Raw genomic sequence first — 72089 nt, 5'->3', positions numbered from 1 at the left:
AGTCACTCTGTGTGTGTGTGTACACACACACAAATATATAGCATTTGAAAAGGCAATGAGGGATGGAATCATGGAATGGTTTGGCTTGGAAGGGACCTTAAAGATCATCCAGCTCCAAGCCCCCTGCCCTGGGCAGGGACACCTTCCACCAGACCAGGTTGCTCCAAGCCCCATCCAACCTGACCGTGAACACTGCCAGGGACGGGGCATCCACGACTTCTCTGGGCAACCCGTGCCAGTGCCTCACCACTGTCATAGTGAAGAATTTCTTCCTTCTATCTAACCTAAATCTACCCTCTTTCGGTTTAAAGCCATTACCCCTTGTCCTATCACTATATGCCCTTGCAAAAAGTCCCTCTCCAGCTTTCTTGTGGGTCCCCTTTACGTACCGGAAAACTGCTATAAGGTCTAACGTAAGGTATAATTCCATGGAATAATGTGGAAGATGCTCTTACGGTCGCAGGGATATCCAGGGTCTTCCTCTCCTCTCCCACCCAAATACCTGTACCTCACGAGGGCCCCAACCTCCAGCACCGGTGTCGAAGCAAGAACCCAGCGCTCAGTGCCTGCGTGCTTGAAATGTTCCTCTGTGACAGCCGTTTGTATTTTTCCTGCTGTGCTCCATTAATAATCCTCTTTGATCTAAGGCCAAAGTGGCAAGTCATTGCAAACAAGCGGCCGGAGCTCCGCGCTGTGGTCGTAAATAACAACACAAGTGATCCTCGTCTCACCCCTCGCTCCTTATGGGGCTGGGACCGCGAGGCACGGTTCATCCCACGTTTCAGAGAAGTTGTAGCTCCTGGGCAGCACGTTTACCACCCCGATGCCGATTTCACGTTTATCAGCTGCTCTTCGGTCCCTGCACCACCAGGGATTTACCTCCATCAGCGGGGATCCTTATTCCAGGGCAGAAGAACCTCTGTCCCGTCCCTGAGCCCAGGTCCTCTCCTACACCAGCAAACCATTTCTGCCAGTTGTACCATCAAGACCTCACGAGCTGGGGATTTTACCGGGGCTGGCGTCCCCCCCCCAGAGCAGCTGACAGACAAAAGCCTCCTATACGTTCCTTACGCAGTACCAAAGCTGAATAGCGAGGAACAGCAGAAAAAAAGTCCTCTGGAAAGCAGCTGTAATAGAACCAGCCATTTCTCGACTCTAACACCCCAAGAGATTCCTTATTTCAGAGGTATTAGCCGGTTTTAGAAATAAAGGTAAAAGATGAAAGTATTAATAACTGTGAAGAGATATAGGAATTAGTAACCCCTTCGCCACTTATAATAATGCAACTAAAATATAGCTCTTGGTGATTAAGCAGCTTTTAAACATTGCCATAAGCTAAACAGTAAGTCTGAGGCGTTTAGTAATATTATATTTTCTGACCCAGGCTTCCTTTAAAAGCACTCACCCACGAGCGGTGGAAAACCGCACAAAGTAATGCCTCTTGGATAACAGTAGACAACTTCCATCAACATTCACATACTGGGCCAAAACTAGTTGACACCATTTAAATGGCTAACGAGCTTTTCCCCTTATAACAAAGCAGCAGAGCCCCTCGACTCTAAAGCAATACCCTCGAGGTGGGAAGGCAGCCGCTGCGCGGCTGCAGGGAGGTTTAGTTGCAGTCCGTCTTCTCCATCGTCAAAACATTTTTAGAGCAGCTTCTCTCTAACCTCACCGGTGCAGTGATTTTAATCCAGCCACCACCAGTTCGACACTGGAAAATCATCAGGAGTTAACCAGTGAAAACTAATTACCGGAGTAAAACTTCCACGAGTTTCAGTATTTAACTATAACGGATACTTATTAGACAGTGTAATGGACAACAGACCTTAAAGAAAGGGTGCAGTTGTCTAGTAGTCACTATGCATATGTATAATGAGAATTCAAAAGACATAATGAATTAGGATTCCCCTGTTGGGCACTGAGTATTTCTTCATTAAATTCTAATGAACTAGAAAGAGTATCAGGTTTGCTCATGCACTGTATTTTTCCCCTTTTTTTATAGTTATGTTTAGATACATTTAGTTAATCCTCATCATCTTTATGACAAAGAAGTGCTGAAAAAACATGTTTGTTATGAATGGAAGGAATATAATTATGTAAAGACAGAAAAGTCAGCTGCACAAATTACGTGAAATAATAGCCGAAAGATTTTTTCTGTACCATGCAGAACCCATATTGCCCAAAACAGCCATTTGTTTTTTTCTTCAGAAATCATAGGATGAGATAAAATCTTATTTATCAATAAGATTATGGCAAACGATGATGTGATCTCACTTGATTACCACCTTTAGAAAAGAAAGGATTAATTCCTGAAAACAGACCCAGCACATAACAGCAGCCTCTCCCCACATCCCTAAACGAGAGGGGCTCACACAGAAGTCCAGATTGCTCATCAGAACCAGCAGCAAGTGTGTAACACTGCCAAAAAACAGCACCGGAAAAACACCCGTCTCGTTGAATAACTATTTCAAGTGTGACCACGATGCCACCCGAATAGTGCCACAGGACAGGAGAGGTGGCTGGGCTGTGCACACCCGCACCAGGCAGCCCCAGCTGAATAAACCCCAGGAGTTACGGGGTATCTCTGGGTTTGGGGGCTCTTCGAAAGGGCATCAGGCAGTAGAAAGGAACGGGAGCTCCTGTGGCTTTGGGAACTGGTATCTCTACAGCCTGAGTTACTCTAAGTCATTTCCTATAAGTATGTGGTTATTAGAAAGAGTAAGCAAGCATTAAAAAAAAAAAAATCTGCGCTGGCATTAAGTAAAAATATATTTTCAAAAGAACAGTAAGAGGGTGAGAGGGTTTGAAAGAGAGCATGAAAGCAACTGCAATAAACCCACGACTCCTCCATACTTCTTCCAGAATTACGGCAAAGCAGAAACCAATTCGCAAACCCTTTGCTGTCGCTACGCCCGCACTTTGGGCAAAGCCACCCTGCCACCGGTTTCCCCTCGCAAACGCCACGAAGCTGCCCCCGGCCACGCTCCTCCGCCGTGGCAGCCGTTCGGACGACAGCGGGTCACCTCGCCGGGGAAGGGGCCAGCTCCTGGCGCGGTGACGCTGCCCGCGCGGACCCCAGCACGTCCCCTTAATCGCCGCCTCCCACGTCGAAATCCGGGGGATTATAACACTTCATCTTCTCGCTGGCTGTTGGCAAGACAAGCAAAGCAATTAGGCTGTTATGGCAATTTTATGGTGCTTATAAAATTCATTAGCGGCCTATTAATTAAATTTGGTCATTAATAATATTATTATTATTATTCTCTTTTCTTCTAATTCCTTCACTCCTCAGGCTCTATTTGCTGGTTTTTTCTGTTGGAGTTGTTTGGGTTTTTTTTTTTTCCTCTTCTTGCTTTGCCTTTCTTGTTTGCTTCCCGAGACAGACACAGCCCAACTTTCCACTCCAGCCATATGGAGGCCCCGGAGGGGGAGAGCTGGCTTTCCCGGCTCAGCTTTGCTATTCGGGATGAGCCCGAAGCAACAAAGCTGTGCTCCGACAGAGCCCCGCGACGGCCGAAAAAGCAGAGCTGGTCTGGAGAGGGGACACGGCCCCGGCCAGGCACACACAGGCTTTGCCAGGGGAAGCCTTCGCATAAATTGGTGGTTTAAGTCAAGTTCTCTTTTTTCAGAGTCCTGGGATGTCTCTTTGTTGTTGTGTTGTGATTTTTTATTTTTATTTTTTTTTTAAACAGAAGATGCAGATAAAGCCTGATGATGTGGAACCTTCCCGAAGAGATGATTTTTGCAAGATATCGTCCTTCAGAGGTTAGGAAACGGAGCACTTGTTCTTTGTGGACACCAGCCAGGGTTTGGGTGTTTTTTTGTTGTTGTTGTTTGCTTGTTTGTTTTTTAACTCCACGTTGGGAATAATCTCCGAGAGACAGTTTCACAATATTTTACATTATTTTAAGACTGAAGTGTATTTTATTTGTACATTTGCCAGGATTTTGAAGTCTCCCTCCCAGGCTCCTGTCCTCTTTTAAAATGTCTCCGGAGACTCCTTTGATGCTCCTAGCATGAGAGATCCCACCACCCCACAACGCAAACGATTGTCTGAATTGGAAACTTTCCCAGAACAAGTTTGCTGGTTAAAGGGCTCGATTTGTGATGAAATACAGCTCAGTCCACAGGGTCTTACCTTCAGTGCTCTCAAACCGTTGTCTCAGACAACGTTAACCAGTACTGCGCTTGACGCGCTCCTCTCTCCTTAAGAGATGCCAAAAGACTTTGTTGTTGTCAATAAAGTTCCTACTGGGACTCGGTGCAGCTTTGTCTGGTTTGCCCTAGGTTTTCACTGAGTTTTACAGCCCCATATTTAAGACCAGACAGCACCACGGATGGTGCCACGGACGTATCCTGCACAAACCACGCACCCGGGGACGCGCTGCGTGGCTCGGGGTCCTGCCCCGCGCCGGACGGGAGAGGACGCAAACCAGAAGGTAAGCATCACGGTTACACCGTCAGTAAAAATACACGGGCACGGAGTTACACCAACTCTTCTCCTCTGTCGCGCCGTACCACCGGTGAAAGCGATACCCCTTCTCCCTGGAGCTCGGGGTCACCGCTGTGCCCAGACCAGTGCTCCCAGTGCTCCCAGTACCCCCCAACCAGCAACAGCGGCCGCCCCGCAGCGTGGGGGGCAGCAACCAGCCGCATCTCTCCTGCTGTGGCATATGGGGTGCTGGGTGTAATGGGGTGAACTGGTGGTTCTGGGGTGCGGGGCTCGGCAGCATCGCGCAGCGCCGGTGGAGCATTGCCATCTACAGCACTGCGAGCAGCACTGCACAGCGGCGGGCAGGACCCGATCCCTCCATGCGATGCCATTACTCCATCCCTGGGCACGGGGAAAGAAAAAAAAAAAAAAAAGAAAAAATGTAAAATCTGTTTCGTGCAGGCGTGGGGATGGCGCACACAAACTCCGAGTCGGCTCCTCAGCTGCACCTAACGTTGTTTCGGTTGGGTTTTGAGCTTTATAATTCACTCCTTCCTCAGGGAAAACTTCCCACAACCTTGGAAGTTTGACTTAGTTTTTATTTATATGAAGCTGAAGAATCAGATGGGTTTGAATACTTCAGGCAGACCTGTTGCCACCGCACAGTGGCACTTGCTATAAATTCAGACCATATCCCTCAGCACTGATTTCTATTGAATGAGATAATCCATTTGGTTTGCTGCTTGCTGAAGCGCTGCGCAGAGCAGTGTAGAAACCTGCTGGGATTTTCCCCAGGCTGCGGGAACCTCCAGACTAACTTTCCTGCAAGCTCTTACCATCAAAGAAGCCAATTTTAAGTTTGTTTTGGAAGCATGTTCCCAGGATCTGAGGTGCTACATGTCACCTGTGCTGCAGCCATCATGTCGCTGAAGCCGATGAACTCAAAGTGACCTGATATCATAGCAGGGAAAAAGCAAAAATTCAAACATTAAAACATAGTAGTTGGCACAATCATGTTAAAAAACAACATTTGGACCCTATTATATTATAATTCAGTATTGTTATTGATAACATTTGATAAATTGCTGTTATATGTCATTTTCCAGGGGAATTGAGGGACCGCAAGGCTGTCCCAGCATTAAAGCACCTAACTGTTGCTGCTTATCAACGAAGTCATCCTTTCGACTGAAGTCATTCTAATATAGCGCATTGTTCACTCGAAAAATCATTTCTCTTTGCAAGTGATGACCTTTCTTTTCTATTAAGGTCTTTATTGTTTCTAACTTACTTTCTTCAAGATTAAAGCTCTGTTGAACTTAAATAAGAGACAAAACCTGCCCAAAGGTTATTGCCTTCGCATTTGGCTCAGCTAGGCGACCGATAACAGTTCTACCTATTGCTCACACACATTAGGGCTTTACTATTCTACGTTACTTGAAAAAATAAAATTTCAGGAGCACAAACCGAGACGTGGGTTATGCTAGCTTTCCCCTGTGCTGGCGCAGTCGATCGGCAGCCAACTGTGCCGTGAAGTTCGTCAAAGGGAAGACCTGGCCGGCCACTGGCAACGTGTCCCGGGGACAGCCCGGTGCCACCACCCGGACACCCTGTGCTGGGGACTGCCCCAGCCGCAGTCGCCTTCATCCGTCATTTTGCAATAGCGAATTGCACCAAAGGTAGTAATACAATAAGCCTTCACTGTTATAGCAGAAAAATTAAATTTGCCGTTATTATGCCTTCACACAAATCCTCGTGGAAGAGTTAGCTTCTATTTGCATTAAGCAACTGTATTGCGTATTGCACTGGTTAATACCAATGTCTTTAGAGGTCATCAAACTCAACAGTTAAAAAAATTAATCTGAGAATTCACAGCAGTTAAATACAGCTAAATAATTAATGATGAGGAAATTGAACTTCCCATTGAGATTGGATTAGGAACCAATGTGGGACACCACTGCTGTAGAGCATGTTTCCCTGGGGAACCTCCCAGCAAAAATCAGCCTCTTTATTGCTTTCCATATCACTAATAAAATATGAAAGCAGAGAATACAATAATATTTTCATATCATATTAATGACCTTCAGAATGCAATCAGACTAGCAGCTCTCACTGAGCAATTTGCTAACATAATATAAAATTGTTAATACGATGTGAAGGTCACTAAGACAGTATAAAAATTAGTGTAATGACAGCAACTAACCTAGGCCTTTCAGCAACAAGAACAATTAACTTGCAACTTCATTTTTGCAACCCGTACCTCGGATGCACGTGCCAGGCACAATATCAGCCAGCAGCCACGCGGTGTCGTTAGGCTCAAAGGGCTTCACCTCCGATTTGTGCTCCCGTTAACTTTGCTGGCTCAAACGTGGTGTAGGAAGAGGCACCTCACCCTGGACGTCTGCTAACTCAGTGTCAGGGGGGTAAGACAAAAATGAAGGAGCAAATGCCAAAGTTGAGACGACAATTTAGAAGACAAAACAGAATAAAAGCAAAAGGAAAGAAGGAATCCAAAGAAGGGCAGAAAAGCACCTTCAGAGCTAGTTTGAAATCCCACCAAGCTGGGAAGCAAGGCATGGGCTGACATGCAAGTGTAGAAATCACGGAGCTTTGGGAACCGTGCTGTTCGGTCTAGCATGGCGAGGTGCTGCTAGATCCCAGGCAAGTTCTTCAGAGGCTTTTAGCTCACGTTGCTCCTTCTGCAAAACTGGAAAAATACTCCTAAGAGGTCCCGCTGGGCTGCAAAAGTGCCTTGAGCTGCTCGGAGGGACATCGCTGTAGTAATGTAAAGTAGCTTTCTAAAGGAGGAGGTAGACGTCTCTAAAATACTCATTGTTGAGAAAAGCTTTGATTCAAGGGGATTTATGCTAAATAAAAGAACAATAGTATTTTTAATGGAGCCATGTATTTACAAATGAAAATATTTCAAAGTTATATTAATAATTTTCCTCCTGAGTGAAACCAACTTGTTTAGAATCTAGTTTTGGTAGCTTAAACATAAGAATGTAAAAAAAAGTTCTGAACAACTTTAAAATAAAGGAATTAAAAAAAAAAACAAAAACCAAAAAACCAAAAAAACCCCCCAAACCCAAAACCCAAACCCCTTCACTTTTAAAGCCCTACTCTGGAATAGGATAACTTTGCTTTTTACCATGTAAGTGACGTTGTTGAAGTACTACAGAGCGTGGAGAGCAGTAAGCATCTTAAAATCATTCTTCTAAGGTCTTCTTAAGAAATGGTTCTAGTTAGAAGAGAAACTCTGCCCTTGATCCACTGTGTAACCTTTAAGACTAAGGCCTCTTTTTTCAAGTCTGCCTGTTTGGCCTCCCACAAAAGGCCACCAGTGCAGGAGCACAAACTCCAGGTGACTTTCTGATATTTCAACATTAACATCTAGGCTTTCACTGCCGCCACCGGTGAAACAGAGATAGCCGTACCCAGGAGGAATGGCTGGAGAGGGTCAGACTGACATCCCACTAAATATTCCTTCATGGGCCTGGGGAGGAACACAGGAGAGAGGTGATCACACGAGGCTTCTCCCACATTGGACTTCTCTTCCAGACCCTCCAAAACTCCTCTCCTCCCTGGAACTCACCTGAATTTCAGCATACACAATATCCTACAATAAGGCCATCTCCAGTTTAACAACTTGTTTATTGACAAGTCATCTCATTTGATTAACTTTGGACTTTCTGGTTTCATTTGATGCCTCTCATGGCATTGACTCTATGAGGGACCTTGTAAAAAATATTTGGAAAAAAAATCACAGCACTTCAGAGTTATTCTTTCCTCAATTAGAGTTTTGCCTAATGATACCAACATCACCATAACAAAGTGAGGATCTGATTGAAATCGATGGAGAAGGCTCTGTGAAATCTCTTCTGAACAGCAGGAACAGGTCAGACCATATTTCCATAAAAAGAGCGCTTATACAGGTACTTTAGTACTCTAAATGGCAAATGTAGTGGGGAAAAGCATGTGGGAAGTCGTTCTTCAGCTGCACAGTGTGCAAGAGGGGTATATCCTCCTGGAGACTCATTTTACTGTCTGAGTCAAAGCCCCTTTATATGTATTTTATACAGGAATTGATTGGTATTTAATTAACCTACACTTTATGCCATAGTCAATCTTTAATTAAATGCATCCTTAAGCATAGAATTTAGAGCATTACCAGAATGACTTTAAGTGCAGAAAGCGTTTTTATGTTTTCCTCATAAACGAGAAACAAGGAACGAAATAAATAGCTGCTCGAAAGAAGGAGTCTCCTCAGTCGAACGCAAAACTGTTTGCAAGGAACCATCCACCTACAGAAGGAGACATCCGAAAATTTCCTGTTCAGTATGGGGATTTATGGAGGGTGAACCTAAAGCAGTAGCAACGCTTTGAAGGAAGGAAAGACTCTTCAGCTCCCATGAGCTCTTTGAAGCCTCAAAACCTCGTGCAGACTTTGAAAAAAAGAACCTCCAGAAAAAAAGGGGGGAAAAGGTATTACAAAAAACTTTCCAATGTAAACTGCAGTGCTTAGTTTTAATATCTTAAGTAGCTAAATATTGTTTAAATAAGCATACCTAGCAATGAAAAGACCATCTTAATTATTTTATGATTTGCAACAAAAGCCTCTTCCCATGCAAGCCTGCATCTGCTTTCTCTGCAAAATTCTAAGCCGCCTTATACAAAAATGCTGAACACAACAAAGTTCAGAGTCAACCTATTTTCCATCACCTTGCAATACTCATCCTCCTCTGTTTACCTTAACTTTACTCCTAAAGGGGACCTTTAGGTGGTATCTGCTCTGCATCTCCTTGGCAAGCTTGGGAGAAGACTTCTGCATACGATACAGTCTCCTCTTGTGACTGACTCCAATTTCCTTTTAATTTTCTAGCAGGATGACAGCCCGGATGCTTTGACTCTCTCTAAGATGCTCTCAGGGGTAGCCACAGGCTGGCAGCTCTCCGGATTGTATCACAAACCTCCTGCGATGGCTTGGTTCTCCAAAAGCTCCTATTCTCGCTGCGCTAGGAGGAATACCCTTCCCATTGAAGACCAGAAGACCCAGGTAGCCTGGGCTGGGACGTCACCCTGCTCCCAACGGGGAAAGCCACCTCATGCTGGAGCAGAGCCCGAGCCCCTTGGAGGAAGAGCTCCCACCTCCGTCCCCACGCACGGAGGAGGAAAGCGGAGCTGCCGGAGCTTCTTTGTCCCCTCGTTCTCCTTCCCTGCCCAAAATCCGATCTTTCCCTGCAAGAGCCCGTTGATTCCTATAGACAGATGTTCAGATGCTGATGGGCTCAGGTGTGTTTGCGCATAGAGTTCCTACCTCCAATTTTTTTTTAAACATAACCAATTTGTCTATTCTAATTAAAAAGATCCAAGTTTGTATCGCCAAATCCCTGTGACTGAGGTTTTTTTCACAGTTACCATCTGTGGGCTATCTGTGAATAAGGAAGCGCGGCAGGCTGCTGCGAGGCTATGGAGGTGGGCAAATGTGGGGGGCAGGAGGCTGCAGAAGGAGCCCCTGCATTGGGGTTGGGGTCCCAACCCCTGCAGCCCCCGTAGCTGCTTCCTCGACCTGCAGGGACCACGAATGCGGTCCCTTATGCTCAACCCTTCGTAGCGGAGACACGCGCATCCCAGAGCATCCCACCACCCGAGCACCACAGGGCAGGAGCTGTCTGGGGGTTAAAGCGATGAAGATGATCTGGGAAACTCATTCTGCGTGTGAAAACAATGGTAATCAATTTTAATAAATTTCGAACAAGTGATCAAATGAGTGATTTACAGACTTGGGCAAGCAGACAGGGATGCAAACAGGACAAAAAAAAATACAGGAAAAGCCATTATTTAAATCTATGTTGTTAATAAAATTTACAGTTATTCAGATGCAGTCATTTTCCAAATCTCGTTTACTTTTCAGCATGAATGTTGCTCATTGCACTGTACAATGAAAATAAATGAGCTAATCTGCTCTGTGATGCAGCGACGGGGTCCAAGGTTTCAAGGATTACAATTTAAATATTTCTTCCCCTACAGCTTTAGTTTTGTGAATATAATCACATCTTACGATAAATTACATCTAAAGACAAATGTTTGCAACTATGTCTGGGCTACATATGACTACCTGATTTAGGGAGTTTGACATGAGAAGAACGGTTGCCACTAGTACGTGTGGACATAAGTGGGTTTTTTGTGTGTCTGACCCGCATCAGTTGGGCCAAGCCCATCCAAAGTTGATGCTGTGAACACTTTGATGGTGCAGCTGGGAGGGGAGAGAAGGGGGTTATGTACAGCAGGAGGCAGCTGGGAGGTTTGGTTACATCCAGCTGGTCCCCAGCCCTTTGGGGAACCCAGCCAGGCCACTCATTCCCCGAGAGACTCGTCAGTTCAGTGCATCACAGTGCTGCCACCAAAAAGAAGTGTTAGTTTTTTAGAGACCCTAAAAACCCAACCAAACAAAACCACAATGCCCCCCATGAAAATGCAAAACAAAACAAAAAAAACTGCCACCCAACAACCAGTCGTGAAGAATCATGGTACAAAAAATATATGATGGAAGAGACCTGTTACTCTGTCATAACCATCACTGGATCAGTCTTGATAACCAGATGTATCTAGGCTCAAAACGTCACTTCAAGATGAAGTATTCGTTTAATTTTTTTTTAAAGAAAGTGTCGAAGAAAGCATGTATTTTTTTTTTCCAATTTTTTTGCCCCATCTGGAGCATAAAATAACTTACCACTTTTAACACAAATAACTCATTCAGGCCCAAAGTTTTCCATCTCTGAGGCGAAGATGCAATAAAACCTGCCTGCAGAACGACGCAGCTGCTGGCGCAGGGCTCCCTGGTCAGCTGGTGCTCACGGGGTCGGACACGAACCACAGGCTCATATGGGTATTAAAGCCCTTTTGCACTTAGAGAATATCTAGGAATTGGCTTGAGTAGATCTCCAAAAAAACAGAAAAGTGAAGTATGATGTCATAAAAGCAATGCTTTCTCATTAAATGATGCGATGTTGCTTGTGCCAATTACACTGCTCTCGGTTTCAAGCCTGCTCACAGGATTGAAGTCTGTTGGCCAAGGAGCAACATCTATTATGTGATGGAGATTCTAGAATAGTAAGTAAGAGCAAGAAATAGCTTTGCTTAATCTATTAAGAGTGCTTAGAGTTCGAAGTTTTTACTTAGGAAATTAAAATTCACTTTTTATACCAGGTAAAGTAAGAAAACAGGGACGTTCACATGCTGTGCTTATGCTTTCAAGAAATAATCTACAATAGAAAGTAAACAATTTATAGTTACACACAGCAATGTTACTATAACTTCCCTTACCAAAGGAGGGGAATGGAGACTTCCTTCCCTATTTCTTATTAAAGGCCAAGACAATGCTAATGGACTTTGGCTAGGTTCAAAGAAGATTTCCAATATGTTCTTAACTTATAGAAGGAAATGTGGAAAAGTTCTAGGAGAAATCAGATTTGCTTTCTTCCATCTGAGGCTGTGTGTGTATCTGTTGGGACCTTGCTACTGTTTCATCAAACAAACTGAAGTATAAGAAAGTTTTCAGAATAAACCTATTTAAAAAAACCCAAAACCAACCAACCATAAGGCTTTTGAGCCCAAGAGCTAAGTTAAAATCTATTCCCCCCCCCCCCCCCCCCCAATATGTTGAAGACATTTATTAAACTTTCCAAGAAGATGAAATCCTGGATGAAGAAGCAATGGAAGATAAAAGCACAAAGAAGGAACCAGACTTCTCAGATGCAGGCAGCAATTGCCCTCCCACAGCCAAGAGTGATTCTTCTGAAGAGCTAACCGCATAACAGAGAACAACAGAAAAAAACCCCCAAAACCATGTAATACATTAAAACTAACTTATGACAGTCTGATAAAACACGTAAGAAAAAGAAAGAATCATAACTTTCTTGGAAACCAGACCACTACTGTTGCAAAGCTCCCTGCGAAATCAGTAACAGTTTGGACCATGCAAGAGAGAATACGTTCTGCATACACGTTTTATAAAATCATCTGAATATAGTACCACCTCCCTTCTCCATTTCATTAAACCCTCTGATTTTTACAATTGCCAGATACACAACAAATCCCAGCAACCTCTCCCGCTGGGCTGCAATACCTGGGGTAAGTCACTCAAAATCAACACAGTTAAAGCAGAAGCCATTGAGTTTACTTTGGCAGCAACGTTGATGGTTTGTATAAGCTGGGGCTTTTTCCACAGCAATGACTTGAGCTTTTCATTTTGGATTTCTCTGGAGCTTTTAAATCTGTTCTCTGCAATGCTGCATTAAAATTTCTCTAATAAATAACATTTATAATATGACTCTTAACTTGAGAGATATTTGATAAAATGGAAGTCAACACATGATGGTGGGAGAAACACAGAAGTTTCCTCTTTTGGAACTGTTGCTCTTTTCTAGACCTAGATTCAATTTGGGGCGAGTCACCACCAAAGTCCCTGGTCAAGACCAACCTCCTCTTTCCAAAACCAATTGGAAAAAAAAGGCATTGGCAAGACATTGTCCCTTTTCCACTAACAAACAGGTAAGCAGCTGACACAGACCTTGTGTACTTGCGTAGAGGAAAGGTATTTTTGTTGGTTTGTTTTGTTTTCTTCTAAAGCTGATCATAACCTGCATTGCATTAGAGAGCAGCCAATGAAAAGACTTTAAGTAAAACATAAGCAAAGTTTGAAAATTACAGATCAAGCTTCTCCTCCACAATGGAGAAGGCAATCTCTTCAGAAAAAGTCCTCTCCGTTCACATCTCTCAAATAACCACTGAAAACTCAGCTTGGAAAATCACAAAAGGAAGTGCAGGTCTTCTGCTCTAGTCTAAAAAAAACCAAAGATGCATTTTCAGGTCTATAACACAACAGTATGTGCAAGAAAACATTTTTCAATATAAATATATAGAAATAACTCATTTCTTTTCCTGTAATGTACTTGACATTGAACATGTACATCATTCTAAACACAAATGTCTCAACCAATCAAAAATTCTATTTATCTGTTAAAAGAAAAGAGAAAGGGGCAGACGAAATTGTACTGGAAATTCTGAAGATGTTTGTAAAAGGTCACCAAATGTGGTAAAGGAGTCGGGGGAGGAGGGATGGCATAGCCGACTGCCTGTAGACCCATTTCCCACCTCGCTGGCCCTGAGCTGTAGGAGGGTGGCCATTCCCACCGCATCCAACGTAGACACTGAGGGTGCTGCTGAAATTCTCTCCCTACCAACAGGCAACTGAGTTTTTGATCCATGAGTCTCATTAGGCGCATCATCATCTCAGACATATTTAGAGTCTGTGCTTTTGTCATTGTAGTAAACATTTTGCAACTGTCAAATACCTGATCACTAACGGTGAAAAGAGACCCATTAAATTGTCTTGAGGCGCATATCTCAGCAGTCACCATCCTCTTTAAATGAAAATAGTGTACTAAGTACCTCCTGGATACTATTGTGGTCCCATAACACGCACTCATTTCTGGATATGCTTTGCAGTTTTCTTTGTATGACAGAAGGAAAATAATCGCTTGAATTTTAAACTCACAATGGCTCAAGTTTCAATATCTTATTATACCCCATAATAGACTTCCTCCCCTCCCCTCCCCCCCCCCCCCAAAAAAACAAAAAAAATAAAAAGAATAATCAAAGATCTTTCTGGGTGACAAAATGTAAGACCAGGAAGCGAAAGTGGGAGTCCTGAAAAACGCCAATAAGAGCAATACTGCACAAAAACATTTGGCGCACGACGGTGGGATGTTCTTTGCTATTGAAGAAATACAACCTGCCGAGTGCAATAGGGTCACAGGCTGAGCAGCAACAGCAAGAACATCAACTTCGCCCTGCTCTGTTTCACTGCTGCTCTCTCCCAGAAAAACCACCCACTGCAAAATTCTGCTCAGACACCATTTAATTCAAAGAGTCTGAATAAATGGAATGATCTGCCTTTGTGAAGGATTTTGTCATGCTATGGGCATCAAACGCTAACCATACATGATTTTGTACAAGGTACGTAAGATTTGCATATAACCCTTGACAAACAGTGCAGGTAACCAGCAGGTAATCTCATCCAGCTTGATAGTTGTTGGGAAGACGCGGTTCCTACGTGCGTGGATTACAGCTACTTGACTAACAGAAGCTCTAATTTCTGCTCAGCATGTGGACAAAAGCCTAGTAAGGCAAAATATCAAAAGGAGTAAGATAAAGATTTTGAAAGAAGATAGGGTTGAGAGGAACTTGCCAAGACAAGCCTCGCTGGTGTTGAAATCTTCCCTCCCAGGTGGCTGCTCTCAGGGAAGAGTCACCCGTGACCCTCAGTGGGTTTCCATACACAATACCCACTTCAGGGTGTTCAGTATTCTAGTCCACAAATAACACTAGTCTTACTAAAAGTTTCAGAAAATATTATTTTCCTTTACTCCTACGATTTGCATGCAAGGAAGCAGAAGCTGCTCAATTTTTTCCACCTACTATTAATTTCAACCCGTTAGCGTATGCTAAGGGGAAAATTGCTTTTTCCTCATAACTTTCCTCAACACTTCTTGTTCACCTAAGCAACGAGACAGTGTCTTCCGTAGCTGCTTCTTCCAGCGACAAGCAAATCCAACCAGGCACAAGTCCTTGAATAAAAACCCTACTCTCTTCACGTCTGTGCTGGTTTTGGCTGGGATAGAGTTAATTTTCTTCATAGCTCTTAAGTTTCCTCTGAATGCTGCCTTACGTAGAGGTCGAGAGTCACTGCGCAGGTTTTGAGTCATTGTTTGTCAACTTACTAATATCGATGTGATGATTTAGGAGAAATTAACATTATGGATCATTTACACAAGTAAAGATGTTCTTGCCTACAGACCCAAGCAAGGCAATATCTAACTAGGCCAAGTCATTTCTGGGGAAAAAAAAAAAAAAAAAAAATTAAAATAAAAATCACATAATCTCACACAGAAGCGAACCCTCCTCTATATGGCAGTGTATTTTCTCCATTTTCATACAGATTTTCTTAAAAAGACATTTCTCAGACATCCCATGGGAAACTGTTCAACGCTTTCCCTAGCTGCAGCCTCGCATACAAATCAAATCAGTCCCAGCGCACAGTACGCCTGAGCAGACCCGCTTGGTATGCCTGACAGCAGCGGGATTTTAGCAGCATGCCGGGACTAGTATGAACCCAACTAATGCCCACCTCTCCTTCATTTCTATCGATAAACCACAAATTAATTGGTAGAAACTTAAAGACTGGCATGAGGTCATGATCAAGCAAGATACCCATCTTCTCACATCATCCGTTGTCCGTATTGATGTAATATGGATAAATGAACTTTGTAGGTTAATCTTGTCATATTAATGAAATACTATATTATGGAAGAACTTATTTTAATGCGGTTTTGACTTTCAATTGCTCCACTGCTTGTGAAAGGATTCACATCCCCTAATTCGCAGTGTTTAAATAGCTGCGACGCCACGTGCGGCATTCGCACGGCAAACGGCAGACGCAGAAACCGGAGAGGATCCCTGGCAGGATTCCCACTCTCCTTATGATGTCATCTGCCGCGGCAACTGCGTGATGTAAACAAAGTGGATGTCGGTCACGGGAGAAGTGCTCGCAGACACTGAGTGAGTGGGGGAAACGTGCCTGACCGGGAAGAATGTAGTAATGTAGTAGTGTTGAAAACAACTTACGATGTGTGGTTTTGAGATATATTGTCTTGCTTTACAAAAAAAAAAAAGGGGGGGGGGCGGAAATTATTTTGGACAAAACAGTAATTATTGAGTACTGCAAGTGACAAGCAGGAATCTTGTTTACTGGAAATATACGCTACACACTAAAGTTAGCCCACAGTTCAATCTATGGTAACACCATTTTTTTTATACATGTCAAGAATGGGGGAAAGAAAGGGAGATAAGAAAAAAGGGGTAATTCCCAGCTCGAGTAACTATCTCTGCAGGAGGAAGAATCACCAGGTTTTGACCAGTCTAGGATCACAAGTTATCAGAAGTAAACTAAGAGATACTTATATTTTGCACCAACCCCAGAGTTTCATCTGACCAAGAATAAGCGACGACGCACATTGGCCAAGATCCCATCTCCATTAGCGGAGAAATGCCTTTGGAACCGGTGGCCACATGTTTTGGTTGCGTTGGGACCTGGGGATTTTTCTCTGCAGACTAGTGCATAGCACTTCCCAAATGGAAGGCCAAACCAACTTATCGTATAGAGAATTTTTCACACTCTTTTTGTCCCAGTATTAAAAGTATATTTGTGTTGCTTCTAGAAAACTAATTATACGCAGAGCTCGCCTGACCTGAATTTAAAAAAAGGTGCATTGAATATTTTCCTTATAATATCCCAAAAGCTCAGACACCCCAGCTGACTTCCATATTTTATTTCAAAGGGAAAAAGAAACCTATGTGTCCTGGCAGATCTGCACTAAAATCTAGCCTCATTGTAGCTCCATATTGAGGATTTTTTCCTAGGAAAGCATCTCAAGTACAACCGTTTCTTTTCAAAGCGTTGACAAACATTTCTATGGCTCCTGACTTACAGTGGTGGAAGGTCACCAGCTCAGTTCACACTATTCGGGTCTCTTTTCCATAGACGAAAGGTCTCACTGAGCAACTCAGTTTGGAGACAATGATCCATGAAGAGACTCATGGCTTTCCTAGAAAATAAAGTCTGTCTAAATCATTTAAGCAGGATAACGCCTTCTTCCTTCGTGGAAAAAAGTGTCTTTCACAGCCTGTCTTATCTTTGTTATGAAAAAAAAAATGCCTTTCATTCAAGTTGCAGCACAATGATCTCGTCCTACCAGTACTAGACATTCCCTCTCTCCGAGCCCATGTCTCCTAGCATTGGGTCTCCAGCATGAATAATTGCTCCGCACAGGCCTGGCAATGGGCAGAGCGCAGGTTTTCTTGACATCTCTACAACAAAGTCAGACTCTACCCCGGCTGGCTCCGTTCCCTCGTGGCGGGCGGGCGAGCTCGACTCGGGGAACGGTGCGTCGTACGGGTGGGCAGTCGGCGAGCCGAGACTCGCGATCGTAGGCGATCCTGCGGCGAGTGATTCTGCCAGGTTCCCTCTATCGATCAGTGGCGAAGCTCTGACAAGGGACGTCAAAATACCCTCAAGGTGCCCAACATCTGGGCATCCGCTGCCCGACCTGCTGCCACCTCCACGTACGGGCGAAAACTTAGTGCACATCGACCAGACTCGCTGGCTGTCGCTCTCTGGGGCTGCATCCATCTCCTCGTCAATCCCTAAAATTCTCTCCTGTGTTCAGCTTTATGTCCCTCTTCAAAGATTAGCTGGAAAAGAAGCCATTTTTTTGACAGAGCTAATAAAAGGAGGATGAAAACAGTCGGTTAAAGGTAAAAAGTAACAGCAACAACAACAAAATTTTACATCAGTTGTAATGGAGTCACATAATTCCTGATACACTTACAATATAACCCAGATAGAAAGGTTCACACTTCTAAAACATCAGGTAACACATCATCAAAGGGGGGCATGCAGGATCCTTCGTATTTAAAATCTTTAAACTGAAGAGAAGTTATATGTAAGCGTCAGCCTTAGTTCAACCAGAAACTCAGCACTTGCCATAGCAAACATTACGGAATTCAACATCACCTTTACTATCAGTCACCCCTCTGGCCTTAAAGCACATCATATGCAAGTACTACGGTGTCAAGACACTTTAAAAAAAAAAAAGCAAATAAAAAAGCAGCAAACTTTTTCCCCAGTAAACCAGCAACCTATATGCCATCACGGCAAGCTTCAGGACAGTCTTTTTTTCAGGGCCAGATTGCAGCAAAACAAAAACTTTCTGCCTGCCTAAAGCAAACCTCCCGGGTAAACGTCTGTCTCATGTTCTCAGTCTCTACAATATACTCAGTTATTTGCTTTGTTGTCATGATATTTAGGATTAAGTTATTACATTTCCAGATATTTCCCCATAGGCATTTTCTTAAATAGCTTACGTTGAAATAGTAATAATCCTTTGGATGGTCCAGCTGATTGTTCACCTTATTTCTTTTCACTAGGGTAGGTCTGTAAATTAGATCTCTCTTCTCCAAAGTTCTCTTGGTTGAATGGTTGCATTAATAAGAAAAGAAACAGAAATCAATTCAAGCATTCAAAAGGCTCCAAAGAAAAATAATTTCAAAGTAAAAAGAATTTAAGAAATTTCAAAGCCCAGAGAAAAAGAACAAATAAAAAAATCTTTATCCCTTTTCTATGGATCCCAGCTTAAAAAACAAGGGAAAAAATATAGCAGGTTAAAGAAACTTGCCAAGAAATGCAAAATTTCACAGTTAGATATACTGATTTTCTAGTGTTTCTTTCCCGATGACACCTTATTATAATAGCTTTATCCTCTAAGCCATTAAGAAATGTTGTTTGATGCTTTATTTTATATTTGCCTTTCTAGTTTCATCCAAGTACTAAATGGTGTACGGGGTTTTACCTTTGCATCTCAAATAATACTTCTCTCCCTGTGATGCTCACACCTTTGGAAAACAGTTAGCAAGGACACCTCGGTCAGACCTCTAGCCTTGCTGAGCATTTACATTTTCTCCAAGGTTTTGTGTCTTCTGCTGAGGAGAAACGGTGGCTGTAAGGTGTAAAAACAACCCCTGCTAAGAGGTAAATCCTTGTAGAAGGGCTTCTGGGATATATATCCACGCGTGTGCATTTTTGCCCACTCAAGAATGGAAAATTCAGAAGGAATCTGTTTTTTTTTATTGACCCCATTGATGAGCAGGACCTTCCTACAACAAGATCTGCAAGCAAACACTTTTGCTGAATAGTCTACAAAGTGCCACTGGCAGCAAATCATCCTATTCTTAGCTCTGTATAATTTGTAAGGACATTTGAAGGCATTTGCTAGGGCATAAATCATTTACAGTACACAGTTGATTCATGTGAAATTTAAGTTAGTTCACTCTGAACTCCAAACAATTACCACTGCGGTGATTTTATAAAATGCCTCTTCCCCTGGGAAGAAAGCATCTAAATCAAGCTCAGTTTCAAGCCACAAAAATTAATGATAGATATTCTCATCTCAACGCGCAGGAAGCTGTGCGCATAAATCCCCACGTCAAGATGAGGCTCATATAATTTTAAGCATTACACAAGCCCCACATTCAAAATTTAAATTAAAAGCTCACCTAAACTAGGAAAACGTCTTCGTTCTTACAGCTAGTTTTTGCACTTCGATAAAAGCAAACATGTTAAAATGGTCAGAAAAATTATGGGCTTATACAATCACGTATCCTTGATGTTGTACTATTCCAGGAACAGTTGAGTAATGCCAATTTTAAATAGGGTAAACTGCTGTTTAGCCAGCAAGCCGTGGTTCAGAGCAAGGCTGTATCCACTTCTGTATCACTGCCTTATCCGAAGGACGTGGCAAACGGACTCATAGAAGAAAATTGCGTCAGAGAAAGTGATGATACGCCACCAGCGTTGGCCACCCGTGCAGGGGGATGGAGCAAGGCAGGGCGATGGAGCACACAAGCCCTCAGCAGCAAGTTTCCCAAAAACTTAATCTTAAAATTTAAGGTAATCCCGAAAGGCAAAGCAGGATGAACGTGGACGCGCAGAGACCGACCTGTTCTCAGCTGAAGGAGGAGGAATCAAAGGTCTTCTCCCAGGTCACAGCTTTCTCCAGACCGTAACCCACTGAGACAGAGATCCACTGCGCGACACAAAGCCGCCTCAGCTCCGGACTGAGCTCAGCTCTGGTTGTACCACGGGCGTTGCCATCACAGATTAAATGGAACAGGGTTTGCAGCAGGAGAGCATGACAGCTCAGCTGATATTTAGCCAAAAATGTAATTTTAAGTCAACAAAGTATGTTAAGGTTTGTTATATTTATTTACAATAGTATGCACGTATTAACTGTTGTTGGCGTTCTGGTCATTAGTGATACGTGACTTGCTACATGTTTAGAGCACATTAAAAAATGTGTAGAATGAACAACTTTTTCCTGATTGACTTCAAAAGCTACAAGACAATTTCCATCATCCAAATATGTCTAGATCCGAGTGTCACGTGCAAGTTAAAACTTCTTTTTTCTATGCTTCTCTCTACCTTCTGTCTAATTTTCAGATACTGCAAATGTTCATTTAACGCGACAGCCACGGATGAATTTTTCTCTGGTGTTTCCGAAGCCGTGCCGGCCAGGGACAAAGCCCCGTTCAAAGCCATCAGACTTACATGCCTGTAAAATTACCGTGAGTATTTAAAAGGGTCACCCTGATTTAAAACTGAGCTCAAAACACGCGCGTCTCCCCGGACAGCGGCGAAGGGAGCAGGTCCTTGTGCCTGGCACGAACAGGAGAGGTTGTTGGCCAACGTGAGCAGCTTGGGGATGTTTAATAACAACAAATTATCTTCCACAAACAGGATCATCCCAAGACCCCAGACGGTCAAACAGCCTCCGCCACGCCAGCGTCTCCATCCCAGGGGCTGCCTCGGCAGGGACACGTCAGTGGCACGGGGTGGCCGTCGGCACCGAGCCCGCGGCCGTCCCAGGCCCAGCTTGGCAAACAGCACCCGCTGATTTTCATCTTCGATCAAAAAAAGCCACCTCCCGCTCCGGCCACCCAGACGGCTGCTGCCACCACGTCCCTTCCTGCACCCGCTCGGGCTGCTGCAGAAAGAAATCCGTGCGGTTTTTTAGAAAAAAGGAGCAAACCAGGGAGCGGGCAGCTGGCATCGCCCCTGGCCGCCCCCTCCGTCTCCTTCGCTCCGGCTGCACAGCAAAACCCACGCGGGGAAAATCGTCCGCAACGCTCAAAAATCCCACCCTGGCTCCCCAACGCAGCCCCCGAGGGAAGCCAGGGAGCGACAGGAGCCGGCGTTCCACCTCCCTCTCTGGAAATCATCTCGCTGAAGGAAGGACTCACCATCACAACCTTTCCCAGATTAAACCAGAGTTGCCCACCCGAAACCAGCATCCCCCCGAGAGCTGGGGCACAGCCCCTGCCGGGGGCTGCCAGGAGGGACCCCCCCAAAACACCGGTTGCCCACGGGGCCACGGGCAGCGCGCCCAGGTCTGCGCCCTTGGTAAGGCGGTTTTCTCTCCGGACTGACAGGATTTGACTGAAAGGGTGAATTCAAACTCGTCTTTCTCCACGGGTGCCCCTCACCGATGATGGTGGTACCCGGGTGGGAGGGGGGGGCGGGCACCCACTGCGGCACGTCCCCTCATCCTCCTCCGCAGGGAGACGGCATCCAAGGGAGCCCCAAATGTCGGCACTGACCGAACACTGCTCATCCACTCCTCCCCAGTGCTGTCTTGCAGTAAAATGCCCCGTCTTGCTTATTTATAGAGGACGGAGGAGCTGGTTTAATTGATAGATCTGCAGCTCTGGATGGGTGCAGAGGGTGTCCCAGCATCGCAGGAGGGGGGTCCAGCACCCACAAGGCTTAATATTAAGAATGTGACCTGTAAAGAACAGCTCGAAATCACGGATATGCACCCACCTCAGCATTAATGGCATTAGAAAAGGTTGACATCTCTTGTTTTACAGCCTGGAGCCAAATGGGTCCACAAATTCCTGTAGAGCAAAATCTTCCCGGGCACCATCTCCACCGCCCCGAGGACGGCACGGCTTGAACCACGCAGCGGCTCTTCCCCAGTGCCGGGGAGAAGTTTCCCCAAAAGTATATTTCTGCTTCAAAGCTACTTTCTAGAGCTGCTTTTCAATATTAAAAGATCATGGTTTTGTCAGAAAAAACCCCCACCCAACCATAACTGTGTCCCAGCTGGAAAGAAGCATCACAACTAGGGTATTTCAGAGTTCAGCGGGAAGCTGGTTTGACTCAAGCCAAAACAAACGACAGAGTCAGCCCCGATGTATGAGATATTCTATAGCACTGCTTTCCCAACAGCACCGCGAGGGAAGGATGCAGAGGGAGCACTATTCCTTAAAATCAAGGCAGCGAGAATTATCTTTGTGTTTTAGGAAATGTTTTGCCAAATCCTAACAAATAGGCTCAGGAGCATCCCAGCTCCAACCCAACACTGGGAACTATATCAGGTAACTACGACAGAGCAAGTGCTGCTAATTAAATCCAATCTCACCACTCTCAGTCCCAACTCATCCCCTGTAGCAAGGTGACCTGCAAAAAGCAGAAGCAGATCAGGCAGCAAATACCGGTACGAGTCACCCAAAAGGCACTCGAATTATTACACGTCACGTATTTTAAAGATAGAGTCGGGTGTCTGATACCTGATAACTTATCCCCTAACCTAAGTCACTTCTTTCTTAGTCGCTCCTGCGCGTTAAACCACAGTTAATTTCCCTGCATCTGTGAACAACCCCCTTGTAGAAACGCGCCCTATTTAACCCGGACCAGTCCTCGAATCATCCGTCTTTCACACAGCCTCCGCCAGCAATCCGTCCAGAGGTCTCCTCCAGAGGGAATTTCTTTTCCTGCCTTTTTGAAAAAAATAAAAGGATGTTTACGATGGTTTTTTATTCATTTTGCTACGTTTTTCGCTCAGTCTCACCCCTAGCATCCTTTTACTGCCTCTTTATTTGATGACACTGAAGCGGGGCAGCGTGCATGGGATGCAGGAGATGCTCATGATGAAGCAGGGCTCCCCACCCCAGCCATGCCACAGCAAAGGGAAAACAAGTTGTGATTTAGTAAGTTAATCAAAACTTCAATTGATCCACTTTGTATTTTCTTTCTCTTTACTTTCCAACAATTTAGGGCAATTTTTTTAATTAAATACAAAGGCCTTTCCACATTTCAGAAAATTAATCACTTTTGGCATTTATTAGTTATTCATTTCTGTTTAAAACATGTTTTATAATTCATTAAAGTACCTCAAAAATTAAATTCTTAACAGCCCTAGGCCCAAAATATATTTAAGTAAGAAAATTAAGCACAGTAATAAATAGTGAAGAATTCTGAAATATTAATTTGGCCTGTAGCATTTCAAATGTTTATTTGCAATAATTAATTTGAAACCAAGTTTACATTGCCTTTGTCAGTAGTTTGCTGGGAACTTTTAGTTACGTTACTAATTTCCTCAAATTTGCCCTTCTGGTGGCATATTCCATCTCTGACAACCATTGCCAGTGCATTTAAATTAATTCTTTCAGCTATTTTTAAGTTTGATCATTTTCCACGAGGCACAGAAAATTAGCAAGACCGCTAAAGGATACATTCCTGGTTTGGTGCAGAGGGAATTAGCAAACCGAAGCTCATTATTAATGCTAGGTACGTTTTCTGCTCCCCCATCTGCACCGCAGAGCCCGAGCAGCACGTTGAAAACCCTTATTTGAAGACCAGCACAAGTGATAACATATTTGGTGTCAGAAGTAAATGTATGTGCCCCACACGGAGGCAGCCTCTGATATAAATAAATATAAATTACGACGGAAGAAAACCCATACACTTAAGAGAAGTGTCAAGCAGCGAGTTACTAGTTCCACCCCCACACCCCCCAGTCCTTACGGGACATGGTGACACGGGGCAGTGGTGGCTCTTTGTCACCCTTCAGCACACCAGATAATGTGCTTTTACACCAGATAAGGTGCTTTTCTAACTTGGCAAGGCAACCTTTTAAATAATTTTTATTCCTAAATTGTTGCCTCATTAGCAGGGTTTAATGAAAGCTTTTCTATTGTAGCATTTAGTCCAGATACTAAACCCTGGAGTAACCTGACATATAAAATTGCAATAAATTCCCTAATGAAAATAGCAAATATGTACAAAGTTGATTGACAAGCATAGAGGTACCTAAGTCAGTTTTGCTAGAGTTCAATACCTTTGAAAAATTGCTAAAAAATACACACCTGATCTCTATTTTGATCTCAAAATATTTCTATTTATCTCAAAAAAAAAAAAAAAAAATTCTGCGTTTTGCAGATTTGGTGGGTTTTGCTCTAGATCAGAAGTTTCCAAATTTGCCTCTAGCTACTGTTTCCAGATCAGAAGCTTTTGTACTTTGCTATGGAAGAGCAGGTGAAACGTTGGAAGAGACAAATCCCATATCAAAGCATCGCTGGAACACTTCTACTCGAGGTGTCCATGCGGGTCCCACGCGAGACGCCCGTGGGCTCTGCTCCCATCCCGGCCTCACCATGCTTCATCCTCCTCCTCCTCCTGCTTTTCTCCTCCTCGGTGCAGAGCAGAGAACTGCTTACGGGACAGCAGGGCCGAAACCGTTTCAGCAGATATTTCTGGGATATTAACACCGGAGCAATCCCGCAAGGAGGAGAACGAGCGGATGGCTCTCCGCAGCGCAGCCAAATAAATAGAAGAAAAAAAAAAATACAAATACTTCTACAACGCAGCTGAATTCCACCTCCCTCCCTCAGTTATCCCTCAGCCGTAACCTGAAGATTTTGGTCTCTGAACGTTTTTCCTACCGGCCACCGAACGCCGGAGATTTCCCAACCGGCGGAGCGCTGCCTCCATCTCCTGGACGGAGCGGGCAGCGCAAGCAGCAGTCGCGATAGAAGCCGGATTATGTCACCGACAGCGTTTGGGTACCCGAGTGGTACCATTTCTCGGGGGAAGAATCGCCTCCTCTCTGCGCAGCACCCTCCCCGAGCTGCGCTTCGCCCCTGCTGCTACCGCTGCTTTCTCACCTACGAAACTACTGAACGGAGCCCAGACGAAGCAGAAAACGACACTTTGCCCGTTTCTAACGCCTTGCTACGCGCCCAACGTCCAGTTTAATCACAAAAGACCCTTTAAATTAAGAGGAATCTAGCCATCTGTAGTCGCAAACCCCAGCCATCTCAGCAGAGACCAAGGATGCAAACCTGAATGCCAACAGCCACGACACCCAGAAATGTACCTGTTGAGGAATAAAGCAATTTGCACTATCAGGGCACTAAACCTTGAGGACTTGACACGGTGACGTACCTCTGGCAAGAGTCTTCTTAGGTGTCTTCTAAAAGGCATACAAGGAGGCCCCAGCCTTTTTCTTTAAGATAAATTCCCCAGAACTTCTGGGGAAAGTTATTGCATAAAAACTAAAGTAAGTTAAACCTATATTTTGGCAGGATGCTAATGCCAGCAGACACCTGCTATTACTTCCTGCTAGAAGGGAAACGTTATCCCATTCCGTAGCAAATCTTAACCTTCACTTCATCAAGACAAGGAGCAGTGTGAAAAGGGAGCTCAATTGGGGATTTTTGTGAAGACCGGTGTATCATTTAACTGTGGTCTCAACCCTTACCTCCTGCTCTCCACCCTCGAGGTCCATCACTGAGGAAAGATGATGCTCAAGGAGGAGCACACTCTGGTCTCCTCAACATCCCAGTTCCTCCTTGTCCAGCCTGGTAACACGCTGTGCTGTTCATGACACGAACTTGATCTGGTGACCGCCTACGGAAAGCAACTCAGCTGAAGCAAGCATATTTTAAGTACCTTTGAGAGCCTTTTCTTCACCTTATAACATTTTCTAGCCCATAAAAGCACAAAAGACAGATGGGGAAGTGCCTCTTACAGCCATAAAGCTTCAGAGATGAAGCACAGGAAAGGAAAACAGCTTCTGAGAACCAATGTTTGCAGGAAAACAAGTGAGCAGGATGGGATTAAGGCAGTCCGTAGTCTCCTTACTAACACTCTGCTTGTCCCTGTCCTCGGTTTCTGAAAACACTCACTGACATCTGACAAGTAAGGTTGGCTGGTTTTTTAATCCATGCCTCGTCTCTTCTCCCATCAGGAAGATCTTCACGAAGCCTGCAGGAACGCACTACCTTAAAGTTGGGGGTTTTCGGGGCTTTTTTTTGTTGGTGTTGTCATTTTAAAGTGAATCTTTTTGTCCAATTTGGTTATTCTTTCCTGCCTACCTTCAAGGAAATCACCACCATCTTGCAAACTTTTTCACACCTTGCCTCCTGTATGGCTTCAGTCACCCACTTCTTCCCAGCTCAAGGTATAGCTTTGCCGTTTGTTCTCCAGCTGCAGGAGTCGTCCCCAGCTCCACCACCACCACCACCGCTCTGCCAAGCCCTGGCCCCACGTCTGGAGCCCCCCCGGCACACCGCGGGCTGGCACTGCTGGGCAGGGGCAAGGGACAAGCTCTTTGCCACGAGAAGCTTGGTCCTCATTTAGCTCCTACTTTTTCTTTCCTATTTCAGTTACCAATTTATTAATGAAAACATAAAAGAAAACCCAAAACAAACCACAAACAAGAAACCACAACCAAACCCTACTCAAGGACTTGATCAACCGATCCCCAAATTGCTTGAGGGGTTTGTCTGCAGGTGACCTCAAAGCTCCCTCCTTCAGCAAAGGCTGTCCCTGGGCCAGGCAATTCCATCGCCACACAGGCCTGAATGCTTGTAAGAAAAGTGCCTCGTGAGCAAATACCATCCAGGACACGGACTGACTTCAGGCAATCGTGGAAAAAAAAAACTTTCTGTATATTTCGACTGATGGGATAACTGAAAAATAAGGTATCTGTAACCCATTTTGAATACAAACAGCAGCACTAGTTAACAAACACCTTAAAGGTATTTTAAACCCAGATACTCCAATTTAATGTCAATGCTATTACATCAAAATCTTATTCTTGTCCCGTAACAGGGATTAGTAGCTGCATACTGAGCTGGCCCATCACCTAGCAGTGAGTGCTCACAGCATTTGGCTTCACAGTAACAGTTCATGTATAGGACAGAAGAGTTCAATGATCTGCAGCAATTTATCAGCTTAAATCCAAAGACAAAGCAGCATCAGGAGGCAAAGCCACCTACCACAGCCCCCGAGACCTCACATGGGACCCGTGCCGATGCACGTGCTTAACTCCAACCAGGCGCGCAGATCACTTTTTAATGTGATTACTCTCATTCCTAATCCAAGTGCCTGTATTGTCAAAGGACCAGTTCTCTGCAGGAAAATTATTTCCTCTTTTATAAAGGCAAATCTGAATAGATAACTGAAAAACATACAGAAGGTATCCCACCCTAAAGTAATACATCAATCCTATCAGTGAATGTATGTTTTATTGAAAGTGTGGCATGAAACACTTGACTGTGAGTATAAACTTATGAACAGCTCTTGATGTATGTGAGATTTTTGGCACGGTTTACCAAATAATGCAATTCACAGTACATTTAATTTAGGAACGTCCGCTCACTGGTTTTGATGTCAATTTAAAAAAAAAAAAAAAAAAAGGAGTTGGTGAACTTCCAAATCATAAATGATGGATTTTTGTCAATTATAAAATATTATGAATTTGCAACCTTTTTATTCTAGTACTCAAGGAACTGCCAGCTATTTAAAACTGTACCTTTATCATTATTCACAAAGTTTAACAAAAATAAATACAATTTTGAGGTTCTTTGGCATGTCGTAATTCAAGGCAATAGTATCTTTTAGCAGCACAGTGCAAAGAAAAACAACATACCATACAATGCACTACTAGATTCAGCCTTACAAGGAGAAGAGAACGTAGTACAATGCAAACTTTAATGTCAATATATACAGAGCTTTAAAGAAAACATTTTTTTTTTTAAAATTAAATGAAATAAATACAATATGATACAAAATCCACAATATGCTTAAAGAAATGAGTTACAATATCTGATAACGGGGACCTTTTGTATAGTTTCATCTTTGAAGTACCTCAGAGAGCATGTAATTCATTGCACACTGTTTTCAATTAATGCCCTTTCGTATATTGAGATTTATAGCCAGTCACGTGCCAGAAGAGTTTTAGCTCTAATCAGAGTATCAGTGCAAGATGCCAAAGTGCTTGGGATATTACGACAATGCAATTACTTAGCAAACGCTGCTCATAAGCCTAATGCAAAACACACAAAACAGGAACACTCTGTCCTGCAAAGGAGATCCACCTCTAGCATCCTTTCAGTTCTCACATAAAAAAACCCAAAACAGGATCCAATGTTGTTCAAATTATTGGTAATAAGCTGTTGCCCAAATCTTAATTGAGACATAATCAATTAAGTATGTTTTAAAGCTTTCAAAGAAAGTTTGCTTTCATTACATAGGAAAAATCTCACAAAAAGCAGTCACTGATTATTTTGGGGGAACTTCTAATTACATAAGTTATTACAATACTCAAGTCAGCTTTAGCTATATACTAAAGGTGGGAGGTTTTTTTGTAAAATTTGCATTCATTCTCCTGTTCCCAAAGGGAAGTGTAGGCTTATCAACAACAACATAATCTGGGGCAGTAAACATTTTAAAAAAACACTGAAGTAGAGACAAACAGTATTCAGACTGTACTTAACTAAAGGGGTGTTAACGCAGAAGGATGGTATGGTATGAATGACAGCATAGGCGTCTTACCAATAGGTATCACTACATACCCAAGAAAGTTTTTGAATAAACTTTCAAGGAGAAAATGTTTGGTTTTTTTTGTTTTTTTTTCTAGTCACATAGAGCTCCCACAGGATTACGCAAGGACTCCATTATCACAGCTTCAGAAGCCTTCTGAAAACTTTAAGAAAAACCTGCTCCTCCCTTCCCTCCCACAAATATTGGCAAACTTCTAATTCTGGATCGGACTGAAAAACTTAAGTGCTACAGAAGTACAAAACCCACCATGTTTGCATTGATGTCTTAGCCTAATTTCATTGATACACATCAGGATAATTACTACAGCACTGTGCGATTCATTTAACTCAATTCTTACAAGCTATCTCAACTTTCTAATTTTAACATTTGAGGGCAGAGCGCTGAGTACTGGATGCAGCAATCTGTCACGGCAAATAACCAGTTTATAAGTATACCGCAAGTAACTTTCAATTGTTGAAGTTTGCCAGAGATCATTTTAACTATTGGACACATGAAGATTAGCTTTGGAAAACAAATTAAAACATGGAAAACAGAATTCAAGCTCACTATGACTGACTTGGGTGAGGTTTTGGATACCTTCTCTGGATGCAAGGAGAACATATAAACCATACTACAACACGGGCCTCAAACGGACAGTACGCTTAGACCACCTACACCTTAGGCTCTTCATGTGGTCAGAAAGAATTTACCAGTTTTAAGCATAATGGGAAAAACCACACAACATGCTAACAACGGCATTGAGACTACACAAGCCACAAAACAGTGGCTTAAACAAATCCACCCATCGTAATGCTCTCAGGTATGGGCACTCTTCGTTATGCACCACTGGCTGATATTGATGCCACCGCGCAGTTTTTGGATACATAACAGGAATACAATAGAGCTCCTTGCTTTTTATCAAAAGGATAACTGAAGATAGAAATTGCAATATCCAAGGGGTGAAAGAACAGCAAGACACATCATGAGCCTGCTCCAGCTACAGGTGATGCCTGTGGGAATCTACCCTCTTCAGTGAGAACGTATCAGGCTCTACGTGCACTTGAGAACCAGCCCTTATTTATAATTGCCATTACCAAACGTTAGAGTAGAAGCTATTTTGCTGGCAGTAACCGAAGCCATATCCAAAATACTGTATCATTTAAGATATTAATTGGTTCTCTGAAAATTCCTCTAAATACATAGTATGTATGCCTATTTCTTTGTAATTATAAGCCTTTGTAAAAATTTCACTCTTTTTTTTAATAAAAAGTAAACTGGTAACATCATAACTAGTTTGTAAATCTTGAACTGTGCAGAGATGATATGAATGTGAAACCATTTACACTAACCTTTCACACCAGCCAAGAGCACATTCAAATTGTTTTCTTCCATTTCAAACATTTAACTGATTACTCATGAGCAGACCATGCTACTTTTATACAATTGCCTAACTGAACAAAACCTAAGTTTGAAAAAAAAAAAAAAGGATGAGAAGTACGCAAGAAATTCCAAAAGTATCACAAAGATGATGCTCATTAAATACTATATAGTGAGAGTAAACTGCAAGTGAACTCTTGTGCATCCCTGCATATCCAAAATGTTTCAAAGACTGATATGCTGACATACACGTAGCAAGTGAACTCTTCCCCCCAAATTAAGGATTAAAATTGGCATACCAGGGTACACCAGCCTGTCAGATATAACAAAGGTGTCTGTCCACGTTTTCCTTGTGATAAGACAACTTTGTAATGTTGCAGTCACCGAGACCTTGCTTTTACTCCAGGAGTACCACTTGCCCTAAAGGCTAGCAGTGATATAAAACCAGCAGGGATAACTTTATAGAAGATGTTTTAAATTCTTTGCTAAGAATCAGACTATCCATCTTGTTTGTGTACTTTTCCTCTTACCACCTTTGTGTTGTACATCAAGAACTGAAGCACCTTCAGCTGCTTACAACTGCTTTTGTGCAAAATGGCAAAATGCTTTTAAGGTGCTTATAATGTGGTGCTTCTAAGTAAGCTAAAAGAAAATACCAATATAAACACTGTTAAATGATTCATGAATAAAGCCATTAAAGACCAGCTGCTACCTTACGGGAAAGCTGAAGACAATTCAAGTTTGACATTTTAGTTGTGTACCACGCCTTGCATTATACTCTCTATCCCTAACATGGTTTTTACTACTACATTTTAACCCACATTATATCTTCACCTTGGCTAAGGGGGCTTTATTTCCACTGCCTTTTTTTTCTTCCTTAGAGTGAATTCAAATTCTTCTGGCAGTCATTTTTAAGTTTACAAAAAAATTATACCAATAAGACTGTAGACAAAAGGTTTACAGGCATTCTTGCTGGCAAAGGTCTTCAGTAATGAAAGCAAGGATGAACCAGCTGCATAAGGGGCAGATTTTTGACCTAAACAGTAAGCTTTCTAGGAAGCAGTTGTGTTCTTTGATAAGCTTTCAAGCATTTCAAACAGGCACCTCAAAACTAGGCACAAATGGCCCCTAAAGCTTCCAACATCTATCAAACACTCAAGAAATTTAGTATGGGGTATGTTCTGCATGACACAAATAGCACACCTATGTTTGCTATATTCATTAAGTCTCAAATCTACATATATTCATACCTAACTATTTGGCCAGATAATTTCCATCTTCCCCCACCACAACAAAAGAAAGCAGCTTATCTAATAGTACTTCCAATGCCACCAAGTACTTCACAGGTATAAGCAAAAACCAGCCAGCACCCTCTACCTCTTAAGATCCGAGTTACTACTGCCACTCTTGGCAGTTGGGCCAGAATTCTCCTGAAAGCTTTTTTTCCTGTCTTGAAATGCCAAGTTCTGCCATCACTGGTGTCTTCTAATTGGCTACCAAAGGTACCTGGGAACAGGAAATTCAACAATGGCAAATCAGTCTGAACTACATTTGATTTTTGGTCATTTGGATTCTCTAAGTGTTCACAGCCTAATTGTTGGTCACTAATATACTTAATATTTAAAATGCGTATCATCCTACTATAACAGTACAATTGCACAGTAGTGTCTACAAATTTTGAAAATACTTTGGAGCTCATCATCTCTGGATGCATTAGGTCCCTGTCTACTAGCGGCTAGCATGGGTTTGGAGTCAGAAAACCCCAAGATAATTCTGGCCCAGAAATTAATTTCCTCTCCATCACAGTATTTAGAAACAGCTGAAGTCCCAACAGCAAGCATAGAGGGCAAGTGAGTGCTGGCAACAAGATATTGTCAGTAACTTGTCCATAACTGTGAAATTTCTTGGTCAGAATTCCCTTATCTGGGCACACTGCAAGGCTTATTTATTTTCCCAAGCTACCTCTACAGTTAGGCAAATAGAATTTTGCATTTATGTTCTGTAACATTTGTACATGCCGCGAGAGATTCAGATAGAAGCAACGATCTATAAAAATCAAATAAATAAAAAATAAAATCCACATGCCAAGTTTGTTATAATAAAGTGTCAGTTTGTCTTGTACGCCAAACAAACTTAATATTGGCTATATTCAGTGGAAACGACTGCTGAGGAAACAGTAACATAGGCATTGTACTGATGGATAGACAATATAAATAACAAAAAGTATTAGACTGCATGATGTTGTCTTAAAGAGGTACCAATGTTAGAGATCCTTAATTTGGACAGTTTGTACACATAATTACCTTCTCCAGCTCAGTGCAGGACACAATACCATTTGTGGTAACAACTAGAAACGTTCATTTTCCTGTAAGAGGCCATTTGTTACCCAGTATTTCTTATGGGTCACAAGTGATCAAATTAAGTTTATGGGTAAAGTGCAGAATCTTACACATCCCTTTTGTTCGTTCGTATTTTCACATAAACTTATCAGTTACCAGCACCATGCAAACACAGACCTTCCAAATTAACACTAATGCATTTAACACTGGCACAATACATTAGTCAGCTTTTCATAACAGTAATGAACAAGTTAAATGAATTAAGTTGAATGAATTAAGTGCCCAATTACAAAATTAAGAATTTGTCCTTCACAACAGGGTCTACAGGTGTGAAGAAAAGAAAAACTTACACTGACACTTTATGTACAACTTGGTCATTGGCAACGGTCCCCTAAACCATTTTTTAAATGAACCCAGCAAAACTATACAGAATGTGAAAGAATATTTGCAACAGATCTCTTAAAGGACAGTGTAGAGAAATTCATTATGGTGTACCTGATGTTTAAATTAACTTAACAGATACGGCCTGTAAAACACAGTATGAACCTGTGGATTTTTTTTTTCTTTTTAAAAAAAGGACTTTTACAGAATTCAAGTAGTGTAGCAGGAAACCATAGATGCCTTTTGATCACAGGTCAGGCAAAATAGAGCCACTTATTGGATTTTCCCCTTGCTTCTGTTGCTAAGGTGTCCCAGTGGATCTATAAGTCTGTTGATGTTAGTTTTTTCATGCTCCGTCGCTGAGCTAAACTTGAGGCTGCAACAGGCTCTAACACTGGCTGAAATGTCTTGTGATTCAGTGCAGAATATGTAGCAGCCATGGCTCCCTAGAGAATAATGAAATATATAAAAGGCTGTAAAGGTAATTTTTATCAGAAAATAAAACAAATTAATATTAAATTCTTAATTAACTATTAAAAAACCCAGGACTTATGGCAGGTCATGGAGATTCTCTAAAGTTTGTTTTCCAAAAAAACCCCATTTGTTCCTGAATCCTTCAGGTTTGTAAACTTGGGTGTCTGACATTTCTTTTTCTTTCACATACCTTAGATGTAGGAGTAACTTTTTAATGTGGGTCAGAATTAGTACCTTCCAAGCAAGATTAGCATCAATTTATCAAATACAGCCACCCAAGTGGCTATTCAGGTCCTGACTTACAAAGACAACACAATTAAGACTGGCTATCACAGATCCTTATTTCTGAATCCAACAAAACTAATGAAGTCAACGTAAAAGCTGCCTGCATACAGTAGGAAGTTTTTGTGTCACAAGTCAGAAACACATATACTGGAGAGATAAAAATACCAGTGCAAAAACTGTAGCATAGTTTATTAATTTATTTTAGGAAAGCACAATATAAGCCAGTCACAGAAGAAAAATCCCAAAAGATTTCCTGAATAAGAATGCTGGGAGACCTGTGGTAGTCTTGGGTAACTTTCTTATCAGGTTTCTATATGGCCCAAGCTACCTCAATTTTTGAAAACAAAACATCCAAAAAAATCTCTTCCTTTACACATAGGTTAAAATTAGTTTACCAATAATTTCTGCATTGAACTTAAATATGTAGGTACCAGGAAAAACAAAAGAAAGCTAATTTCTTTTCTGAGAAAAAAAAAAAGTCCTGCCTGCAGCTCTAAAAGCAACCCAACTCATTGCACATCCACCAGCTCAAGCAACATTCAGCCTCCAGGTTGTTTTACCTTTACTAGATGTGGTGCATCTTGCCTGTTCAGTTGATAATGCGGCAACTGGTCCCTACAGGCTATCCACGAATGTTTTAATACTTGTTCTGCTGTATACCGCTGATGTGGATCTACATGAAGCATATGTGATAACAAGTCCTAGATGAAAATGAAAAATGCACATCTATTCAGTTAAAATAATCTTATATACAGACTTTAAAGCATTCATTATGGCAGCAATGAAAAAGTACCCTATGTAGCAGTGATTAACACAATGCAAACACACACAGAAAAAAAATCAGCAGATAAATTGGATCATTCTGTGCCTTGACACCACAGAAGTCTGAAAACAATGTGTTGTACTATTTAATCTGTTTAACAGAGCAAGCCTTTATCATAAAGAAACTTACTGTTGTTTGTGTTTCATATTTCAGTTTACTATTAATATAATCTTTAAAAGACTAGAAATCCTATTAAAATTTAGCAAACATATTACAGAAGAAAGCTATTATTTGCAACCATCTCATTTGTACTACACATTTGGGGTCTGCTGACTACATATTACAATTAAATTCATATATAGTGATATACTATCAAAGAATTTTTCCTTCAGTGAGCTATATAAAGAGTAAAGCCAGCAGAAACAGACACTTGTTTTTGCCTGTTTAGAAGCATTAGCAATAAGGTACTAATTAGAACATTGGTCAAAAGAAGAGCTGGGTGGGAAGGGCACAGAACAGAGACAGGAATAGCTTGAAAGAAAACAAAATATGAACAAGCTGACAGAATGTTCCCTTTGTTTTAGGTACAAAATGTTAAGCATTCTTAAATATACAGAAGTGAATTACTTGTGCTAAGACAGCATTAGCCAACAAGTATTCTGAATCACTCCTAAAATGAACAAATTGTGCAGTTCCAAAGTATCAGGAAAAGATTTAATACTAATGCCAAGCTTTATAGAAGGTAACACTGGTGACTAAGATACCTACAGACCAGGCCAACGCTAAACCCAGAGAACACATAAAGCAATTGATGAGAGATGCAGTCTTTAAATAAAAAGGACAGCTGCATAATCAAGCTGATCGAGATTTTTGGCAAGATGTCCAGATATATTCAGTTGTTAAAGTACTAGTTTGCTGAAAGTACTAACAAAGACAAAAGACCTGATGACTTCAGCATTGAACAACATTTAAGAAATTGCACTACAAAAAAAATTAACCTATTAATGCAAGACTGGTTAGCTACTAGAACTAATAGATAATTGTAAAAAGCCATCCTTCCATTTAAGGAATCCCACAAACACCCGAGTTCAAGCCAACAAAAACAAGGAACAACACACACACACACCCCCCGCGATTAGAAAAGCCTACATTGGGACCCATCGTACTTAAAATCTTTGTCAGTGACCTGGGGGAAGGAAGAGAGTGCACTCTTGCCAAATTTGCAGTGGGGCACCAAATTGGAGGTGTGAGGAAAGAGCTAATGAGTTCAAGGGCAGGGTGGCCATCCAAAGGGACCTAGGCAGGATGGAGTAATGAGCTAACCAGAGCTGTACGAAATTCAGCAAGGACAAATGCAGAGTCCTGCACTTGCAAAGGAAGAAATTGTCCCCAAGGTATGGGGTGGGGACAGACTGGTTGGGGACCAGCTTTGCTGAGAAGGACCAGGAGGTTTTGGTAGACAGCAAACTGAACCTGAACTACCAGTGTGACCAGGCATCCAAGAATGCTGACATTCCTTTAGTCAGCACAGCCAAAGGAATGGAGACAGCGGACAAAGTAAAACAAGAGATGTTCTGGCTTGAAATTAGGAGAAACTTTTTCCTCATTACAGCAGCCAAGCATTGGAAAAGGCTGCCCAGGCAAGCTTCCACCCTTGGGGGTTTCTAAAGTCACACTGAATAAAGCCCTGAGCTACCTGGTCAGATCTCACAGCCAACCGTGCTTTGAGCAGGAGGTTGGACTAGATGATCTTCATTGCAATAAAGTTTGCAGGTAATAATAGCAAACTACTGTGTTAGACTAGTCTATTTTATCCAGTTCAGAAGATGTTCATTTGAATTCTATAAAAAACCAGAAGAACAAAACAAAACATATTTACACCTTTGCTGCATCTGAAACAGTGTCCCAGTTGCCTCCACTTAAAGAGAATTTTCCACTGCCTATCCGTACCAGGATCTCCTCTGGAGTATCATTAGGACCATTGGCAAATGGAGTATAGCTGTCGAAAGAACAAAAACCAAAATGGCCTCGTTATACATAAGAAGCTGCAAGTAATTGGTAAATATCTCATGAATCATTCTGAGTAGATATCCCACTGCTGGCAGAAACACACTATATACTATTAAATACTTCTCACATTAGCATTTCATGTTCCAAAGTGTATTATTTTCTTTCCCCCATAATTGTGGCTAATCAAGTAGAATAAATGGCAAGTGCAGGCTAAAAAGATGTCTTAAGTTAGTTTCTTAATAATGCATTCTAACCAGTGCAGACTTTCAAGTTAAATAAAAGTGATTCATAAACACAAATTACACTAGATTACCAGAGCATGTAAATTAATCTAAACCTGGAATAGTACCCTAACAGAATGGCCCAAATAAAGCTGGAGTAACATTGTATTTCAGGTCTGTGCATTTAATTAGACAGAGATTCAGCACAATATACACACATCTATCATTTGGGGAAAAGCTACAAGAAAATTTTCATGATAGTTATTTACTTAAGTGAGTTTGGGAGGCTTAAACCACGTCATTGGTTCTGGAGGCTTATAACAATTTACAGGGTTTCCTGTACATTTGGCTTACTTTCTACAAATCCTACTGTGATGAACTCGAAAGAACTAAACTGACAAATCTGAAAACCAATATGAATCACTTAAGTATGTATTATGACGTTCTGGCATCTCCTATGATCATAGGCTAGTACCAAGTTAGTTTTAACTATAAAACCCAAATCTTACTCTGATTAAGTAGTTGTATCATAATACCCCTTAGATTTCAAATTAGCTTGCAAACCATAATAATTAAGCTTAATACATTCTTAGTACTTTGAAAGCTTTGCATAGAAGAAAGATCAACCAGCATTATCAACAGAGGTTTAGGATGTGTCCCAGCCAGTTAGTTCTTGTCGTTCAGTTGATGAGTTTAAGAGTAATGAAATGGAAAGATAGGAATTCATGCTGGACCATTTCTTCCCCATACTTTCGACCTGCCTTTTGTTTAATGTTTCTCAAGTATGCAGGCAGTATACTGCCCAATATCTGCATACTTGCACTTAAATCATACAGCAATCTGAGTTTTGATGACAGAACTGTTGTGGCAGTGGTGATTTTACAGGGAGAAGTACAAATTTATCAAGAGAAACAGTTTCCAATAGATAGTATTTATCTACAAGAAAAAAGTCTGCTATTCTTCTGTTAGAGCAAAACTCAGAAAACCTTTTATCATTTGGCCACTGAACACTTCATGGCACTTAATGAAAGTTCAGAGATTTAGAAAACTTTAGAGGTTACAAGCCAGCATGTTCTACAGAAGGGCCAGGAGTCAAGCCTGTGGCAGGAGATACAATAAGGTGGACTACAAGGCTACTAGTGTTGGGAGGACAAAAGACAGGAGAAAGAAGAAAACCACCACATACTTTCACAGACTAAGTTCTCTCCTGGAAACTGGAAGTGTCTTTGGTATCTCCCAGTCATGCACTGTAGAAGAGAGAAGCCTTGAACCTACCTGTAAGATAAGCCTAGTTTTTGTATACATTTGCTTATAGCTTACTGTTCCACTTCAGCGTCTTTGCCATTCTGCATTCAAACCAATGAGGTAATACCTTATGATTTTAATGAAAGCATGGATTCATGCAGCATGCTGGAAGTTCAGGTAAACAAAAGAGCTAAGAAGCATTTCTCACCCTGCCAACATTGTGTAAAGGAGAACACCCAAGCTCCATATGTCACAAGCAGCATCATATCCCTGTCTCATGAGAACCTATAAAACAGAGAGTGTTAAAGACTTTTCACATATTACAAAAACACCCCAAACCAATACCACTACACAGCCTAAGGAGGGGTAAGTTAATCCCAAGATAATTTCAGAGGTTTGATTATTTATTTTTCAATATACAGGTTACAGTGACTATCAACAATATTTCTTGTCCCCAGAACATAACCTCTTAGTATTCTCAACAGGCTTGCATCTCATTTTAGAGAGTAGATTCTGCTATTTTTAAAGCGGGTTTATTATAAACATATGCACCAGTGTTTATAAAGTACATATAATGATATTTGATGAAAACTAGCAGAATTTATTTTTTATTTTTTTTTAAAGCACTGCTAAAAAGTTTAAGTACTTGATGCATCAAAACCAGCATAGCAGCTTAAGATACCTCTGGGGCCACAAAGTTTGCGGTGTAGCACGGAGTCAGAAGTAGTCCATTTTCTCCTCGAAGTTGTTTTGCAAATCCAAAATCACAAATCCTGATAGAATCAGCATTATTTGAATCATCCATGTATAAAATATTACTAGGTTTAAGGTCTCGATGCACTACCTTTAAACAAAGAAATTTTAAAATCCATCATTTAGAAGTTGCATGTACATTTGTTTGTATGTAATTTGCAATTTATAAAAGCTATTCTCTAGATTAATATACTTATTAGCAGTTCTATACAATTACGTAACTTTAAAGTAACAAAAATTCTGGCTCAAGTAATGTCATAAAAAAGCCTACTGGCTCATAATGCAACTGGAACTAACACAACCATTCGCCAAAAAGCCTAAGAGAACAAGTATCTGCTGTTTCATAAACTGTAAAAGTAGAGTCAAAAGGACTTGCCAGAATAACAGGATGAGTTGTTTATATTGTTCACCTTTGTCATAAAATACTCAGAAATCTTCTTCCTTTCTGCCATAAAACCAAGCCAAGCAAAGCACATAACAAAAGGCATTTGTTAATTCTAGGAAATGTGAAAGAAGCCATGTCATAGAAGAAATCACTCACTCCTTGGCAGTGCAGGTAGTCCACAGTCTTAGTTATAGTGTATAGCACAGCGCTAGCCTCTCGTTCTGAGAAGAACTTCTGTCTGAGAATTCGATCAAGCAGCTCTCCTCCTTTCATCAGTTCAGTGACAAGGTATATGAATCTGCCATCGTCATATACCTGATGAGAAGTTTAATAAGTGTATACATACATAAATACATACATATCTATTAAAAGATCATCTATAATTATACATCCTGATAAATGAAAATTACAGACTAGATTCTTCACCTATTCACATATGAACTTCCAAGCACCAACAGCAGGGACTGAAAAATTTCATTCTGCAATTCAAGAGCCTTAAAGCATGAAGCATAAGACAGCTTATGTGTCATTCTATGAGACATTGAAGTAATCGAACGTTAATTCATGACTTGGAATTAAATATTTTTTTTTCAGTCTAGGAACTTCTGTTGTAACAGGAGAGTAGCCCTACCACTCCCTATTGCTCTTCCCTCCCATGGACAAATTTTAGCTGCTGGCACTTTGCATATACAGGACAACAGGTAACTGCTTTTTCAGATTACCAACACATTAACTACTCATTTGAATTAAGAGGAAATACGACATTTCTAACCTTTACATCATTTCTCACTTCAAGCTAACTAAAAAGCATTTAGAAGAAAATCAGTATCAGGACAATGTCATATTTTGAAATACTCAACACTTTACTATATGTATTGCTCTCCTATTTTACTATGTAAAACAAATTTAATAAATCCCAGTAAACTCCCTACCTCTATATTTACTTATTGACTACTGTGTAATAAGAGGTAGCAGAGAAAAAGAGGTACATACATCCTTTAAAGTAATAATATTTGGATGTTGTCCATAACGCATGAGAATCTCAATTTCTTCTGAGGGATCCCTCTTACTTTTATCAATTATCTGCAAAAAAATAACAACAGGAAAAACAACTTGGCTAAACAAAGTCTATTTAATAAAGAAATTTTTTTGTATTTATAGTCTCACTTCAACAACAGAATAAAAAAAATTTTCTAGAGTTCATTACTTCTTACTGATCATGAGCAATTGATCATCCAGCTTCACACCTCACTGTTCATTCATTTCTTGCTCTCTCCTTGCTACCAGTTAAAACTGTGTCATTAATGCAGTCTATTCTGCTCCAGTGGACAAGGAAATGCAATGGACTGTCTGAAGCATCACTGCTTCCCTGCAGCCCAGCTCCACCCTTGTGGGTCTTAATTTTATTTCAGGTGTGCTCACCATTGTACAGTATCTTCAGGCCTCAAGACTGAATTGTAAAGCCAGTTCTTCAAAGCCATAACCTTACCCACAAAAAGAAGAGCTATAGAAGCCAAATACACAATTTAAATTAAGAAAACACTGTTTTTAATTTCTCACAGCATAGGAACAGCTACAGTAACTAGAAAGCTCATGTATTCAAATTCACAAATCTACTGCACAATAATTTCAGAACAGAGACATTTATTCAAAGTACCTTTACAGCAAACTCCATATTTGTAGCTATGTGTATACATCGCTTGCAAACAGAGTAGGAACCAACACCAATATCTTCCTTCAGTTCATATACATCAGTAAACTGTGCGCTGTTTCCATGAAGTTGCTTTAAAAAAAACAAACACGTACAAACTGTCACCTAAAGCAACAAGATATTCTTTGCCATAATACTGTTTCCAACAGCAAAAGTTTCTTCGGCTTGCCCATGCTTTCTCTTTTGAATTCTGCCTCCAGAAAAACAGCAACTTGCTTTTTCAAATTTCAAAATATCCCCTGGAAGCATTTTAATAATGGACATTTTAATAGTCTCCCCAACAAAAAAAGAACAGACTGTAAACACTAAATATTGGTCAGTCTTTGGCATGTTAAAAAGGTTTCCCAAAAAATAAAATGTTACCTGTACTATTGGCAGTATATTGGTGAGTGGTGATATTTTATGATCTTCTACAGTAGTAGTCGCAACAAAACTAAATCCTTTGAAGAGTTGATGGGCATTCGCACTAGGTGGGACTCCTGGAGAATCTAGTGGCATACACATTTCATTAGCATAGCTAAATCCTAGCAAGGCTATTTTTTAGCATTCAGGAGAGATGTTGGAAGACACATTTTGAGGGAACAGAAGCAAACAAGGGCGCTGTTACATGTTTAATAAGACTTGAGTCAGTTATCTGTCTTATCTTATTTTAATAATACACACAAAGCAAGCATTCCTGGGTTCTACCTAAAACTGCAAAACACTGCAGGAACTAATGTATGAATACATGTTTTTAGGAAGAAGTTTACTGAAGCACAACACTATGAGAAAGAAAAAGATCACAGCCTTATGTTCAAGGACTGCATCACAAAGAAGAGTGCCCACAGGTTTTGCTACTTCAGTGGTATATGTGCTGTTGGCAAGGCCCAAGTGAGGCAATACAAGAATATTCAATTAATGATACTACTGAATAATTAGAACCAATTTTTCCTCAGATTATGTGCACCTCCAAATTCACTGTTTGAATTTTCACAGTAAGCACAGCCTGCTAAGTCTGCGTAGCCTATTAGAACCATAGACATTCTCCAAACAAACATGAGAAGTTGTTTTAGAAGTTGGATGCAGCAGTACAGAAAAAAATTCACAGAAGAAAACCTGAAATGAAGCTTGAAGCATACTAAGCAACAAGTGTTTGCAGTTACTGTCTTTGTTTCCAAGGTCAGTTACTTGGAAATTTTCACAGTGCAATAATCTAAGGGATATTTTAAAAATAAATTTTCATAAGCTTCTCGAAACTATTTGAGATGTCTTTGCAACTGACCTAGTAGTACAGGTACTCAGTCCACTGTACATTTTCCCCACCCTTCTCTACCTTTGAATCACCATTTTCAAAAGTAAAGTCAAATTCAGCATGGGTAGTGAGGGGAAGAGCTCAATGAAAAACTTATTATAATACTAGTTTTAAGATTTAATTTTAATAATTATAATAATTAAAAGGCTCAAGAAAGTTACTTAAAGCAAGTCATTTTCAGTGGAATACTGACCCTAAAAATAATCACTGCTGCAATGAAATTTAGTTTACTTTTAGTGTTAAGTACTTCTCCACCAGAACCACTGCAGGTCTGACTTTAAACTATAACTAGAAACCATACATAATTCAGCTGTTAATATTCCCCTTTTTTTTTTCTTTTTTTTTTTTTTGGTGTTTGTTGGTGAATCACAGTTTAGCAGAATATTTCAAAGAATAGGAACCCACTGAGGAAAACATGCTTCTTCAAAGTACTGGAACCCCATTGCACCCTTTCCTTTTAATGTCATCACTGGCTTTTTCTCTTAGAAAACTTCTTGTTGTAACATTAATTTGACCCCTCTTGTCCCACGAATCTCACCAATTTATAACCATGCACAATTACCTTTTGGTGTTTTTGCTGTGAATTCTGGATCAAAACAAAAGGTATCTTCTGGCTTTCCAGAAGCAGGTTTAAACGGGGGTTGAATTTCTCTTCTGAACAGTTTCTGAAGTAGAAGGACAAAGTCTTGTAATTAAGAGTGAATGAAACTTCCATGGGTGCTGTAATTTTGCCAAGCTAAAGGGAAAGCAACTCAAATGTTACTGTTTCATTAAAACAGTTTTCTGAAAGAGTGAGTAATATAGAGCAAGTAGAAAACCACAAATATGTACAGAAACACTAAGTTACTTTCACATACCTTTGATTTGAGTTGCTACGGGAAATGTTACAAGTCAAACAATACACAGCTCCAAAGGGAGCTTCCCCAAAGGGAAAATATGGAATACAGTCTTTACCTTTCTATTCTGGGTCCCAGACAAAGACCTGTCACAAGTGACAGGCGTGTCCCTCTTGGCAAGGAACTGCCAATTCTCAAAGTTCTATTCCAGGTTTTTCCGAATCTACTAAACTAAGTCGGGGGGGGGGAGGGGAGGAAAGGAAAGCAGAACAATGGCTCCTCCATTTTTTCCTCCTTTATTCAACATGCTTTAGAAAAATGCATTGCCCAAATGATCTCAAATCAGCAATGAGTCCCATTTACAAGAAAATTTCATGCCAAATGATGTCAAAGCCTCATACAAAGTTCCGGAAGTTCTGAGAACATTTTCTTGGGGTTTCTCTCATCCTTTCAGACCTACTTTTTGCACTTCTTTTCATTTAATCTTCCTGCACAAGAACATGCAATGTATTTCAATAAAAAAAAAAAAAACAAGGGGGGGGGGGGGGATGACGAATGACCTGAATTCATCCCAAAGAAATAATGGGATACAATACAGAAGTGGTCATCAACACTACCATATTGAAATAAATACAAAGCACTTTGAAATAAAAAAGAAAAAAAAGAAAGCAAGCAAAAAAAGAAAAAATAAAGAGTTAGAACTGCAGATCTTTCACACATCCTTGCTGGTATTTATTTCACCATCAGTCCCTTAAAAAACCAAAATAGTAGATAATCAAGCCATAATAACACAGCCTTCTCTTACAAAGTGTACTCACATAAACAGTGAAGTTTTGCTGTTACTAAAAACTCTACTTGCTAATCAGGACTCTATGGCAGATGCTGCATAAAGACAGCTAGAAAACCACCTTCTCAGAAGTAAATATGAGAGTCAGGGAAGGATAATGACCACAGCTTTACAGAGGCAGTTGAGCACAGTATTGGCTAGCATCGCCAACAGCCCTGTCAGCACAGCAACATCTTATTTATTGTGTCTATCCTTTTGTAGGCATTATAGCAAAGGAGTGTTTTCAGAGCAGATTTATTTGATATAGAGCATCTCGGTTTTGAGAATGTTTCTGGGAAACACATCTCAAAAGATTGCAGAGAACTGCAGAGGAAAAGCATCAAGGTGCTTGTTAAAAATTTAAGCAGGCAATCATGAACTTGTACAACTTCTGATCATGTCAGAGCACCAGAGTCAATACTTCCAACTGTGAATGGAGTATGACTGATAAAATAGCAACATACTGTGGCTAACTAGAGAGAAGTCAAAGAGAATTATAGTCACAGTGAGTTTTTGTGCCCTGAATGGAAGCACTAGATGGACACTTACTAAAGAAAGGATTCTTGTACATAGGGAAAACCAGCATCCTCTCCCAACTACAAATGCTCTAACAAACAATTTAAGCTTTAGAATGCTGCTACTCTTAATTATTTAAAAAGTAAACGTACAATTTATAATTACTACTCTATACCACAAACACTACAGCTCCAGATGCCAAGTAAGATTATAGTAGAAGCCAGAACTAAGTCAGCAGTATTGCAGTGTTTATTGTGCCCTACTCAGATGCAAATACTTACAATGCTACAACACACAGAAAAATTAAAAACGGCCTTAATCATTCAGATAATTTTGTACCTACATTCCAGTCAACAGTAGAAAAAAAAGGATGTCTCTTGATTTCTTCAACTCCATCTGAACCAGCTCCTAAACAAAGAAAATACTGTATTTAAAACACTTAGGTAAAGTCTTTGAAGAAGATTGCACTAAAAATTAGTTCATTTCTAAAAATTTTGTACGGACATGGTTGAGGGAACTGTAAATACAGAAATATTCCAAGGATATAAAATACTCAATTAAGTAGTGTATACCTCATCAGGGAGGCAAACGGAGTACAAGAAGCCCATAAATACAGAGTGTCAATATTCTTTGCTCTGACACTGTCAAAGCTTTGGCTCACTGCTAAGAGTCACTGGTCCAAGAAAGCAATCATTCACTAGCCAAACCCAGGCAGTCATGATCCAAGCTAACAAGAAATGCTATCTAAACCCAAATCTTACTCACCATCTGGAGGTTGAGAGTCTCTAGCAACTACTTTCTGTAAATAATCAACTCAGCCCAACTACTTTTATTTCAAAGATCCAAATAAATGAACCAACCTAATCTATTTGATGGGTTCCTTTTAAACAACATCCTCAGAAGACTTTGTGCTTCAGGGCTGAGGAACTGAGGCATTCCAAGTTTTGCTCTAAAAGAAAACAGAGAACAAGTAAAAAGAAGAAACATATCTTACTAAAAATTGTCTACATATACTTAATTGCACAATTTGATGTATCAAAGATCTACTCCAAAGTCTTGCAGAGTGTACACATTTAACTCATCAGCTTTTAGGTTTCACAAGTGGTTTAAAACAAAACAAAACCAAAAAACCCCAAACAAACAAAACCTGAAACAAACCACCCACCCCAACAAAAACCACACCAGATCAAAAACCTCAAACCCCACCCAAGCCCCTAAACCCAGCTTTATGCTAAAATAGAACAAAACAAGTATCTCAGGAATATGTAAGTATTTTCAAAGATACCTTCATTTCACTAGGAAGTTATCACCAAAATACCTCTACCAGAATCAAGGCCAGAAGAGACTCACGAAGACATCATATAAAAGCTTACTGATTTTACCAAGCTTACTTTATGAAAACAATGATGCTAAGGCAAGAACTTTTTCTGCAGAACTATAGCATCACTTAGAGCTCCAAGTGAGGCTAGAGATCTAATCCGTCCCCTTTCACAGCTAATACCACTATGAACTCATACCCAGGGTAAGTTCAAGCTGCCGTATGTCGCTAAGAACAGAGCTTCCCTCTCACCCCCTTCCCTGACTACCATCCCCTCAAAAGGCCCAAGGCTCTGCATACGGTCTAAAGGAAATTCTTTGTTAGCTAAGCACAAATAAAGATGAGAACATATTTGCCCAACAACTTCACTTGCTAATCACCAGTTTACCCCGTCTGTCTTGTTAGACAGCTTCTGTTGTAACCAAGGTAATTTAATATGAAAAATGTGAGCACGTAAATGCACTCCCCATATATACATACACAAAGCAACATCTGATTCGCTATTGCTTACAAAATAAGGTATGTTGTAACAGTAGCAAGAGAGTATTAACAACAACACGAGTGGTAAATAATGCTGGTCTAATTCACTGTACTGTTTTTATCTTTATTATACACCTACAATGAAAATAAAGTCACCGCTAAGATTTTAATTCCTGTAGATACTTAATAGCATCTGCATGCTCTGGGATCTAAACCTTATTGGGGCAGGGAGGAGGGGGCACGGCACTGCCTTTTTTTTGTTCTTGTTCTAGCTTAATGCTCTTCAAGGACAAGGAGTTGTAACAAGCTGTTAAAACATGTTTAAAAATTACATTTTCTGACTTGCCAAAAAGTAAGAAGATATACTTACTTCAGTATCATATTCATAGTTTCATTTCGATCTTTACCTTGAAATGGTAGTGTACCAGTAAGCATTTCAAACTGAAAAGAACAAATGTTAATCTCAATCAACACTTCTTCCCCCAGTTGCTCAAACAAAGTGTAAAGTACTATACTTTTCCCTATCACTACATTAGACATACTGGCTTGAGCTTTTAAAAAATTATCAAAAGAGTTCACAAATCTAAAATTTTGTTTTCATTGGCAGTTTACATGATAGTAAGTGGCAAGTGTAATGTACTGATGACGCAGGAATATTTTTACATCCATAAGCTACTTAAAGTAATAAAATCCCCTCCATAACCAAGTTTTAGATATTGCCACACTCTGAAAACAGCAAGAAAAGTAAATTCTAAACCAGTACTTCACTTTTTATGTCAAAATGCATTATTTCAGCCTGATGCTCTAACACATCACAGCAAAGGTATAAGTGCTAGCAGTTACTGGCTTATTTGTATTTCACTGCTCCACTCCAGTATTCATTCAATAGGCTTACTCTTACAAAAATGTAATTAATATTCCACCAAACCAAGTCTTCAGTTTTTCTTTAACTATCAAGTAACATGCAAAATGAATATAGAAACTGAAGTTTCAGACTGACTACAACTGTTCTAAATGACTAGTGGACTACACATATGATTTTTATGGTTCCTGATAAGTACTCCTTACAGGGCTAAGCAAGCGAACAGTAAATTTTATTCAGATTGGTTGCTATTTCAGTAGCAAGTCAGTTGCTGAATTCTCTCTTCCCTTACCCAAGCATTCATAATTAGATCTGGACAAGCTTATTCTAACTACATCATTTCACATTCACTTCGACATACGCAGTGTATTTGTGACCTTAAGCAAGGTAAGCAGTGAAGCATACAGTACCATGAGAACACCAAAGGACCACCAGTCAGCACTCTGGTTGTGCCCTCGCCTGTTTACTACTTCAGGTGCCATGTATTCTACAGTACCACAGAAAGAATAGGCCTTCTTCTCTTGATCTACTGATTCTTTGCTGAGTCCAAAGTCTACAACAACAGCATTACAAGAATATAGCCAGTAAAGAACTTCAGAAAAAAAACAATACTGTACATGGTATTTCATAATCAAAGTGTTGACAGCTTTTGTTTGCTTGCTTTCAGGAATATTATGCAATTATCCTAGCTCTTCATGAAACAAGAAACTGCAGGTATCTAGAGATACTGCAGACATTTAGTATACTACATACCACCAAAACCATTCTATAAGTCGTATTAAACTGATGATTAGCCATCAATATTGCTATACAGAATAACTCAGTTGAAATATTACACATTTAGAGCCTTAAGATAATCAGAAGTCCTCGTTTTCTCTGTTTACTGCCTGCTTTATTCACACAAAAAATTGGATAAAAGTAACAATGAGTTTCAAAGAGAACGCAGTCTGTATGGTCTAGTATTACTGAATGATGAATAAATAAAATCAGACTAAAAATATTGTTGTTATGTAAGATAACATGGTTCTGCAAACTGACTCAAGTTCATTAGTCTTGCGTGTCTGCTGACTTTACTCCCAGAATACTTTTTTCTCCCAGTTTGAACAGTGCCATTGAATATACAAGTCCTTGATATCAGCCCAATTCTCAAGATGAGGCTCTCAAGTGTCCCCTTTTAAAAAAGGGGGAAATGATTGCTAATCAATAATCCCATTAATTATTCTTTCCAGTTTCAGAAGGAAGTGAGAATTTTAGGATTGAATTGTATTTAAACACATCATGAAGAATTTTAGAAATTATGTATTTTACAAACATGATTTCCATCAAGTCCTTCAGAGTTTAAAAACACCTTCATTTTTTCTTGGAATCTAATAGCAGTATCTATAGATCAAAATACATAATGAAATTTTTAATACAAGAGCAGCACCTTAAATGCAACTGTAAGCTTTCAGAAATTCATAGTAATTTGGTTTTCAAATAGTCAGTCTTTTGTATATATCATTTCCTAGAACGTATGTATTTTAATTGTTCTTCAAAGCATGTTTCTGCAATTTTGTATGCAATTAGAAGTGATAATGCAGAAACACACACACAGAAAAAAAAAAGAGTAGCATTTCAGAAGTCTTATTGTGCACTAAAATCTTTTTACACCGAAAGCATGTCTGCTCCCTTTTATAAGTCTCACAGTCAGGAACTTTAGCCTGTGTCTGTAAGCTCTTGATCTTCAGTTAAAAGGCATTTCACAGTAAATCTCGATACAGCTCACTGTCTAATCTGAATAGTGGATAGTTTTAGTCACTAACATACCACCAACTGAACTAAAGCTCTCAAAAAAAACCACATTCAATGTCTGGTTTTGTATTTTCAACTACATTTCTTCTATTTTAACCACAGCAAATAGTATCTGCACTTTACAGCAATATTGCTGCTAACACTGCAACTTGATCTACGCACATATTAGTCAACATGAAAACTAACTTCAGTGGAACCTGCATGGACATCAGGATCTGATAAATGACAAAAACCATCAGATACAAGTCTCTGACCACCTAAAATACTTCGATAAAAGTACTTAATACTATATAAAGAATCATTATGTAGGGAAGGGATACAGGGTTATTATAAAAAGTCTAATAAAAAAATTTTCTAAACAGCTAAATACTGACTTACACATACTCCAGCCATCATTATACTATATTAGGCTTATAACTAAAAGCTTATAAATATGTCCAGAAAGTGCTATACTAATAAGTGTTACCTACCTGTTAACTTGATATGTCCTGCTTCATCAAGCAAAATGCTGAAAATTAAAATTCACATTCACCAATACACATAAAGAGAAATGTTTACATATAACATTTAAAATATAACAGTTAACAATTTTGATCTCTAACTTCTGTTATTAATTTAACAAACCAATATTATTTCATTTAATCAGATATATTTTTTACATTTTATGTTTGTTTACGTAGTCTAACAAAAATATTTTTAATTTGTTACATCACTATAATGGAAAATGCAAAGCAACAAGCAAAATACACATAATAGTGGGTAAAATACATTTTACTTTACTTTTCTGGCTTCAGGTCCCTGTATACAATTCCCAAGCTGTGAAGGTGATCCAAAGCAAGGGCCAGTTCTGCGAGGTAGAATTTCACATCTTCCTCTGTAAACATAACCTAATAAGAACTGTATAGATTTACCTTCTGATCTTGTCTTCAGTTTTTAAAACTGCAATCTAAAAAATACTCCTGTCTGCCTAAGTTCCAGAATAAGTTTTAGAAGTACCTTAAGAACTCGTAATTCATTAATTCACCTAACAGAAATTATATACTAATGTAGGCTAATCATCAAGTATACAAAAGAACTACCTGCAATACTTAAACAATAACATCAGCAGTTACTGCAGAGCATAAGCTAACTTTTAATGCAATACATTTAATTGTTTTACTTGGTGTTACTGACCACCAGCAGTCTTTCTGCCACAATCCTATACAGACTGTTTCCACTGCATCATAAAATTTAGCATATGACTGCTGTATTGGGTGACCGTCTCTGTCAACTCACATTAACAATATTTAGGAAGAAAAAATGAGAAATAATTTAGGAAAACGTATGCAAAATAAAACACTTTGGTGAAAATAACAATGACATGAAAATCTGCAGTGGGAGTTGAAGAACCTACTCTGCTCTTCTTAAGAAAAGAAATTTGAAGAACCCTAGTGAGATACTGAAAAACTGACTGACATTGCATATAAAGCATTTGAGAGATGCATTCCTATCCTAAATACTCAACAGGTTGCTTCTAATTTCATATACAAGAATCATACCTGCTTTGGCTTTTGTCATGTTCTACCAAATTACTGGAGAAGCTAGTAATCTTTAAATTAATAGAATTGAATTTGAGGTTTAAGTGAACTATTCCCTTATTTGTTGAAAACAAGAGGAACAAGGAGAACAGCCATCTCAACTGCACAGTAGATGGCTAATAAGACTCAAATTAAGGTAACTGGGCTTAGTGATTTAGCAGTACACTGATCTGTACTTTGAATTGCACATATATAATCTGTTCTACTGGCAACAGAAATACTCCTAATTTCCATAATGATAGGTATTAATATTGTATGAATAATAAAGCTGTTACACTACACAAAATTTCACCTTGATTTTTTTAAAGAGCAATGTGGATACTGTTTTTCATCTATATCCAAAAGAGCAAGAGGAAACCTTGGATATCATTACTCCTTGGAGTAGCCAAAATGCAAATCTCAGAATGCAGTGACGTTAAATGGTAATCTACAATCTCCCAATAATAATTTCATTTAAAACTGCTTTCTGTGTCAACAAACACGATGCAAGTCAACTTCATTAAATGTTACCAATGAAAACTTCATTATATACTCATTTCACTTCCACAGCTGGAACTTTCAGGCCCACATCAGAATTTAAACACCAACAAAAAGTATTTTAATAACCTCATACTAAATCCAATTCATTTAAGATAATCCTTGTGTGGAAAGTATGAAATGCCACGGGGAATTTACCGTCATGTGTATTGTCCACTGTCTTTGTTTTACCATGTTCTTTTGAAAATACCTTGTCTTCTGACCAGAAAATAAGAAGGCCTGACTTTTTTTTGTTTTCTATATACACAGTAAGTGTTTAAAAGCCATCATAGAAGGTAACTGAAGTCTTCCAAAAAACATGTGGAGACTTAACAGTAAGAAAACTTGACAATTATTACTTCTTTATTCCCAAAAGGAATACATACCTCTTTCAACCACCTAGCTAGTGTTATTATGGATAGACTTGCATCCCTTACTTAAGAATGTTACATACTCGGTAATCCCAGCTGTGTTAGTGCAAGAGAATAGTTCTTCCTGCTATACCAGAATTTCCTCTATAACTAGACATCCTATATTCAAAGCAGAGATTGACCTCTTTCCTACCTACTGTTCCAATAACCCTTTACAAGTCAGCCGGTTTAAGCTTTTAACCTCCATTTTAGCCTCCAGGTGAATTAATTTTGAGCTCAATTCTTAGACATGATCAGTTTTAACCAAGGTCAGCTTTTTATTAAAAAGGGAAACAAAAACCCCTTTAAATTTTTCCTTCTCTTTTGCCCATTCCTAAATTAAAGCTTTATTTTTACAAAAAGCACATGGGGAAAAAACTAGCTCATGGCCTTACATACTGGGGATACAACAACTTCCTTCATGTCATGAAAAAAAATCAGTCACATACCCAGTTTTCTCATTTAAGAAAGTGTCTTTTCCAATGCATTAGCAATATTAAGTGTATTTACACTGGTGAAAACACTGAAAAGCTCTCTTACTGTGAAGTTGTTGGGAAATTGCCATTAAAAATTTAGACCGTTATGAAAGGCTTGCAGAAAGAAAATAAAAATCTTATAAACATGTTCATAATACTTAAGGAAACATATAATAAATATTGCATGACAAATGTTTTAAAAAATATTAACAGGCTGCATCATATTCCCTCCTCTGAAGCTCACTCTCCAGAAAACAAAAATATAAATGAAAAATTAAAGTTCCAGTTGCATGCCAGTGTTAGATGAAGGGGAACGGTCTCAAAAATACTCAGTGTTCACACTTTGTGAGATTAAGCATTAGGATTTGTATTACAGCATTATTAAATTTTACAATGCAGCAGAAATGTCTTACAGATGCAGAATTCCAGGAGCACCTAAGCTGACTAGGAGCATAAGAACTATACCTCCCCTTTATTGCTAAATCTTGATTTACTTCAAGTTTGGTTTCCAAGCAACAAAACATTTTTAGACAAAAGAACTGTACTTTGCAAATACCAAATTAAGACTTGGGCCACTAATCAATACATACTCATGTTTCTTAAGGTTACAGAATATATTCTAGAGTACATAAGGGAAGCCCAACTAAGTTATTAAAAACTTGACTATGACAGGAAATATGGGGGAAACGGCTACAGAAGACAATCGTATACTGACAAGAAACCACCTGTCTAACACTGAGTGGAGATAAAATTTTAGGAACTTACCTCTTTGGATAATCGCGTGAATACATCTCCTCCCCTGAGAAAATCCAATATTAAATATAGCTTCCCTTCAGTCTGAAAGGCTTTATAAAAATAATAATAATAAAAAAGAAATCAATATTTGTGTGACAAAGATGATTTACAAAACAGATCTGAATGCTTTTACGACTTGGAAGTTTCAAGTGAAAGGCAATACTTTTGTAATGGAACTGAAATAATTCAGCAACACATGAGGTAATCTATTGAATGATTACTTGGTTCTTCACAGCAGATAACCTCAGTCATAAGAGATCATTAAAATACTGTTCTTTTATTTCTCCTTTGTCAAACAGGAAAACACCAAGTATGTGAATTACTGTGTTTTCGTTTTACTCAATGAAAAGTAAAAGAAAATCCTCTGCAAATCTTTAAAGATTTCCTGGAAAATTCTTACATTTCAAAAGGACTTAACCAAAAACTTTTATATACATATGTAGTTACGTTCTGTTTTTCGTCTTGGGATTTAAACTTGCAAGAACCTAATCTGGGCACTAAAATGGACACTACAAAACTGAGAAAGAAAAAGATCAGCTATGCCTTCAAGTATTGAAAGAAACTGTAGCAAAAAAATACCAACCATAGTGCAGTTTGACGATAAATGGATGATTTACTTCTACTAATATATCTCTCTCCATTTTTGTACGAACTCTATCGCGAACTGAGGGGAAAAAAAAAGAAAAAAAGACTAGTATGAAACACATGTATTTGGTATAATACAAATGGAGCAGAAATTAGCATACAGAAAGTCGTTGCTGTCTAAAGAAGTACTTTTCCTTGTTACCTTATTTAAATCTCCCACATACTTTCACACAGCAAAATTCTATTTTGTTTCTTACCTGCCCCAGCTTCCTTAATGTCTTCTTTTTTTTTCCCCCAACACACCCCAATATTTTGGGATAAACCATAGTCCTTTCAAGAAAAAAAGCTCACCTCCACACTTCCAGACAGCTAACTCCAACCTCCGAATTAACTAACTGTACTGAATATATATTTTCTGTCTTTTAAGATTACTTTTTCCTCTTCAACTAGCAACAGACCCCATTTACACACAGTGGAGTTACATCCATTAAAGTGCCTTCTGAAAGCCAAAACATTAATTTAGCTTGCTATGGCACCTATAACAAGGGAATAACTTAACAATTCTAACCACAGTAGAGTTCTAACTTGACAAATGACAAAAGGAAAACTGTTTATGAAATTAATTTGTTTTAATATAATGAAAAAGCTAAACAGAATTAAATAATGCAATTTTAAACTTTGACAGCTATCTGTCCAGATTTAAAATAATTCTTAAACATGAACTTCTAAGTTACTCTATTAAAAAGGTACTTTCAGAGAAGAGCTATGAACTCACTGAAAAAAATTTAAGATTAAAAAAAAGATTTTAAAAAGAAATATTTACAAGAGTCATTTAAGAGATGCAGGTGCACTGAAAACCATTTTCTAAAGTTCCAATTCAAAAGACACACATACCTTTTAAAGAAGCTTTTTTCAATACTTTCATTGCATAAAGCTGCCCAGCATCAGGACCGATTATTTTCCGTACGAGGAAGACCTGGTAATATAACCACCACTTTTAAAATTACTGCTAAAAATATTTTATGTAAATCCGACAAAAAAAACATTACTATGTCTTTACTTTTAACTTCATTAATACAGACTACGAGTCTGTATTCTACGGAAGCCAAAGGGAGATCCCTGGGAAGGATGAACTGGAGAGAGAAAACAAATGCCATGAAGGGCACATCCCTAGTCCCATCCCATTCCTCAAAAACTCTGAGGAATGAAAAGATGCTAAATATTCACAGTAAGTCTTTTTGCATAAGCAAGCTTAGTAATCGAATAAGCAACTATCGCAAACCTCCTATTAATTTCAGGCAGCTTTCAGTGTTCTTTCCTAAGTACACATCTTTAAAGGAAGGACAAAATTGCATTCCCTTAATCAGATTAGAGGTACATGCACCACCAAGCTCTCTGAAGTATTCAGATTGGTCATAAACTATACATTCTTTCCTATAGCAAGCTGTTTAAATAAGTACTTACCAAGTAAGTACTTACATAAATGTGTGTGTTTATATTACTTTCTTGGAGAATGACAATTCTGGCTGGTCTGCCACCTCCTAAGAGATTTTTGAGGTTTAAGACCCAAGTCTCAAATATGTAACAGGCTATATTAATGAATTCTGTAAGAGTTGTGAGACGAAAGCAAGGAAACCTCACCATTTAAGATCAAAGCACCCCTTCCCTCTGGAATTGCAACTCCAACAGGTTTTTCTACTCTTTCCTTTCCAGAGGAGTTTTAAAGATAGATGATATATAACTTGATACTAAGAAAAGCATAATATTAGATAGAATAATGCAGTACAAATACATGTACCTCTACTGACTAATATTCTAACTACTAGGTCTTTCAATTTACAAAACAGTTTGGTATGTGCTCCTGTTTCCAAGTTGTAGTTCTTATAATAGCAATTATTAGTTATGAGGAACGTTTGTACTGAAAAAAAAAAAGTACAAGTCACAAGAGAATGCCAAGAGCTACCCGAAATTGCCTCTCTGATCTTACCTTATCCAGATTTATTTACATATACACTTTGTTAGAAATTTCTTAGAAAAAAAAGATCAAATACTCATCAACTTTTCCATTCTAGAATCAGAAATTCATACGCTGTCACTGACTAAATTGTACAGGGTGGGGTCTGTTTTTATTTAAGCTCTGGTTCAATGAAAAAAGTCATGTTTCAAGGTTATTGGGCTTTCTGTTTTAAGTTTTGCCCAATGATTGACCTACAGCACTACTCTCAATGTTGATGCTCACATAGTAAAGGGAGTAATTCAAATACCAGCAAATAAGAAAACATCTGTAGATTAATACACTCAGTTACGAAAGTAAAATATTAATAAGCATGTACAAATATTTTAGTGCTTAATAACTAGCAGCTTGTAAGAATGTAAGGAATTCATGTACAAGTTACAAATTCTAGCTAACAAGGACCAAAACAGTTGCCACTGAAAACTACTCAAGCACCAGCTATTGAATTTGCAAAGTCTCCCTAATCCCACATCTTGCAAAGATGCAATGGTCGATTGTTCAATTGTAAAGCACAATCAAGATGGACACATACTGTGCAAAGCGATTCACCTAAGTGAATAGAAGACCACCTTCACCAGACCAGGTGCTGAAACCTCAGAACGCTATCAAAGGCTGAAGAGAGAAACTTGGTAATGGACATGAGGTTTAACCCTTCATTTCTGTGAAGCTGCGTTAAATCCTGCACAGATGCCAAAAAAAACACGTAGAGGATGGGCTGTAGTACTATACTAGGCTAGAGCAAAGAAACCTTGTGTTTGCTAAACCCAAAGGGAGATCCCTGGGAAGTACGAACTGGAGAGAGAAAACAAACACCATGAAGGCAACAGCCATTGATCTTCATTGTTTGTTTTCTCTTTTCAATAAAAGCAACAAATATTAGATAAAAAGAGCTCCGCTCAGGTGTGCAACAGCCACCATCCAATTCTTAAAGCTGGTGTCTGAACCAAGTACTGCCAGGTTTCAAAAGCTCTGAAACGGACATCTCGCCAAGCTGGCGGGATTCTGAGCAAGAGCGTTCCTTAGGGTGTCAGAAGTCTGAACTCTGTGAAGTAAGAACGTGTCTGAGTCAGGGCTAAGATGTCCACACAAGATGTGCTGAACCCTAAGATAGCTTAAGACAACTCAAGTCAAGAGTAATAAACTCATGGAGCCTCTTAGGCTCCATGAGAAGTGTATGAGATAATCTGCAACCAACATTACCAGGTAAAGAAACATTTCTTAAGCTGTAAAATATTAAGCAATATTTTAAAGTCTATTTTCTGAGCTATCACTTATTCACAGAATGCCTTCCTAATGTCCAGGGTTTTCCTCCCCTGCCTCTCATACAACTCTATGCAGAGATTTGTTCCTGCCATGAGATAGACAAAACCAGCAGAAGAACAGGAAATGGAAACACATGTAAAGCTGATTGTCTACTTTTTATGTGTTGCAAAAGATGTAGTTTAAGAGTCTGGTTTTAAAAAATATATTAGCTTCTTATACACTAGGATTAATATTTCAACTACTGTGTTTCAAACTAGTGATTGAGACATTTGATTTTTAACTTCATTTCTGCAATGTGACACCAAGTGGCACATTACAAAAAGAAATTATTGTAACAAAAAAATTGCCCTATTTCTTCTATATGCTATTTGAATAATTGTTCACTTACTGTCTTTTAGCTGTAGATCACTTAAATACAGCAAAATAAAAAACCTGAAATACCTTTCCCCGATTATTTACTTTTTTGTTACTTTGGTTCAAGTTCTAAACTACCACTATCATTCTTCTGTATCTACATCAATACAGATTTCGTATATTGAAAAAAGTCATTCACGGCATGTCAAGTACCATCATTAAAAGAGAAATCGCCAACTCCTCCAGAAGTATCTATCGATGGTGTCTCCCAAGCATCAACCTAAGCTACAGAAGATATGAGGCAACCTATATGGAACAGAGATATTGTTCATTCTGATTCCTCACTAGACACTGCAATAAAGACTTGAGGCATTTGAAAACACTATTATTTTATTTCAAATAGCCATGGCATTAGGCAAACAGAGCTTGTCAACACCAGAGCTGTTGCATAAAACCCACCCCTAACTCTCTAACCCAACTGGTAAAATCCCTTGATGTTGGTGCCATTGTTTCCATGAAGCTGCAGATGCCACTCCAGATGAACCACAAACATGCTTCTCTGTCCAGTTAAAGCAAATGGTAACTTTCCATGGCAGACCTCCTAAAATTTGCTACTGACCATTTTGCCTAGAGACTGAGTCTGTTACCTCTGCGTCTGATATGATTTGATGTCCTGGTATAAACAGTGCTCCCTTGGCACTAGAACAAGGTTTGGAAAAAAATAAATAAATTTGTCACCATCTTTTCAAACATTCCCAGCAACTTTGCTACAGCACTATCTTTCTTGAATGTCTGGACAGGTCTGTGGAAAAAGATTGCTTTTTCTCTAAAAAACATTAAGTCAGAAATGCTAACATAGTAAAAATGAAAACATAGTCCCCTCCTACCTAGCTGCAAAACAGGGTGGATAACTTCCTCCAAAGCAAGGCCATTTCCACAAACATATCTACCTGTACTCCAGATTTGTTACATTTATACCTAACCTTGCAGTATTACAGAAATAAAGGAAGCAAGATAAAGCAGGTTCAAAGTGGACATCAGATGAAAACAAAGTTATCTTACCTTTCCAAATGATCCCTGTCCAAGAACCTTAAGTAGTTCAAACTGTGCTGGATCTGCTTTCTCACATCCTTCTTTCACATGGTGTGTAATAGGGATTTCTTTCACACTTCCTTCATCCTATTATTTCAAGGCAAACAAAATACAACAATGAACAGGCCTGAATTAATCAACTCTTGTTAGAAGTGCATGTAAAAGCTTGCTCTTTTCTTGGGTTTTTTTTGTGGGTTGCTTTTTTTTTTTTCCCCCTAATAAAATATTCAAAATTCTAATAAGGCACAACAGAAAGCTGTTCAAATGAAGAGTTTTCCCATCCATCCTTTCTTAAATAGATGCATCTAAAATTTCTAAACTGAAGTAACATTCTCAAAGAATGTTCATTCCCTTTTGTCATAAATATTAAAACTACAAAGATGGATTTTCTTACATAAAAGGAATAAATGTACAGATTTTTAAACCAAGTCTAACATGATTCTTCTGTGCTTCACTTCTGTTTTAGCGGCCCTTCATTTTCCCAGTGACTACTCTTCTCATCTTTCCCTTTCCTGAAATAGCCTTAATGAAAGCGAAACTGAATTTCATCATTTTAGGTAATTATTGCTTTTCACAGCAGCAAATACTAAATATGGTCATCCATTTGTAGGTAGATGAACATGCATCGTTTGAAGAGCATAAATAAGAACTCTGAGAATTCTTGCATCCAACAGAAGAAACACAGCTCTGGGATGCAGAGCTCATGGAGATACTATCCTCTGTACAGACCTACTTCAGAAAGCTGAGGGTAATTCTGAGGTACTACATAAAAGATTTAGTGTTCTGTTGACTTTTCCTGTTACTCTCATCTTCAGCAAAGCAGGCCACAGCAGCTACAATTGTGAAAAGACAAACATTCATGATGAAAACAAATCAGATGATGTATTGCAGCTCTTATGGCATAAGAGAAGTTTCTGTGAGCCAAAACAAGACAGCTGTCAAAATAAGCACCCTTGAAACTACAAACTACGTGCTAAGGCCTAGAACAGCAACCTGAGCTTGCACGTACAACAGGAGCGGCACTCCTCAGCCCTATCAAGAATACCAACTAATTTCTTGCACACTGCAAATACAACCCAATCACAACAGAAAGTCCCACCCAATCTGCAGGACTTTGATGTCTTTAGGGTATCCAAATGATTATTAACTGTCCTCCCATCCTCTTTAGACCTTCATCTTGAAAGCTTCTCTTAGCGAAGACCAGAAAAACACCCTACCAGCCTATGGTGTGCTGCTGTCCCTCAATGACAAGTATGAACACCACCGGAAAAAGACCTGACCACTTGATGACACAGCTGGTTTTAGAAAAGAACATCATTCTATACTTCGGTTGACTACAGGAAGTCTTGCTGCCCAAGACCATGCATTAAAACTTATAGTCAGCATTATCAGACTTGATACAGAAGTATCTAGATGAAAGTCTCTAGGTGGGTTTACACAGAAATTCAGGGTAAAAATCTGATCATCTGAAAAAAGGGGGCAATCATCACACTGCATTAAGTGTCTATGCCTTGTTTTGTTTGTCCTGAGGGGGAAAGAAAGAGTTCAAACTAACATCTCGGTATAGTCACAAACTGTAGTTCAGCTGTTACTACACGAGTCTTTTCCCCTCCCCTACATCTCTTATTTCATATTCTTCCTGGAAAAGGCCTCTTTGTTCCATCTGCTTCCCATGCAAAGGTAGGTATTAACACAAGACACTGCTGGATAACAAAGTTAATTCTTTAATTCACACTCTAAGCTACTTTATTTCCCTCTGTTCACAAAATAACAGCTGACATACACTTATGATACAGTGCATACATCTCCATTTCATCCATCCATCTTGTTGACTATGCATATACATATTCATAGGAAAGCCACACATATCTTCTCATTTTTACTTTTTTTTTTTTTTTTTTTTAAACACATGCCTGGAATTTAAGGCAGGTAAGAACACTAGCCTTTCAAGTGATCTGATGACAGATGAAAGCAGCAAGTCGTCTAGTTATACACCAAGTCGTACAACAGACTTAATGGCTGGTTCTTTCTATGAAATATGTAAATATTCTATTTAGAAGCCTTTTTACTTCACCATCCTAATTTGTATTCCTTAACACTGTGAACCTTCGCATGAGAAAAGATCTTTAAGAGTTCACCTGCTCTTCTGTTTATCACCCACCTTGAGTCATTAGCCTGTGACATCACATGTGGTTGCTGCGGAGACTGGTAAGAGTTATTTCTAAAAGTGAACTGAGGAGAAAAAATGTTTTCCATGCAAATAAAGAATAACTTGAGATGCGTGAGATGAGCTACTTTTTATAAAGTGTTTTACCCTCACAAAAGATGTCTATACAATTTCACCTACTTATTAAAGTACTAAAAACTGGCATGACTGAAGTATAAAAAGACCTCTGCATCATCAACAAGAAATAAGCAGGTAAAGAGTTGAACAGATATACAAGCCAGTTTCATTTTCATTTCTAGTTTGGCCTCCATGAACTGCAAATTCGGTTATCTGGTTTTGTGCTCTGCCGCTTGAGCAGCAAATCTATTTCAGGGCTCAGGTACCAGCTCCCACTGAGTCGCCTTGCACAAGAGGTAAGTATTCCCAGCAGGTTCAACAGAAGACAAAGCACTGAAAGAAACGCCGCAATCGGTTATGGCTTTGTGCCATCTTACTTCGTTACAGCTTGACTGGTATGTAGCTCCAAGCACCTAACAAACAAGCTCAGCAACATCCTTCTGGTTCAAGTACAGTAAAAGATTGAGAGAACCCATTGCTCATCTTTCTTTGCTACATGTAAGATGACTATGACACTGATTGTTTATTTGCTTACTCCACACCAGAAGTCCAAGCACCACATGTTTCTACCCTCAAGAGTTTATTCTCCAAATCACTTACTTATAAAGTTATTATTGCAATACAAAGCAGTGGTTACAGTTGGCAATAAGATCTACTTGATACCTTCTCCCATGATCCTGTTCAAAAACATACAGATGAGTATGTTCAAAAATGGCCCATTTTTCCGTGCAAAGTCAGGCATTTCACCACATACAGAATTAGCCTGAAGTTTAGTCCAAGATTTAGCCAGCATACAGAACACTGATCTTCAGCATCTCCTAAATATGCACATCACCAAGGCACTGGACAAAAATCGTGCTCAACAGGGTTTATCTGGGATATTTCTACATAAAAGTCAAATTAACATACTGGTATAAAAATGAATTCTGTTCTAAAATAGCAGGAATTAAGCACTTTCTAGATGAATGTACAGCAACTACATTAAAAAATACAAAGGAAGAACAGATGACAGTGTAATAAGAGTGATATTAAGCACTCCGTGTATAAAAGGTTCAAGGTTGGACTGAGCATTTTCTGAGGTTGAGGGATCTGCAAATGCTCTCTCCAGCACACAGAAACTGTTTTCCATGAAGCACTGGCTCATGCAGCAACCTTTCCCGCACAAGGCACTTACAGCCCCTACCCGGGTATTAATTTTCAAAATCATCTTTGAGACTTAGAGCCTCTTCAGATCTGGTCAAATAAAGTGATAGGTTAAAAAGTTATTAAAGAGCAGAGAATGCATAAATTCTGCTTCAAAAGGAAGTCATGCTAATGAGTGTCTAAACTGAACATCTATCAGATATACTTACATGGTAGGAATATGGTTCACCTTCTTCCATGGGCTCATCTGCCATTTTAAGGCCATTTAGCTGGAGAGGGGAAGGAAGGGGAATGCAGAAGAGAAAGAAAAAAAAACACAACAAAAACAACATTAAGACCTAACAATTTCAAATAAGCAGAGTTCATCATTTGACCAATTTACATTTCAGAGCACACAAATGAAAACTGGTGGTGGTGTTGCTCTAATCTAAACCTGTAGTTTCAGACAAATACTACTACTTAGTAGTTATATTTAGCATCTCCCTTATGTGTCATTTACCATACCCCTTTGTAAATGCCATTCCACAGTGTTCTTTAATGGGAATTAATTTCAAATTCCTTCTTTAAAACCTACAGATACTATCCAAACAAGATGACATGAACATAAAATTCTTCCGTTATACACAAAAATTACGTCGAGGATGCTTTTCAGAAAGCTAAAATCTGCTTCTGAAAATTAATTTGCAGTTTAAGGAGAAAAGATTCAAAAATTATTTCAAGTCTTTCTGCGGCAGGAGGGAGAAGTGCAATAGCAGGTAGAACAGAGAATACATACCACAGGTTTCTTATGCACAAAACCAATTACCTATTTCCTTAAAAAATTAGACTCCTCTAAAAATTCGCTTGCACCAACAGTTATTTAGGTACCTAGCAAACAGAATACTCAAACTTTAATGAAGTATTTTAGAAACTATAGATCTGTATATTATTTGTGGATCAATTTCAAAAATAACACTTCTAAGAGGCAGAAAAGTATGATATGCATCTGGACAGAAGGAAATAAATGACACGCTCTTAAATGAGCACAATACTTGCTAGCAGTTGCCTACCCCCACCCGCCACCAAATGACAGTAAAAAGAAGATACCAAGTCCACAGTAACAAAAAAAAAAAAAATCAAGTTATTCACTTGAAGCTCTCCTTAAGTAACAAAAAAGTCAATGCTGCTTAAAAAAACTGAAAAAAATGAAAACTTAACAACAACAAAACAAATAAAAAGGACATGCTCTGCTTCAACACACAAAGCATTAATTAAAAACTGGTAATTCCTGACAAAATGGGTGAAGCCAATTATGGATTTTGCTAGTGATAATTGCTAATTTATTTACATGTTAATTGTTCAGCATCACTACCTTCCTGTGGCATAGATCTCGCACAACAAAATACTAACTAGAAATAACAGAAGGAAACTCAAACTACTTTTCCCCTGAAAACAGAAGTTGAACCAAATAAGTTCTTAGATTGGGTAATGACATTTTTCTTGTGCTTCTGAATTTATCTAAAATACATGCCTAAGATACTGAAATATGGTATGATTATCAGTATGTGAATTGGTAAAACGCAGAACTACAAAGAATCTTGAAATGCCATATAGACCATGCCCCTATTTAAAAACAGAACAGAAAACTTGACAAACAGGTAAGGCTGAAGGGACAGGTTTATACCACCACAATTGCATCATCTAAGCAAACCCTCAACCACTTCCACTGCTTCTTCCAGGACCCTTGATTTCAAGTACAGCTTTTAACTCCTAAATTAATGATTTTGATAAAATTAAATCTCCAAGTTTTGTAACAAGATACTGGCATTTATTTTTGGACTATATCCTCACTGGAAAAAAAAAAAATACAAAGGAAAGTAGCATGAGGCTTTGATTACTTTCACTCTTCTCTAAGTTACTGTTTATTTTAACCACAGTTTACACACATACTCTTCACATTAACTATAATCTGTCAGTTTAACCAAGCACTGGCATATTCACATGTTCATCATTGATATCTATCATGCATTGCCACCCTAATTTCTCAAGGCCAAAAACACTAACCTGGATTCAGAAACCTCACATACACTACAGAAACCAATGCTACGAACTAATTTGCTGCATAACTAACTTGTTTTTGCATAAAGTATTTTTTCCAAATTAAATACTGGGAGGGATGGGAGACACTCATTATACTTGTTATTGTATGAATTAATTGAATACATCGAGAAATTATACCAAAGTTCAGACCAGATACGAACTCCAACCTCATTTCAGACAATTCACTGCCATGTAATTTCTTCTCACGATATCACTCGATTACATTCAAGCATGAATCTACGTGAGGCCCACCGAAGTTGTCCAAAAATCTTATTTGGACCTAGTAATAAAATGGATTTCCACTCCAGGTGCTCAGAAATATGACACAATTCTTCACTCATGGACTTTAATTTGAAGTGAATTTAGTGTGCATTTCACCTTTTCTTTCTTTAAATATGGTCAACATTTTCCAAGTTTTGTTACTTAAATTTAAGCTCTGGATACAATACTACCAGCCAGAAGAACTGTAGATACACTGAAAACAATAGCTTAACTCCAGGCAATCAGGTACAGAAAGCTGTCACTGCTGGAACGGGGTTTTGAACCAAAAATTAGCATGTTATTTGATCTACATAGTTCCTGAGCACACCATGTAAGCATACTTTCAGCTTTCTAGCAAATCAAATATAGTAGGTTATAGGATTTTTATGGCAGGTAATCAAATGTCATGTTAATTAACAATTTCCTACTGTACACTCTTCCCTTTCATTGTTGCTCATGGTCTGTTTTTCCTGTCCAGTCTCTCTATAACTACAAAGACTGGAATGCCTGCCAATTTTTAGTCCAAAGAATTTTACATTCAAGTGCATGAATCTACTTTTATTGCCTGATATACACAATTACACTTTTGCCTTATTTGTTTGAGAGCCCTGGTCACCATCCATTAAAAAAACCAACAAAACAAAACAAGCAACAACAAACCTGTTGGATTGTAATCCAAAGTCTAGAAGTTTGCTAGTTATTCAGTTAAAAAATTCATTGACAAAAATTAAATCATTACTTTTCTGTGCAGTTACTTATATTGGCCAAGTTTCAGTAATAGAAGCTTCCACTGTCTCCCATATTAGGCAAAAATTCACACCTCTGTGGAAACCAAAAACAAAATTCTGCTTCCGCAGCCAAGTGGGACCCCTTTTAGTGATTTAATCATGAATATTTACACACAAACATATATAGAACAGAACTATTTTAACCTCTAAGTCATTACTTACTAAGTATCTGTGAACATACAAATTTATTATTGAGAATTAGAAAGCACATATCTCTACAAAGAGAATGGGTGAAAGGAAGCAAGTACCATTATTCTGAAGATTCTTTCACCCTTGAATCATTTTGCTGTTCAGTACTGCTAAAGTCCTACAACTAACAGAACACTTTAAATATTAATTTTCATTAAAACACGAACTAAACTCGGACATTTAGGCCAACAGTGTCAATACTTTCCAAATACAAAGTTGGAAAATTACACAAAGCACTCCACATTATTAGTATAAAAATAACTAAAACAACTCTATAAAAAGATGAGAACAAAGTTAAGGTCAGACAACCTGGCAGGTAAGAAACTTACTTTTCCAGAGATGCAGGCTAAGAGACCCAATCCTCCGATGCCAAACTGCCTCTGAAGTAACACAGCGCAATCTGCCTTCTGATTTAAATAGCTGCAATGGATCCCATGACTCCCTGGGACCCTATTACCTTGGGAGAATATCCAAAGGGCTTTTGTGGGCTGGTAAAAGGCTTAACTACTATTGCACATGTTTCTCCTCTGATAATTAGAGCAGAGCAGAGGAATCCCAGTATTACCAAAGATTTGAACCATCTTCCCCTCCACATTAAGGATATTTTAACCCTTTACATGGTAAATGTGTTATGGTTTGGTGGGTCTACAGGTTTTGGCTGAAAGAACCTAGACAAACGGTCAGCAAAACCACCTCACTACAAGGGAAAACAGCAGAAGATGTAAAGCTGGTTCGTTCTGCCCTGTTTTTACAAATCCTTATTTAGGTATTCAAACAGAATTAAAAATTTTATAGAAAAACACAGAACTGGGACTTTTATAATATTATTAGAAGTAGAAAGCATTATTCATCTCCAGTCACATACAATCTAGTCTGGCTTCAAATACGTAAAATTCTACATAAGGATCAACAAAAGCTTCTGCATCCTCCCCAGTTCCTCCTTCACTGTGCTTAATTTGCTAAGTTACTGCAGCTATAGTCAGTCACCAGATCTACACCTCCCAATTCTTCCAGATGAACACAAGACTAACCAGTTTGCTTCCCCACATACAAAAGTATTACTTCAAATACTTATTTCAAAATGTTAGAGTGGAAGCTTACATTAGAAACCCCAATTATTTCGAAAAGACTTTGAAAAAATCCTTTGAAAAAAATTCCTAAGACAACCACATTTGTTCCTCATTTATTCTGAATTACATCTGCAGAGAGTTTGCATCATTAATTTAATTAGCAACACATTGGCCTACTGAATCTGATTTCCTGAGATAAGTTTAAGAAATCTGGGGGTTCTGTCCACAGCCAAGCAGGTGAGGGGTTTTCTGATTTTTTTATTATTTTTTTTAAAAATGTCTAAAAGTCACTGTGAACAAAACAGAAGCTTAACGGCACCTATTCTTCCTATAAAACATCTACAACTTTTCTCCATGCAACAGTTTTTTGGGGTTTGTTTGTTTTAAACTGTAGATATTGTTACTGGGTGCAAGTGCCCAAGGTGGATTCAGTGCTCTTTACAGCCTGGGCTCACATGCTTTTGGGAAGGAAGAATTTCCCCCAGTGCAGCAGCGAACCCCACCAAGTGTTATTAGGGTTACCCGACACTGAGTTACACCAACTAAAGCCGAGTCCCACCCTACCACAATGTGCCCAGAGGAAGGACGTCCTGCCGATGGCAGTGCCCACGTGAGACTCTGCAGGTCTACGCTGAATTTTCTTCCCATCTGCTCACCGCCTGTACAAACCCTGTCCCAGTCTCTCAAATCCTCAGTCCCTCAAATCCTCTCACAAAAGGAAGAGGCCAGGTAACTCACTTATGCTCTCTTTAAACATACCAAGTAAAAGAAGATAAAGCCATCTACCTTAAAAACAAAACAAGAACCTTAAACCCATAACCAGTTACTAGGGGAAGTTATAAAGTTCTTTTCCTGTGACAAATAAATCATGCATTCAGACAAGATAACAAACCTTCAGCAACATATAATTACTGATTTTAAGAGAACATTTTGATCCTTCCCATTATCAGACATCAGGGGAGAATTCTGTGTGTCTCAGACTAGTTATAGTTATGCAAAGACACAAACCTAACCGTCAGCACAGGGATCACTGAACCAGTAAAGGACTCGAGATCTTTTCACTACTGCCTGTCTAGTAGACGACTGCAACTCTATCATCAAAGGGCAAAAAGCAGCCAGCCTTGAAATCATGTTTAATGGCAGATAAGAGAACACTGGAAAAGGGGTAAGATTTAAACTTGATAAAACCAAACTATTTCTAACTTTATTCTTAATGTAGTAAAGTACACCTACATAAATATTAAAATTCTAGATTCTACGAGTTAACAAAATACCATTCTTCTGATTTAAGGTTATTGTGAAGTCTCTCCAAAGCTATCCTGTGGGAACCAAGGTCAGCTACCTCGAACAGACTCCCCCTGCTCTTTTTAGAGACTCAGGATACCAGAGCAGATGTCCAAAATAATCTTCCAAAGTGGTATACCAAAACAGAATTATTATTATATTGCAGCACTTTTCAATGAATAAAGACACTCATTGTTTGCCATTTAAGAGTATTAATGTGCTTACTTTTTTTTTTTTTAAAGGCAGCTTGTTCTGTAAGTCTTTATTAAAAAAAACTGTACATTGTTGCAATGGCTGAGGGCACTTAATTCAAGTGATGGGCCATACTATTACTCTCTTTTCTTAACGTAACACCACCTAATTGTGGAGGCTTTCAGAGATGCACAAAACTAGGTAGCTGAGTCATCCATGTCACTGCCAGTAATTACTCACAAAGGAGTTATGCAACTCCTAACACTGACAAAATTCAGTGGCCTTTGACAGACCAGGCTCAGAACATGCTTAAGAGGATGGACAGAAAACATTGGCCAAAATCAAAGATATATTTATTTAAATTGGCACAGGCAACAGATTATACACAACAGCAGCAAAGCTCAACTCATGAACATGCTTTTTGGAAGGCAGCAACTTGCAATGCAGCCGTTCTCTAGCAAAATGCTTTAGTTTCCAGTCACTTTGTTGTTTCAGCCTTGTCTTCCTTGTCACTGTCAGCCAACTAAGCAACTGGTTTCTGAAGTATTTAAAAAATAAATATTTGACTGAGGTTGCATTTATGCATGCACTTAAGTCAATTACACTTCTCCTTTTTATTAAATGCATGCAAGACTACTTTTACTGAACAGGCAGAAAATTCCAAAAGTTACTGTATTCTGCCCCATTCCAAGTATTTTTGCATTTCGTTCAGCTTGGTCAATAAAATGCTAACATCTACTGTTTCTTTGTGGACTGTGATCGTACTTTAATAATCTACAACAGCTGATTATAATCCACACCCTCATACCTATTTTTATTACCACAAAAATACTTATTAGTCCTGTATTTAGGAGGAAAGAAGTTCACTCAATATTTGAAGCTTAGACTGCATGACACACACCCTTCCTACCTATTCTTAAGGAATACCCACAGTGACAAAATTGGTTCACAAGTGACACTGTCATACAGGAATATAAGAACAGACAGGAACAGCACAGCACACAGTCCAAAATGTAATCCTTAGCACTTCAAAGACCACCAATGTGAAAAAGGGCAAAATAATTCAATCCCAAAATTTCTTCCAAAGTTCATGTTGGTTTTATGCCTTGCGGCATGAAAATTTGTTTCCTACCTTAAAGATCGCATCCGTCCCCTGCCAACTGTTTTTACTTTGTCCAGTCAACACGAGCGTTACTTCACTGGAAACGCACTTATTTCTAATAACGTAATCCTGAATTTAGTCAACAAGCAGATTCCTCGGAGAGAACTGTTTCTCTAATTTTTCCTCCTATGCTACAACTGATGGACCAGAGCCCAAGTAAGTTAGTCCTCAAAATATACGACGACTTCACAGTAATACTGTTGACTGTAGTTCCAGTGAGGCCGAGGTCACTGAGGTCTATCAGACTGCCAACGTAAGGATGTAGTAAGTACTACAGGCTATAATTAATTCTATAAAATTTAAGTGAAGAATCCAAACAAAACCAAAATTAATTTCAACGTAAAATAAATCTTTGTTAAATCCCCAAACCATGTGAATGTAGAATGCCAACAAGTACTACAGATCCCCGAGATGCACCTAAAATAAAGCTTTATGACAATAACAAGTATTTGTTAACGTAATTTGGGAAGTTCATATGCAACTGGAAGAAACTGGTTTTGGTATAAACAGAGTCTCAAACGCTGCTAGCCAAATGCAACACGGACGTAACAAACATGATGTCTCACTTTAATCAGAGCACAACTGAAATAGTTTTACACGGACCCTGTTAAGTAAGTGGTTCATGTACGGGCTTGAGGAAGATATAATTTAAAGAATGACTGTTGCAAACGGTTGCCTTCAGATGTTGCGAACACAGAGCTGGTTCAGTTGGACATCCACCATCCCATGCTCTGTGGGCTAGACGAGCGTGACTTCAGAACCAGGCTCCTACAGCAGTGTGCTGCCAAGCTCAAGTCTCATTATTTGCCCAAGCCCAGTCGAGTATTCGAAGATAACTTAGATGTCACCACCGTCAGCAGAACTACCTGTGCGAGCTTTGCTGCGTTGGAGCTAGGGCTGGTTCTCCAGCCACGCTTGCTAACTGCCAATACAATATTTATGGCAAAATCTGTACGCAAAAGCAGCATTCAACACAATACTCTAAAAGTAGCACCAGCCTCGATGGAGGGGTATTTGTCCAGCCAAAAAAAAATACTGAGAGATGCACAATAACCACAAATGTTCACATTGCAGCTGCAATACTCCGATCATTTTAACACTGATGTATCCTAACATTCTTAAAGAACAAATCAAAGGGGCCCAGAAAGTTCTCACACCTTCAATAATCTTCATACCTTAACTACAGCATACTATTTTTACAAACCATAAGATTAACAAATAAGCCTTAATACTTCTGCTGACTTTTTAATCCTTACCTGTAGCTTCACTAGCGTAATTAGGATTTCTCTAATATTAAGGTACAGGGACCGCGTCAAGTATTATTAGATCATTACAATATTTAAAGTGTTAAAAGTGTAGCAGCCATGGTGTAGAAATGTGTGTCCACTAATTATAGTACCTGGAAGTAGCACTCTGTAGACACAGCTACAGAAAATTAAAAAAAAACCAACCTCTAAGAAATTTAAAGCCTCATGGCTTTATTCCTATCATGAATTACTGGGTTGGTTTTCTTTCTTTACATGTAAAAATTTTTATCAGAGTGTAAAATTTCCACAAGATCCTTTAAAGAATATCCTTTCACTCTTCCCAAAACTTCAACCTACGCCTGTTTTGCGCACTTTGTACTTACAGATGAATTTGCTACAGACCTTTTTACTTACGATAAGAAAAGCCTACTGCATCATGGAAAGCAAGTCCGACCAGTTTTAAGAAGCTTTATTTAGATAACATCTTTTGTGCGTCTAATACACCTAGGTGTAATCTTTTATTTGTCATACCTGATGATACTTGATACGCAATCCTACGCTTCTGATTTAAAAGTGCAAAAGTTTTAATACTCGAGTGTCACATTCTGCCGAGATATTATTACAGCACAACCAGTTTTACCATTTATTTTCCTTTGAATTGCATTTGGTACTTGCTTATGGATGCACCTAGAGTGCTAAGCAATACCTTGAAGACACTCTCGACGCCGTTCCTTACGTTTTGGCATGCAAACCTCAGTCACACGCTCCCGGTTCCTTCTGTTAGTTGCGCGTATGGTAATTATTGTGTAGCTCTTCAATGAAAAAGCAAAGGGACCCCCTCCTAGGGACAACCCACCTGGCTGCGCATCCAGATTAGTACAGGCAAATTTTCAGGAGAAGTTAAAGTAACTTTCCGCGGGAGCTACGGCCATAAAAACCGCGTTTACAAAAAAAAAAAAAAAAAAAAAAAAAATCCTCCGGAGCCGCACGTTAACCGGGACCCGACAACCGTGACACGAACCCCGCCACGAAGCACACCGGCCTTCGGCGCTCCTGGCACAGACGTGTCTTTCCCACCGGCTAACTTGGCTCTCCTCTAACTCCACACGTGTTTCTGCCGCCTCGCAGCCCGCACCCCGCAGGGCAGCGCCGTTCGCCATCGCCTTCCCAGCCCTGCGCCCGCCGCCGGGCGCGGCAGTGGCGGCCGCCGCCGAGGGAGGCCCGGACCGGGGCCAGGGGACGACGACGGGGACCGGGCCCTCCCGCGGGGACGGGCAGCGGGGTCGCGCCTGGGGACCGCCGCCACCTTCCCGGGACGGGACGGGGCCAGCTCCTAGGAAAGGCCGGTCCCGGCGGGGGTGCTCCGGGGGACGAGGCGTGAGCAGGCCAGGTGCCCGGGCGGGCGGCGGGGGAGACAGAGAGAGGAACCGGGGCGGCGGGGGGGGGGGGGATCCCGAGGGAGGCGGGGGAGGGCGGCGGACAGACCGGCGGCAGCGAGGCGAGGAGGGGGAAGGGGGGCAGACCCGCGAAACCGGGGAGGAGGAGAAAGAGGAGGAGGCGGCGGGGAGAGGCCGGGGCCGGGGGCGTTGCGGTCTGCCCGCCCCCGGCCCGACCGCTCCCAGGCGGCGGCGGGGGCCGTGGAGGCAGGTGCCCGCGGGGGGGGGGGGGGGGGGAGCCGGCCGCGGTGCGGGGGGAGCCCCGCCTCTCCCCCCCCGCCGCCACCCCCCGGCCCCGGCCCCACACTGACCTCGCCGCCGCTCACGTAGAGCTCCATTTTGTGGCAGGGCTCCGGCTCCTCCGCGTCCTCCAGCGGTGCGAACGGCACCATGTCCCGGCTCTCCTCTTTAACCGGGCAACCGCCGCCAGCCGTTGCACATTCCCCGGCCCCCTACGGACCGGCTTCAGGAGGGGCGGCGGACGGCCGCGGCGGGCCCCCTCCTCCTCCTGCCCATAGAGCGCGGCGGAGCTGGGGCTGGGGTTGCTGCTGCTGCTGCTGCTGCTCCTACTGCTGCTGCCGGCCGGCGGGGGCGGCTCCGCTCTGCGCTCCCCCGCGCACACCCCCCAACATGGCGGCCGGCGGGGGCCGGGCCTGCGCGGCATGGGGATGACGTCAGGGCGGGCCGGAGAATCCCCTGCATGGGGGGGTGGGTAGAGGGGGGGGGGGTGGTGACGCGCGGTGACGTTAACGTTCCCTCAGCCGGGCGGCGGCTGGATGAGGGGGGATAGGGATGAGGATGGGGAAGGGGACACACACACACACACACACACGCGGTACCGGCTTGCGGAGCGGGGAGGGTCTCCGGGGAGGGCGCTGCCCTCCCGCCTGAGGGAACGCGGTTCGATAGCCCGTGGGCGCGCGGCGGCGGCTGGACGTTGCGCCGGAGTCTGAGGGGAGACTGAGGGAGGGTCTCGATGAGGCGGGGGGGGTTGGAACAAAACAAAGGGGTTAAAATGAGCGGTGGTGTGGAATGGGTGAAGTACCCGGCCTCACAGAGACCCTTGTGCCCTCAGCCCCCACAGAAATGCCCGGTCCCTACCTTAGGTGCCTTGAATTCCCCTCATAAGCGCCGGCGGGCCCACCTGGGGAGCTGCTCCCTCCTGAGGAGGCGACACGGCGGGCACCCCGGCTGTGAGGAGGGCGGCTCTGTTCGCGATGAACTGACGGGGGGGGGTGTTGTGGAACAAACCCAAACCCCCGAAAGTTTCGATCTGTTTTTCAAAATTTC

General features: G+C 40.2%; 1 protein-coding gene across 1 annotated transcript; it reads right to left on the bottom strand.

Moving 5' to 3' along the window:
• Positions 1 to 27006: 27006 nt before the first annotated feature.
• RPS6KA6 (ribosomal protein S6 kinase A6) lies at positions 27007 to 71373 on the bottom strand. The gene is made up of 22 exons (XM_049827780.1): positions 71111 to 71373; positions 61301 to 61360; positions 57635 to 57751; positions 53836 to 53917; positions 52940 to 53020; positions 52327 to 52406; positions 49363 to 49469; positions 49053 to 49090; positions 47202 to 47344; positions 46300 to 46370; positions 44992 to 45080; positions 44475 to 44539; positions 42516 to 42618; positions 41026 to 41150; positions 40609 to 40734; positions 39945 to 40034; positions 39108 to 39266; positions 38496 to 38657; positions 38022 to 38098; positions 36219 to 36336; positions 34135 to 34275; positions 27007 to 33261 (listed from the first exon to the last, which is right to left on the bottom strand). The coding sequence occupies exons 1-22, from the start codon at positions 71189 to 71191 to the stop codon at positions 33136 to 33138; spliced, it is 2241 nt and encodes a 746-aa protein (XP_049683737.1). The 5' UTR covers positions 71192 to 71373; the 3' UTR covers positions 27007 to 33135.
• Between the last annotated feature and the right edge of the window lie 716 nt (positions 71374 to 72089).

Source organism: Accipiter gentilis, chromosome 24 (genome assembly GCF_929443795.1).
Source record: "Accipiter gentilis chromosome 24, bAccGen1.1, whole genome shotgun sequence".
Classification (NCBI taxonomy): domain Eukaryota; kingdom Metazoa; phylum Chordata; class Aves; order Accipitriformes; family Accipitridae; genus Astur; species Astur gentilis.
Note: the sequence above shows the minus strand (reverse complement) of the source record. Positions and strands in the feature narration are given on the sequence as shown.

Bases quoted from the DNA above. Each gene is read 5' to 3' on its own strand.
- RPS6KA6 (XM_049827780.1), bottom strand. From the start codon at position 71,191: ATGGTGCCGTTCGCACCGCTGGAGGACGCGGAGGAGCCGGAGCCCTGC. The intron at 40,735-41,025 runs GTAACATTTTAT...TTTTTTTTAAAG, and splicing joins ATATACTGCCAATAGTACAG to CAACTTCATGGAAACAGCGC. The intron at 34,276-36,218 runs GTGTAAATATGT...ATTTTCATCTAG, and splicing joins CTGTTTCAGATGCAGCAAAG to GACTTGTTATCACATATGCT.